The following is a 71,523-nucleotide window of genomic DNA, read 5'->3' as shown; positions in this document are numbered from 1 at the left end:
AATCACATTCCTGACTGTGAAACAGAAATGTTCTGACGAACCTCGAGGCATAGAAACAAACTGAGACAGACAGATTGGAACTGAACATCATCCTCCTATTGAAACAGATGCAGCTTCACCCACACTCTGCCGAGCTTGTCTTTGGGAGATGACCAGCGCATTCTTCCATGGAGCCGAAGATCATTGTGCATTCTGAAATAAATGGGGTCACAATTACAAATTATTCAGTGACTTTGCAGTGTGTGGAAGCTTATGATTGAGGAGGACAAAGTGATACATCCCACTCAAAAAATTATATTTGAGTAAAAAATATATTTCTCCATACTAGGTTTAGATAGGAGGTTTAGCAATGTACCAGCCGTTTGGTTAACATTATCTGGTTTCCGACACCAACGTATCTGAACTAGCCTTTTCTCACCTAAATATCAAACAGATACAGTAGCTTAAACAAGCTAACAACAAGTCACTAACAACAGTAGCAACAACATACTAACAGCAGTAGCAATGTTACAACCGTAGCATAAGGTGGCTAACAACAACGCTGCCCATGTCAGGAAGTGCACCAACCTCACTCCTACAGTGCTCTATTGAATAAACAATAAGAATTCCACCTGTGCAGTTATAGCAATGGATCTGTCTAGCCTTAACGTGATCATTTTACCACAAGCTCAAAGATATTTAAAACCAGAGTGCCCTCAGCAATTGTACTCCTAGGTTTTATGTGGCAGGTGGAGGTTTGATTGTAAACAGGTGGAAGACATTTGCGCTTCACGTTTTAGCCCATGACCCTGAAACAGAGGGCAGATACATTACAGTTAGATGGATAGCTTAACCCAACTACACTCCATATGTCATTGTACTAATAATACAAATGTGATCGTCATTCAATCAGTAATATCTTTGCTGAAGTTTTGTTTAAAAATATATTTTTCCAATGCTGGCCTTCCTACACCCACACGGCGTAGGATTTTCAATTGATCGGAAAATCATTCAGAATAAACAGGCAGATCATACAAATATTCCTCAAAGGAAATGGTTGCACAGTAAACAGTTTTTTCTCAATTCAGTTTGACCCGCATACACTTACATTGTACAACTGATCCACAACGCATTTGACAAAACAGATAAAACAGATATTTTTGTGATACAATCAAGTGTTAGAGTGCACAAACATGTTCACACAAACGTTGTGCGGTGTCCCCAAATTATTTTTGTCCAGAAAAACACCCTGTTGTATCACCAGTTGAGACAAAATGCACGGCACTTCTGTTGTACAACTTGAGTCTTACAGTAAGAACAGTAGGAACCTTTTTTGAAAAAGGAGAGTCAGTGGTACTATCAGGGGTGTTTACTGTTCCTGTTACTATATCTGTCTGCCCCCCCCCCTCCCATCTGTAAAACAATTAATGCAGAGGGAGAGAGAGAGGTCTGGAGGAGTCATTTACTCCCTGGGAAGTTTAGCAGCCCTAAAGCAGCAGGGTAAATCCTCAGGGAGGTGTACACTCACAGACTGCAGCAAGAAACCTGTAATTCTCTACTCTAAGTATACTTATAGGGTAGCTATACCTATAGATAAGTTGTGTTCAAAATAATCCATATGTCCAGTCTTAATTCCTTTATTGTAACGGCATTCTTCCTCCTATTCTGAGGAGGAGTAGCGAGAAGGATCGGAGGACCAATGCGCAGCGTGGTAAGTGTTCATAACGTTTATTTTAAGATATAAACAGAACACTATAAAATACAAAACAATAAACGTGAACATGACCGAAAACCGAAACAGTACCGTGTGGCAACAAACACACACACGGAAAACAAACACCCACAACTCAAAAGTGAAACCCAGGCTACCTAAGTATGATTCTCAATCAGAGACAACTAACGACACCTGCCTCTGATTGAGAACCATACTAGGCTGAACTCAAAACCCCAACATAGAAAAACACACATAGACTGCCCACCCCAACTCACGCCCTGACCATACTAAATAAAGACAAAACAAAGGAAATAAAGGTCAGAACGTGACATTTATTTAGATACTTTGGTGAATGTGTGAAGTTGTTGGATGTTACTCTCAGCACTTTGAGAAAGAGCTGGTGGAAAATAAGTAGAATTCTCTCAACTCTGATCTTTCCAGTCCAGTCTAAGCCACACATTACATTTGAGTTTTCCATAATGTGTCCTTTGGCACAACAGAAGTGTTAAGGGTGAAGTTCCCCAGCCCATTCCAATGAGATCACTTTGCAATAGACAATAGAAGGTCCTTCTCTAAGTCCATCAATGCAATAATGCAGTGCTTGTGTTTCAAGTTTGAGAACAGTTTGAAACTGTGGAACAATAGATTCAATTTAAAAAAGGGGAATTTACTCTGGGTGAGATTGGTTGAACAGAGAAAGAGAGAAAGAGAGAGGAGGGATAGAGGGAGAGAGCGAGAGAGAGGGGCGATAGAGGGAGAGAGAGGGGGGGGGGTAGAGGGAGAGAGAGGGGGGGGGGTAGAGGGAGAGAGAGAGGGAGAGGGGCGATAGAGGGAGAGAGCGAGAGAGAGGGGCGATAGAGGGAGAGAGAGGGGGGGGGGTAGAGGGAGAGAGAGGGGGGGGGGGGGGTAGAGGGAGAGAGAGAGAGGGAGGGAACAAGAAAGTGCAAGATGAGGAAGGTTTCTTTTGGGGTCTATACGGTCTCCATAAACCCCTCAGTTGTGCACAGGAAGTTTAAGTCAGGAATGGGGGCGGGACATGAGCTCACTCATGCAGAGGTTTCTTGCTGTTGTTTTTCTCCTCTCTGACCTCCCCTCCATAACTCTTGATAGTGACCCACCCTCTCCTGCTGTTTACATCTGGGTGCGTAGAAGAGACCCACTGTGGGGGTGGGGAGCAGATGTGTGTGTGTGTGTGTGTGTGTGTGTGTGTGTGTGTGTGTGTGTGTGTGTGTGTGTGTGTGTGTGTGTGTGTGTGTGTGTGTGTGTGTGTGTGTGTGTGTGTGTGTACTTGTGGATGTTGGCGGGGTACGAAAATACAAGGCTTTGACGCGAGTTCTGAAAGGGGACTATCTTTTTCTATCAGGTCCGTTTTTCACAGTATTCCAACATTGTCTGAAGTAGATGGTCAGCAGGACTGCGGTTGAGTCAAAGAAGTTGAAGTCATGGAAAGGATATTATTGTGGCATGTGAAGCTGAGACAGCCAGGCAACATTCATTTTCCATATTGGAAAAAAACGAGGGAAAGAAGACCTCCATGTAGATCTATTCTAGAGAGCAGAGAAACCAGGGCAACCACTAAAAGGGGGAGGATTTAATAAAGAGAAGGGAACAGGAGAAGGCAATGAACAGGGTGTCAGATTCCCATCAACATTAATATTAATGACGATGCCATTTTTCCCTGTCATACTTGTTGTGTGGCTCGTGCTATCCGGGGATCTTGGGACGTCCCTACCCTAAACCCTAGCCCTAACCTTAACTCTTACTCTTACCCAGACCTTAGCCATAACCAGAACCCTTACCTAACCATAACCTTAACCCTTACCGTGACCATTTAAAATGTCTACTTCAATGGGGTAGGGATGTCCCAAGGATACCGGATAGCTTTTGCCTAGACAAGGAAGGCGGAGCCTGATGGTAAACGCCCTCCCACCTTTTATAAAAGACAGCACAGATGCCGTGACACAACCAATGAGCACAGGCCCATATGGCTCATCCTTAACCCCTTAACAACGTCACCAGCTCTCACTACCTCCACATAATATGGGGCTACAAATGAATGTCATTTAGCATGTTTAAGGAGTTCAATACAGTATGAGTCACTAGTTTATAACAGACCATTTTACATTACTCTCCTATTGGGCTTCTCCTTTCAGCTCTCAAGTCTTTTTCTTAAAAGCTGGTTACTCAGTGCATTTCCCAGATGTGTAATGATAAACTGCGCTGCTCTGGACTTGCCCTCGTTGCCAGTGAGAGAGGCCGTGTCCCAAATGGCATCCTATGTAGTGCACTACTTTTGACAAGAGCCCTATGGGAGCCCTATGAGCCCAGGTCAAAAGTAGTGTACTACGTAGGGATTAGTGTGCCATTTGGACTGAACCACAGAGAGAGACGCTCCAGACAACTGGACTCACTTAAATCTGTTCCTCGTGTGTGCAGTAATACGGAATAGATTTCAGCGTTCGACTCCTCTCCCACTGCCTTGGCTTGGCTTAACCCTTTCATGGTATTTCAGACACAAACCTACTCCATACTGACACCTTCTGAATGTAATGTACATTCTACGTTATACAACAGGTGGGTCTAATACAACAGGTGGGTCTAATACAACAGGTGGGTCTAATCCTAAATGCTGATTGGTTAAAACGGCATTCCAGCCGGTGTCTATTCCACAAGTTACCACCGACTAAACCACCGGCTAAAATGAATATGTACTCTGTTCCAACTAACTTCGCAATCCACTGTCTCATCAGCCCAGCCAGGCAATTTATAAACTTGATCTCCACTATAAAAAGCATCTAGACATTATCTCACAAATGAACAATTATCAGTATTCCTTGTAGTTCTTCCATCTCTGCCAGCTGGCTATATCATGTGTTTACTAATAAAAGGGAGACAACAATTGGCGTAATTTTCAACGCTACAAATGTAGGATCTTACTTATATGCATAGTCTCTTTAACTATACATTCATGCACATACTACCTCAATTGGGCCGACCAACCAGTGCTACCGCACATTGACAAACCGGGCTATTTGCATTGTGTCCCGCCACCCACCACCTGACTACCCCTCTTTTACGCTACTGCTACTCTCTGTTCATCATATATGCATAGTCACTTTAACCATATCAACATGTACATACTACCTCAGCCAGACTAACCGGTGTCTGTATGTAGCCTCGCTACTTTTATAGCCTCACTACTGTATAATGGCTGTCTTTTTACTGTTGTTTTATTTCTTTACTTACCTATTGTTCACCTAATACATTTTTTTACACTATTGGTTAGAGCCTGTAAGTAAGCATTTCACTGTAAGGGTTACATCTGTTGTATTCAGCGCACGTGACAAATAAACTTTGATTTGATTTAATCTTAATTTGAGCCAGTTTACTACAGCATTAAAATATTCCTGCATCAACAGGAATAGTGAATTATTATGTAGATTTGAATGAATGGACATTTTTGTAGAATCATTGACACTCTTTGAACTGGAACTGAAACGTCCTTTGTGTATTTCTTCACGAGCGCTAGACTTTTATAAATCATTTTTTGCTGGACAGTCTCTCGCTGGTCTTAAATCCCATCATACAGTACGTTGCAGGTTTTCCCTCTGAAACCACGGACAGAGCTATCCACCAATTTTCCTGTTGCTTCTGACTCCGGGGACATTGTGTTGGGATATTTCTGTCACATTTATTATGCCTTTGCTGACCAGACTGTGAGTCATGTGGACACAGAGGAAGATAAGTATGTCTTAGGCAGAACCTAGGGAGGTTCCCAACTTTGATTCTCTTTCACGACACGTAAACTTCCACTCTCACAGACAGGGAATAGGGATAGTTAGTGTATTGTTATTGTTTGATAACCCTTAGATACCCTGAGCAGTATCTTACCAATTTCTTTGACTCTGTGGGCTTACAGAGAAGCAAGCTATGCAATGAGCATCAATTCAGACAGTTGCAAGGCCCAAATAGCTTGTTTAAACATAGAAGATGCAAAACTTCTGGATGAAAAACAGCAGTGTTTTGAGCTGTCTGAGCCTCAGTTGTTATCTATCTCCAACAGGACATTAAATTCCCAGTTTGACCCCCCAACCCCATGTTTATGTATGACACATTTTTATACTCACAGGCCCCACCCCCACCCCATCCTATGGTAATAATGCCTCAATAACCCCACCCCCTCACTCTCCTGGTAACAGCGCACTGAAACAATTGTGAGAAATATGTTCCATCGGAACATCCCTCATATGTGGTAGCCTCAAGCAGCAGAGAGGTAAAGGGGGGAGAGAGAGAGAGAGAGAGAGAGAGAGAGAGAGAGAGAGAGAGAGAGAGAGAGAGAGAGAGAGAGAGAGAGAGAAAGAGAGAGAGAGAAAGAGAGACAAGCCTATGCCTATCCCCCTGTCATGTAAACCCAGCAATGACTGAGCCACTATCTATGTGGTGATAGATAGAGATTGTTTGGGGTGAGAGAGAGATCGTGGTTGGGGTGAGAGAGAGATAGTGGTTGGGGTGAGAGAAAGAGAGTGGTTGGGGTGAGAGAGATAGATAGTGGTTGGGGTGAGAGAGATAGTGGTTGGGGTGAGAGAGAGATAGTGGTTGGGGTGAGAGAAAGAGAGTAGTTGGGGTGAGAGAGATAGATAGTGGTTGGGGTGAGAGAGAGAGATAGAGGTTGGGGTGAGAGAGAGATAGTGGTTGGGGTGAGAGAAAGGTAGTGGTTGGGGTGAGAGAGATAGATAGTGGTTGGGGTGAGAGAGAGAAATAGTGGTTGGGGTGAGAGAGAGATAGTGGTTGGGGTGAGAGATAGATCGTGGTTGGGGTGAGAGATAGATAGTAGTTGGGGTGAGAGATAGATAGTGGTTGGGGTGAGAGATAGAGAGTGGTTGGGGTGAGAGAGATAGTGGTTGGGGTGAGAGAGATAGATAGTAGTTGGGGTGAGAGATAGATAGTAGTTGGGGTGAGAGATAGATAGTGGTTGGGGTGAGAGATAGAGAGTAGTTGGGGTGTGAGAGTGTGGTTGGGGTGATAGATAGATAGTAGTTGGGGTGAAAGAGAGAGAGTGGTTGGGGTGAGAGTTAGATAGTAGTTGGGGTGAGAGAGTGTGGTTGGGGTGATAGATAGATAGTAGTTGGGGTGAAAGAGAGAGTGTGGTTGGGGTGATAGATAGATAGTAGTTGGGGTGAGAGAGTGTGGTTGGGGTGAGAGATAGATAGTGGTTGTGGTGAGAGATATATTGTGGTTGGGGTGAGAGATAGATCGTGGTTGGGGTGAGAGATAGATAGTAGTTGGGGTGAGAGATAGACAGTGGTTGGGGTGAGAGATAGAGAGTGGTTGGGGTGAGAGAGATAGTAGTTGGGGTGAGAGAGATAGATAGTAGTTGGGGTGAGAGATAGATAGTGGTTGGGATGAGAGCTAGATAGTGGTTGGGGTGAGAGATAGATAGTAGTTGGGGTGAGAGATAGATAGTGGTTGGGGTGAGATATAGATAGTAGTTGGGGTGTGAGAGTGTGGTTGGGGTGATAGATAGATAGTAGTTGGGGTGAAAGAGAGAGAGTGGTTGGGGTGAGAGTTAGATAGTAGTTGGGGTGAGAGAGTGTGGTTGGGGTGATAGATAGATAGTAGTTGGGGTGAAAGAGAGAGTGTGGTTGGGGTGATAGATAGATAGAAGTTGGGGTGAGAGAGTGTGGTTGGGGTGAGAGATAGATAGTGTTTGGGGTGAGAGATAGATTGTGGTTGGGGTGAGAGATAGATAGTGGTTGGGGTGAAAGAGAGATAGTGGTTGGGGTGAGAGAGATAGATAGTGGTTGGGGTGAGAGATAGAGAGTGGTTGGGGTGAGAGAGATAGTGGTTGGGGTGAGAGATAGAGAGGGGTTGGGGTGAGAGATAGAGAGAGAGTGGTTGGGGTGAGAGATAGAGAGTGGTTGGGGTGAGAGAGATAGTGGTTGGGGTGAGAGAGATAGATAGTAGTTGGGGTGAGAGATAGATAGTGGTTGGGATGAGAGATATATAGTGGTTGGGGTGAGAGATAGATAGTAGTTGGTGTGAGAGATAGATAGTGGTTGGGGTGAGAGATAGATAGTAGTTGGGGTGTGAGAGTGTGGTTGGGGTGATAGATAGATAGTAGTTGGGGTGAAAGAGAGAGAGTGGTTGGGGTGATAGATAGATAGTAGTTGGGGTGAGAGAGTGTGGTTGGGGTGATAGATAGATAGTAGTTGGGGTGAAAGAGAGAGTGTGGTTGGGGTGATAGATAGATAGTAGTTGGGGTGAGAGAGTGTGGTTGGGGTGAGATAGATTGTGGTTGGGGTGAGAGATAGAGAGTGGTTGGGGTGAGAGAGATAGATAGTAGTTGGGGTGAGAGAAAATAGTAGTTGGGGTGAGAGAGAGATAGTGGTTGGGGTGAGAGATAGAGAGTGGTTGGGGTGAGATAGATAGTGGTTGGGGTGAGAGAGATAGATAGGAGTTGGGGTGAGAGATAGATAGTGGTTGGGGTGAGAGAGATAGTGGTTGGGGTGAGAGATAGATAGTGGTTGGGGTGAGAGATAGATAGTAGTTGGGGTGAGAGATAGATAGTAGTTGGGGTGAGAGATGGATAGTGGTTGGGGTGAGAGATAGATAGTAGTTGGGGTGAGCGATAGATAGTGGTTGGGGTGAGAGATAGATAGTAGTTGGGGTGAGAGAGATAGTGGTTGGGATGAGAGAGAGATAGTGGTTGGGGTGAGAGATAGAGAGTGGTTGGGGTGAGAGATGGATAGTGGTTGGGGTGAGAGATAGATAGTAGTTGGGGTGAGAGTAGACCACAGTCAAAGTTGTATAATTTGAAGCACAGAAAGTAAATGTTTGTCCCTCTGCTTCCTTCCTTCCTGTAGATAAAGCCAGGAGCAACATGCCAGCAGCATTCTGATATGCGTTTAGGCCTGTTGGTGTAATGCGCTGAATTCTTTGACGCAGCGTGCCTGGTGCTTAAAGACTCATGCATGTGCCAGCAACCTCCTACAGTATAAGTCACCAGAAAACCCTGTTTTACTGCACTGATATCAAATGAATTCAGGGGAATATTGTACAGCTGGTCATCTATTACTGACTGGTGGCCTATCTTGAGCCAAGGCAACTAACAACGTATTGCTCCTGCCAACATTATCTACAGGAGGGTGTACCTGTTAATGTAGTGGGGCTCATTAAAAATATAACCTCAATTCCAGAGTGCATCTCAGTACTGACAAATAGGAGTTTACAGCAAAAATTATAATGAATACTGCTTCAGTACAGCTAAGCTGAGTTTCACAGTTGACGTTTTCTTGCAGATTCTTTCTTTCAATATTTCATATGGAACGTTCGTAACCACAGTGTCCAGAGCAGAGCAAGAGAATATCATAGCCTGGCATTTAAAAACCTCAGCCGTCCTGGTAGTTGTCAATTGCTGCTGTGTGTGTCTTATATTCTCTCTCGCTCTCTCTCGCTCTCTCTCCTTCTCTGTCTCTCTCTCTCCTTCTCTGTCTCTCTTTCTCCTTCTCTGTTTCTCTCTCTGTCTCTCGTTCTCGCTGTCTCTTGCTCTCTCTCTCTCTATGTCTCTCTCTCTCTGTCTCACCCTCTGTGTCTCTCGCTCTCCGTGTTTCTCTCTCTCTCTCTCTCTCTCTCTAGTCAGTGAAATAAGTCCATCATTATGGGAGTGTGTGCTCCTCCTCTTTAATCACTGACTCTCTCTCTGCCCTGTGTCTCTGTCATCCCCCTCCCCCTATAGGGAGCTCCTCTGGACCGGTGTGCCAGTCACGTAACTTTGTCTACGTGCATCGGGACACCTTCCTAATATTGAGTTAATAAAAATGAAAAGCTGAAATGTGTTGAGTCAATAAATATTCAACCACTGTTTTATGGATTCATATTTTTGTTCTGTACAAGCGACCTTGTTTTCACTCTATAATTTAGGTGAGTATTGTGGAGTAACGGCAATGTTGTTGATCCATCCTCAGTTTTCTCAGTTTTCTGTAACTGTTTTAAAGTCATCATTGGCCTCATGGTGAAATCCCTGAGCAGTTTCCTTCCTCTCCAGCAACTGAGTTAGGAAGGATGCCTGTATCTTTGTAGTGACTGGGTGTATTGATACACCATCCAAAGTGTAATTAATAACATACCCATGCTCAAAGGGATATTCAATGTCTGCTTTTTTATCTTTACCCATTCACCAACAGGTGCCCTTCTTTGCGAGGTATTGGAAAAAAATCCTTGTCTTTCTGTTTGAATCTGGGTTTGAAATTCACTGCTTGACAGAGGGACCTTACATATATGTGTGGGGTTTGTATGTGTGAGGTACAGAGATGAGGTAGTTGTTCAAAAATCATGTTAAACACTATTATTGCACACAGAGTGAGTCCTTACAACTTATCATGTGACTTGTTAAGCACATTTTTACTCGTGGACTTATTTAGACTTGCCATAACAAAGGGGTTGAATACTTATTGACTCCAGACATTTCAGTTTTTCATTTTTAATTCATTTGTAAACATTTTTAAAAACATAATTCCACTTTGACTTTATGGGGTATTGTGTGTAGGCCAGTGAAGCAAAATCTCAATTTTATCCATTTTAAATTCAGGCTGTAACATAAAATGTGGAAAAAGTAAAGGGGTGTGAATACTTTCTGAAGGCTCTGTATCTAGAAATCCATTGATGTATCCAAAACCTTTTTATGAGTCAAGTGTTTAATGTACCTCAAGAACAATTTGTTAAATTCACTAAAACTGATGAAAGTGATCTCTAAAGCCGTTTATCTTGTTGATTTCCTGTTTCAACTGGCTGCAGGGCCAGATTAACACATCATAGCCCACAAAATGTGTAAAATTGCAGGAAATCTATTTTTTTTCTGCCGTCAAGTGGGGGGCGACTAAAGTGTTTTGCCCGTGAGGTGGCAGGGCCCCCAAACCAAATCTTGCTTAGGGCCCCCAAAAAGCTAGGGCCGGCCTTGAATCAGTTACCCAACCAAGGCAGGGCACCCCAGTTACCCACATGGGACCCCTACCTCCTCTCCTCCAACAATGTAGCAGAGCGGCAGCAGGCAGCAGGCTGTCTACGCTCATTGAGAGCGGGCCCCTGAGTCCTTCTGTGGTTGGTGGTTACAGTAAACAAAAATTATATATATCATGTATTTCCTTTTTTATTTGGGGGGGGGGGTTCTGTTGGACCCCTGCATTAATCTTGCACTGGCTGGCTGGCAGGTGTACAAACACCACTGACATGGAGGGATTCAGCCGGCCTATAATCCTCAGCGCCTGCCTCTAGATCTGGGGGAAATATGAGATGCCGTGATAGGGGCCAGGGAGACGAAAGACCAACACTAGCCAATCAGAACGCAGAATGCTGGCTAACCTGACACAGAGACAGAGGCTCCAGACAACAGTGGAAAAGAAGGAGAAAAAGGTTTCAGCAAAATGGCCAACGGCTGGAAGAAAAGAATGAGGGAACTCTCCTTGTTGCCCTGAGAAGGACTTTCACTAGGAGAGAATATGAAGTTTAGACTGGAACTCTTTAGCTAATCAATAACATTAAGTTATTTTTTTAAGTGCTACAAGGGGATGGCTCAGGGACCGGCGTTTTCGCACGCATTCAAATGAAAGGGCAAAATCACCCTTTTTTTCTGTGGGCATTTAATTCCCTTCCGTGAGTGACCAACATGTACCACACATCAGGGAGCCCATTGTAAACCATGATGTTCAGTTGTCTTATGACAGACAAATCAACACATAATCCTCAGGCTGGCCTAATAACACAGGCTGGCCAGACTTGATTCTAATGACAAGACTGTTGCATTAGCGTGTGAAGGGAAACGTTGGGAATCCCCATGGGGAGATGTTCAACTGTGAGACAGGTCCTACTGATAAACTCTCTGATTCTTAAAGAAACCTCACGTTCCAGGGGTTTAGGTTGGACAAGACAAGCACTATCCACTACGCTGTTCCAAAAAAGGCTTCCAAAATGGTTCTCTCGCTGTCCCCACAGGAGAACCCTTTTTAGTTCCAGGCAGAACCCTTTTGGGTTCCATGCACAACCATCTGTAGAAATGGCTCTACATGTAACCCAAAAGGGTTCTACCTGGAACCAAAAAAAGGTTGTTCGAACTGTTCTCTTATTGAGTCAGCATAAGAACCCTTTTAGGTTCTAGATATCACCTTCTGTTCTCAGAGTGTAGAGACCTGGATTTAAGTACTATTTGAAAGCTTTCAAATACTTTTGTTTGCTTTGTCTGCTTGGATGTGCCAGATACAGTGCCTTGCAAAAGTATTCGGCCCCCTTGAACTTTGCGACCTTTTGCCACATTTCAGGCTTCAAACATAAAGATATAAAACTGTATTTTTTTGTGAAGAATCAACAACAAGTGGGACACAATCATGAAGTGGAACGACATTTATTGGATATTTCAAACTTTTTTAACAAATCAAAAACTGAAAAATTGGGCGTGCAAAATTATTCAGCCCCCTTAAGTTAATACTTTGTAGCGCCACCTTTTGCTGCGATTACAGCTGTAAGTCGCTTGGGGTATGTCTCTATCAGTTTTGCACATCGAGAGACTGAAATTTTTTCCCATTCCTCCTTGCAAAACAGCTCGAGCTCAGTGAGGTTGGATGGAGAGCATTTGTGAATAGCAGTTTTCAGTTCTTTCCACAGATTCTCGATTGGATTCAGGTCTGGACTTTGACTTGGCCATTCTAACACCTGGATATGTTTATTTTTGAACCATTCCATTGTAGATTTTGCTTTATGTTTTGGATCATTGTCTTGTTGGAAGACAAATCTCCGTCCCAGTCTCAGGTCTTTTGCAGACTCCATCAGGTTTTCTTCCAGAATGGTCCTGTATTTGGCTCCATCCATCTTCCCATCAATTTTAACCATCTTCCCTGTCCCTGCTGAAGAAAAGCAGGCCCAAACCATGATGCTGCCACCACCATGTTTGACAGTGGGGATGGTGTGTTCAGCTGTGTTGCTTTTACGCCAAACATAACGTTTTGCATTGTTGCCAAAAAGTTCAATTTTGGTTTCATCTGACCAGAGCACCTTCTTCCACATGTTTGGTGTGTCTCTCAGGTGGCTTGTGGCAAACTTTAAACAACACTTTTTATGGATATCTTTAAGAAATGGCTTTCTTCTTGCCACTCTTCCATAAAGGCCAGATTTGTGCAATATACGACTGATTGTTGTCCTATGGACAGAGTCTCCCACCTCAGCTGTAGATCTCTGCAGTTTATCCAGAGTGATCATGGGCCTCTTGGCTGCATCTCTGATCAGTCTTCTCCTTGTATGAGCTGAAAGTTTAGAGGGACGGCCAGGTCTTGGTAGATTTGCAGTGGTCTGATACTCCTTCCATTTCAATATTATCGCTTGCACAGTGCTCCTTGGGATGTTTAAAGCTTGGGAAATCTTTTTGTATCCAAATCCGGCTTTAAACTTCTTCACAACAGTATCTCGGACCTGCCTGGTGTGTTCCTTGTTCTTCATGATGCTCTCTGCGCTTTTAACGGACCTCTGAGACTATCACAGTGCAGGTGCATTTATACGGAGACTTGATTACACACAGGTGGATTGTATTTATCATCATTAGTCATTTAGGTCAACATTGGATCATTCAGAGATCCTCACTGAACTTCTGGAGAGAGTTTGCTGCACTGAAAGTAAAGGGGCTGAATAATTTTGCACGCCCAAATTTTCAGTTTTTGTTTGTTAAAAAAGTTTGAAATATCCAATAAATGTCGTTCCACTTCATGATTGTGTCCCACTTGTTGTTGATTATTCACAAAAAAATACAGTTTTATATCTTTATGTTTGAAGCCTGAAATGTGGCAAAAGGTCGCAAAGTTCAAGGGGGCCGAATACTTTCGCAAGGCACTGTAGGTGGGGTTTACAGTTTTGGGACTATTCTAATGGTCTATTAAGCCAGGCAAGCAAAACAAAGCCCAGGTAATGTTTTTGTAATTATTTCTATTAAGTCTGATCCACTAATGCTTTGAGGAAAACTTTGAGGAACAACTATCTAGACACTGACTCACTATTGGTATTATATAGGGTGTAGTGCCAGTGTGAAAGTCAATGTTGAAGGTACATTACTGTACCACATACATATACTGAACCAAAATATAAATGCAACATGTAAAGTGTTGGTCCCATGTTTCATGAGCTGAAATTAAAGATCCCCAAAATGTTCCATACGCACAAAAAGCTTATTTCTCACATTTTGTGCACAAATTTGTTTACATCCCTGTTAGTGGGCATTTCTCCTTTGCAAAGATAATCCATCCACCTGACAGGTGTGGCGTATCAAAAAGCTGATTAAACAGGATGATCATTACACAGGATCACCTTGTGCTGGGGACAATAAAAGGCCACACTAAAATGTGCAGTTTTGTCACACAACACAATGCCATAGATGTCTCAAGTTTTGAGGGAGTGTGCAATTGGCGTTGGCATGCTGACTGCAGGAATATCCACCAGAGCTGTTGCCAGGAATTGAATGTTGAATTGAATTTCTCTACCATAAGCAACGCTTTGGAGAATTTGGCAGTACGTCCAACCGGCCTCACAACTGCAGCCCACGTGTAACCATGCCAGCCCAGGACCTCCACATCCGGCTTCACCTGCGGGATGGTCTGAGACCAGGCAACCGGACAGCTGTTGAAACTGTGGGTTTGAACAACCATAGAATTTCTGCAAAAACTGTCAGAAACCGTCTCAGGGAAGCTCAGGGAACCGTTCTGTACCTTGTCACACCACTCTGGATTACTGACCTCTGCCTGCCCTGACCCCGAGCCTGCCTGCCGTTCTATACCTTATGGATTCTGATCTGGATTACTGACCTATGTCTGACTGGTTTTCTGATCCACACTCCTGATCCACCTTTCAAAAAGGTATCTGGGACCAAAAGATGCATATCTGTATTCGCAGTCATGTGAAATCCTTAGATTAGCACCTAATGAATTTACATATTTAAATTGGCTGATTTCCTTATATGAACTATAACTCAGAAACACATTTGAAATTGTTGCATATTGCGTTTATATTTTTGTTCAGTGTACATGGTAACCCTGACTTGATTTAGGCCTATATGTGCATTTCTTGATTTAACTGTTGGTTTTTGATGCTTGATGTTTAGATAAGTCAAACATAGACACACACACAGATGTAATGTCTTAATCTGATCACTCTGTTGTCATAGAGAATCTTCCTGCACCGCAGGACATGCAAACTTGTAGCAGTTTAAAAAAGCTTCTACAGTTTGTAATTTCCACTTTAAAATGTCAGTTATTTTGCCCCAAAGAAACATGTATCAACCCCTACAAAATGTCCATTAAATATAATCCACATTACAACTCACATGTCCTGTTACTGCAGAATTATTTTCCTGCTGCATAAACTTATCAAATGAAAGACAGCAGATCTGTAGATCTCTAAAGAACTCTTGTTCTAAATATGACTCTAACGAAGAGTAATGTTTTTAAGACTAGACCTGTGTTTGTTGTCAACTGTAGTAGAGTCTGAGCCATCATTGTTTTGTCTGTCATAATGAAAAGATACTGGAGTCTTGCAAGCAGGGAGCAGCATCTTTCATTTCATATTCATGAATGCAGTCGGGTCTCAAAGTAGTTCAAGACTTCCAGCGTCTCAGTCAGAGAACATGAGCCATGTTCAGCTGTAACAGTGAGTTGGGCGTGCAGCCATCTTTAAAACACATTTCATCCCAGTACCACTCACCCCTCACCTCTCTGATCTCCCCCCTCCTTTCACTCAGGGACAGAGAAAGTTGAGTTTGGGTTGTCTGGATATTCTAGCGATGACTAATTTTTTCCGGCACTGCTAAGGTAGGAGAGGGGAGGCCAGTGGAGGAGGACCATGGAAAAAGAAGAGCAGAGAATCTGCCATTTTGAGGCATACTAGGCTAAACATAGTGGCTAAATTACGGACCCAACACTAGTATCATAATGTTTATCCGCATCTTTCCTACAGTATTTTGTTAGCAATGCCTGGGTTTATCATATAAGAAAGTGTGGATATTAAAGGAGACATGCCGAAATGGAAAAAGGAACACAACATCTGGAATCTGACTACAGGCAGTGCTATGTAGCTAGCCTGACCATCATCTGGGCTGGATGCAACAGTTGAATGGAATAAAAAAAGTTTCAGCAAAATGGCCAACTGCAAGAAGAATAAAATGAGGGAATTCTCCTTGTTGTCCAGGGAAGGACTTCCATATAGGAGAGAATGTGGAGTTTAGACTGGAACCCTTTAGCTAATCAATAACATTAAAGGGATCAATGAAGTACTAAAGAGTGATGAACATCAGCAGGGCTGACGAGCCCTCAAGGACTGGAGTTATGCACCCAATCAAATGAAAGGGCAACATCTCCATTCATGCTGTGGGCATTCAATTTCCATCGGTGTGTGGACAACTTTGCTTTGGCTGCCTGGATGTGCCAAATGGGCCAGGTTTGCAGTTTGGGGACTATTCTATTGCTCCATTAAGCCAGAAAAGCACTATAAAGCCCAGATAATTAATTAATAATTTAAAATAGTATTTAAACAAAGGTCTGATCCATTAGAGCATTCCATTTAGTCTAAACAACTATCTAGACACTGACTCACTATTGGTATTATATAGGGTGTAGTGCCAGCTGTCGGAGGTGCATTACTGTACCTCCTACATACATGGTGACTTGATGTCGGCCTGTATCAGCATTTCTTCATTTAACTACTAGTTGTTGATGCTTGATGTTATGATAGGTCAAACATAGACACACTGCATAGATCCCAAAATAACTATTGTTCTAAATATTACTCTAATGAAGAGTAATGTTTTTAAGACTAGATCTGTTTCATATTCATAAATGTTGTCTGGTCTCAAAGTAGTTCAGTAGTCTGGTCTCAGTCAGAGAACATGAGCCATGTTCAGCTGTAACAGTGAGTTACATCTTTAAAACACATTTCATCCCAGTACCACTCACCCCTCACCTCTCTGATCTCCCCCCTCCTTTCACTCAGGCGAGAGAGTTGAGTTTGGGATGTCTGGAAATTTCAGCGATGACACATTTTTGTCCAGCACTGCTCAGGGAGGAGAGGGGAGGCCAGCGGAGGAAGAGCACGAGAAAAGAAGAATCGGCCATTTTGAGGCAGACTAGATGGCTGGTTTAGGGACCCAACACTCATACGGTCTCCCTCCAGTTCATTTTCACTGGTTTAAGACTGTTAGTGTCGGCCTCCCGGGTGGCGCAGTGGTTAAGGGCGCTGTACTGCAGCGCCAGCTGTGCCATCAGAGTCCCTGGGTTCGTGCCCAGGCTCTGGGGCGACGCACAATTGGCCTAGCGTCGTCTGGGTTAGGGAGGGCTTGGTCGGTAGGGATCTCCTTGTCTCATCGCGCACCAGCGACTCCTGTGGCGGGCCGGGCGCAGTGCGCGCTAGCCAAGGTTGCCAGGTGTAGCCTCCGACACATTGGTGCGGCTGGCTTCCGGGTTGGATGTGCGCTGTGTTAAGAAGCAGTACGGCTGGTTGGGTTGTGTATCGGAGGACGCATGACATTCAACCTTCGTCTCTCCCGAGCCCGTACGGGAGTTGTAGCGATGAGACAAGATAGTAGCTACTACAACAATTGGATACCATGAAATTGGGGAGAAAAGGGGGTAAAATTCAAAAAAAAAAGACTGTTAGTGTCATTACAGTGCATGATCCACACATTGTCTTTATTGTTAGCACTGGTTTATCAGGGACAGCACTGAGGGGAGGTGTATACCTGATGGAAATTATTTTGCAATAAGAACTGTCAGAAGACATTTGACTTCTGATTGAATGAATCAATAATGCATGAACACAATGAATAAACCAGCAAATATTGTCAGGGTGGAGAAAGGCCATCCATGAATGTCATCAAGAGACAGCCAGGATATGGGCAGAAACGTAGAATTGTCAATCCTCGGGCGGCAGATAGCCTAGCGCATAGAGCATCAGGCCAGTAACTGAAAGGTTGAATATTAATACACTGTTGTGAAATAGGACAAATATAAACACCCACCAAGTTATTATTATTAGGATTGTAATTAGTTACTTCAAGTTAAAACATATTTCTGATCTGAGAGTCTGCATAGATATTGCAGTAATGATTTTCCTCTCTGTTGAAGTAGGTCCTCATTTCCCTAAGGGGATGTAGAAAGTTGTATTACATACAATGTGTGTCCTTGGGTTGTCTGATGTCAGAATACTATTTCTAGCCTACATTTGCTCTTTTCCAAACAATACTGAACAAAAATATAAACTCATGTAAAGTGTTGGTCCCATGTTAGATGAGTTCAAATAAAATATCCCAGAAATGTCTAAAATGTTGTGCACACATTTGTTTACATCCCTGTTAGTGAGCATTTCTTATTTGCCAAGATAATCCATCCACCTGACAGTTATGGCATATCAAGAAGCTGATTAAACAGCATGGTCATTACACAGGTGCACCTTGTGCTGGGGGACAATAAAAGGTCACTATAAAATGTTGAGGGAGCATGCAATTGGTATGCTTACTGCAGGAATGTCCATCAGAGCTGTTGACATATCATTTAATGTTAATTTGTCTACCATAAGCCGCCTCCAATGTTGTTTTAGAGAATTTGGCAGTACGTCCAACTGGCCTCTCAACTACTGACCAAGTGTAACGACACCAACCCAGGACCTCCACATCCGGCTTCTTCACTTGCGGGATCGTCTGAGACCAGCCACCCAGACATCTGATGAAACTGAGGAGTATTTCTGTCTGTAATAAAGCCCTTTGGTGGGGAAAAACCTGTTCTGATTGGCTGCGCCCACCCATGGCTGCGCCTCTGCCCAGTTATGTGAAATCCATAGATTAGGGCCTAATGAATTTATTTAAATTAACAGATTTCCTTATATGAACTGAAATTGTTGCATGTTGTGTTTATATTTCTGATCAGTATATATTAAACTAAGTCCATTTTACTTTACAACAGCCTCCATCAATTATATTTACACTTTGGTGTGGTAAAGATCTCATTTTCTAATCGGCTGTTGTAGTAAACATTACATTTACTTTTGAATGTGTAATCATATCAAACTCTTTAATGTGCAGTCCAAATAAAAAGGGTCTGTGTGACTGTGAGAGGTAGAGATAGCATTAGGGAAGCATTAGTGTGGTAGTAGTGTGACTGTGAGTGGTAGAGATAGCATTAGGGAAGCATTAGTGTGGTAGTAGTGTGACTGTGAGAGGTAGAGATAGCATTAGGGAAGCATTAGTGTGGTAGTAGTGTGACTGTGAGTGGTAGAGATAGCATTAGGGAAGCATTAGTGTGGTAGTAGTGTGACTGTGAGAGGTAGAGATAGCATTAGGGAAGCATTAGTGTGGTAGTAGTGTGACTGTGAGAGGTAGAGATAGCATTAGGGAAGCATTAGTGCGGTAGTAGTGTGACTGCCAACATGTCTGGTCATGTGGCCAGGTAAGAGCTGATTGGGGAGGGAGGGAGAGAATCTGAAATCAGATATCTCTCACCTGTCTTTTGTATGATCAGTCCAGGCGGTAGAATACCTCCATTCCATGACAATGCACAGGCTTTTCCAGAAAATAGTTCCCTTTGAACACCGGATCCCCCATCACCATCAATTAATGTAGCCTACAGCTGTGCTATAATTTATATCAAAACGCCCATATCTTACACTGTATGTTGCTTGCTGTCATTAAACCTGTGCTTTTATTCACTCAGATAAATATATAAAATGTTTGTCTCGATGAATGAAAAATGCTTTCTTTATATTTATTAGGACTCACTTAGAAATGTTAGAAGCTTTACAATGTCGTTAGGCAGGGAGAGGCCTGTGTGTGAAATCAGTGAAATGATTGTGCAAAACAGTAAATAGTTATAATGCGTAAGCTTGGGGGGGGGGGGGTAAATATAGGCTAAATCCACGCTTAAAAAGTCAAACTTGGAGTACAAATAGTCCATGACAAAAATTGCTGATTTTTACAACCAGAAAAATCTCCTGCGTCCTCTCCCTGTATGGCATTTTCTTATTTAAATCCGACCGACATAGATACAGGGCGCATTCCTGCGCGCACCGCACTGGACAGATTTGGCCTACGCGTCAGACCCGACCCGGGCAAAGCACAAGATGACAGTCGGATGGCCAACGTGCCCTTACCAAGCTCCGGCGTACTGAACTACCCCTTCTTTCTCGGCTACACGTCCAGTGTGATGAACCACCTTACAAAAAGTCTGAGAAAAAAATGCAGGTCTTACTCCTTTTTAAACGTCTACATTGTCCACGTCCTCAAGAATGGATCTAATTAAAACGATGCACTCGTCATCATCGACGAAGCATTGCCAACGTTTCTGGGAGAAGGCTGGAGATGTAGGACCACATGACTTATTGGGGATGGGATGGGATGGGAGTCGTATAGGATTTCACTTCTCCTATTGGTCGGAGGGCTGACTGTTGACACGCAGACAAAGGAACCTCCTGCCATATAAATAGGACTGATTGGTCTGTATTATTCTAGCATCACGGCAGCAGGTTTCCAAGCTTGGAGTTACTCTAGTCACCACAACTGTATGCCTGCTTGAAGTAGTTAAACAGGGCACTGCAGCACAAGGAGTCTGCATGTCTGTTTAGACATGCTCAGCTTTGTGGATAACCGGATTCTGTTGCTGCTTGCAGTAACTTCATTTCTAGCATCATGCCAATGTAAGTTTGATTTGTTTTTGTCTTTTACCGAGGATTTTTGTCCTGTTTTAAGAGTTCAGGAGGACCTTACAGCGCTTATGCTTGGCTTTTATATGGAACTTACTTGGAAATAACCAGAGGACCACTAAAAGTTATTTTGAGGGCTTCCCTCTGGCTGTATAAAACCGAACGGATCCTGGTCATTTCGGTGGATTCTTCATTATTTTTCCGTGGATACAATTGATTAGTCAGAGAAACGCACTGATGAGAACGTTATAACAGGCTTGAAAGAATCGTTTAAAGTTGTTAATGTAGTGTCTTTGAATAGATTTTAGAACAATGTAACTGCGAACATCTAGACTACAATTGGAATGTATATTTAAACTCCTAGGATGAAAAGTTTGGGGCGTTGTACATACTGTTCAGAGTCCAGGGAATGAACTTTTATTATAGGGAATTGAAACGTCGCCCCCTGGTGGTCAATTTAACAGCATCCCATTTGGCATCAACCCTCCTAGATATATTTTCTATAGAAATACATATAGATCTTTACAAAAGTATAGATTTTCGATCCTAAAATTATTTTGACATATTCTTGAGTAACTTAGTGCAAGCTATGACCTATTTGTTAGGCCTTGTGAAAGAGACGGCCTTGTGTAGAGAGGTTTAGAGCTATTTCATTTAAATATAGTTAATATTAGTATTATAAGAATTAAGAGCATTATTTTCAAGTAAAACAAATTACATTTCCGTTGTATATACAAGTAATATAAGTTAAAACATTTTTTCCGTGATGATATTATTTTAAGTGTCCAAATGCGTGATCTAGTGGCCACGTAAGGACATTACAACGCAGTATTTTAGAGGAGGTGCGATGCCAAACTATCAGCAGAGCAGGACCAAATGTAGAGGAACTGGTTGTTATGACGCATCATAATGAGGACACCACTGAGGCCTAAACAGGAAACGCCTAGGTCATAACAAGCAACATAAGATGATAGTTCTTCAGAACCATTGACAATGTAATTTAGACCAAAATGTAGTAATTTAGACTCCTCAAAATCAAGTTGCTATACATCAGGGCTGCCCAACCCTCTTCCTGGAGATCTAATATGTAGGTTTTCAGTCCAATCATCTTCCTTGAGATCTACTGTCCTGTAGGTTTTCAGACCAACCCTCTTCCTGGAGATCTACTGTCCTGTGGGTTTTCAGTCCAACCCTAATTTAGCATCTCTGATTCAGCTAGTTAAGGTCTTGTTGAGCACCTAATTAGTAGAATGTGTTAAATTAGGGTTGGACTGAAAACCCACAGGACGGTAGAGCTCCAGGAAGAGTGTTGGACTGAACCCACAGGACGGTATATCTCCAGGAAGATGGTTGGGCAGCCCTGCTATACAGAGTAGATAATAGGCAATGATGCAATACAAAAGCATAGGATAGCATATGATAGGATATAATTTACTTAGGTATACTATAGTGAATGCTGATCACTTAATTTATAGCAGTACATTCATATACAGTACCTAATTACACAAGGTTTATTTCTGGTCTTCTCTCCATCACAAGTTGATTTCCTTAGGGGATGCGGATACACAGGCCTTTGAAGCTTGTAAACACTTCTCACTGGCTGGCAAGTGTCTAAATGACACTGACATTTCCAGTCAGTGAGAAGTCAACAATGCATTAAATATAATTCAGTCCTATTTGAATATTTTTATTTTCCCTAAAGATGGATGCTGTTGAATTTTACTAACTACTTCAGGCCTATAAATGACCCAATGTTGTTGTTGACAAAACTCGATTGAATATTGTAGAAGCTTGGCCGCATTTATGTGGACAGCTTTGATACCTTTCACCTTTTATATGGTTTTGGTTGTTTTCGTCAGATTGCTGTTTAGAAGCTTATCTTTCTAATCTTTGTGTATATTCTGGAAACAAATAACAACAGTTATTTTGCTATCTACAAAGGAAAATAAGGCATTTTGCATTAGACAAATGCGTCAAAAGAAGAGAGAATTTAGATTGCTCCAGAAACAATTTTACTATGTTTGTTATCATGTTCTAACTGAGTATGTCCTTTCCCCTCCTCCTCCTCCTCCTCGTTGATACATCACAGCGGTTAGTACATGTGCATGATATTATCTATCAAAACAGCTTTTAGAAGAGATTTTACCTTTTTGCATCTTCTCTGTTGGTTCCAAATTCCAGCTAATATTCGGTGAAAGTGGCCTCTGTCGACAATATGAGCGATCTCAACTATAGCGGAGTATTTCACTTTGATTCTAGGCTGCCTCTGAAGAGGGTTATTTTTTCTTCATTTGCTGCCAATGAATAGGTGAGGCTCCTATTGGTCAGGGGTGGTGTCAGTGACAGTTAAAACTGCCAGTGCTGGTGCTGGTTTACCCATGGGGCCGCTGGGCACAACGGGCCCTTTAATAGGATCAGGAAGAAGTTTGAAAGCTAAAAATGGCAGATACATTCCAGGCCCATATTCAGTAAGTCTCTGAGAAGTGCTGATCTAGAATCAGTTTAGCACTTTAGATAATAATTAATACAATTACGTGGAAGGTAAGACCTGATCCTAGATCCTAGCACTCCTACTATGAGAAGCTTTTTTTAACACGGGCCCTGGATTTGGTCTGTATTATATCAGATTTGTTTTTACAGTATAAAGGAAGTATTGCTTGTTTAAAATGGTCTGTTATAGTTGAGATTGCTACAAATTGCTCACCTGGATATTGTTTCGCAGCTCTATATTGGCATTCTGAGGCTTAAACGGGGCAGTGTTTCTATGTGAATTGATTATGATTGATTGATTGGCCTATACACCTGCATAGCCTACTGCCATGCAACATCAATCTGGATTTGGCATTCGATCACTGACCCAGCTCCATAGTGCACCTTTAAACATCTCTCTGCAATAGTGCTTAATATGATATTATATCTTTATGTGCTGTTATCTGTTTGATATAGTTATCTGCACAAGCATGTGACTTATAATATACACTAATGCATGCAATACTGTGTTATGACACTGGCAACTAATATGCTTTGTTGGAAAAAAAGAGAGACGAGAAAAGTGAGGTACGGTTGATATAGCTTACACTTTGAATGACATAAGAAATGTAGGAAAGACTGAATAAATAAATCTTACATTTATTTATCATCTTTTCTATTTAGGGGGGACTCAAGGTGAGAACATGTTCTTATGTGTCATTTACTAGTATAGAAAAGTGTGGCATATCTAAACTTTGAGGCTCAGGATTACTCAAAGGTCAAAGGTCAAGTGAGAGGACAAGCATGTGTTGACATGCTTGTCATCAAACTGTAAGGTCAAGTTTGTTTATGTACACATTATAACACATAGACTGCTATCTTCTAACGCTTGAAATCAATTAAAGGAAAAATCCACTCCAAAAATATATAAATATATATTTGTTTCATTAATCCACTGTTGATACAGTCCCAAAATGTTTTACATGTCAGCAGTCAAGTTTTCAAGATATTGGGCTTTCAAAAAGCAAAGTGTCACTGGCCACATCATCATAATGATCAACATTGGATTCATGAAAAAAATACCAATAGATAGTTTGAGTGGATTTTTCCTTTAACATTGATGCAATCTATTTGAGATTAGGGTCTGACCAGCTTTGCTAGAAGTACTGATATGCTTTTAAAATGTTTATTTGAGTGGTTTGTCTTGTATGTTTGTCTGATTAAGATATTTTCCCACCACAGGGCCCAACGGGAGAGAAAGGACCTCGAGGTGACAGGGTAAGCAAAGAGAACCCAGCTGTCCCCTTTGGTGTTTAGATGTTGTATGTTAGGTGTCTGCAAGTTACTATGCTTGTTTAAATGTACATTTCTGAGAGGGCGACATGACATATACTTTGACCCCGTTGTGGCCACACCCCTTGATCACATGGCACAGAGGCCTACATCCTCGATGTTGACAACGATATTATTGGCTGTATTTTTACCCAGATATATTATAAACATATAAGCAATAACATATGATTTTAAAATGGCTATAAATCAATTATACATCATTTTGTAAATTGTAGTCATTTTGTAATAATTTTGCTTATCTAATAATGGAGAATGTTTTCCCATTTTTCTATAGTGTACAATACAGCACTTCCAGCATGTTGCAGGACTGGGCAACATCACAACAGAAAACAAAAATAGAAAGTCATCATAAAAAACAGCAGAGGATGAGGGACATTTCCAGCGGAATTACAGCATGAATATGTATAGAATGTAAAGTATTTTAGCTGAAACATTTCTTTAAATAATAAGTTGTTTCTATCTCTCTCTCTCAGGGTCCCCAAGGCCGTAATGGAAGAGATGGTAAAGATGGACTCCCCGGCGTTGCCGGGCCCCCTGGTCCCCCTGGACTTGGAGGAGTAAGTTCAGCTATATCATTATGTCCCTCATTTTCTCACTCTAAAAACAATCATGTTTTAGTCACACATAAAACGTTTTAGTCACACATAAAACGTTTTAGTCACACATGAAACGTTTTAGTCACACATGAAACGTTTTAGTCACACATGAAACGTTTTAGTCACACATGAAACGTTTTAGTCACACATGAAACGTTTTAGTCACACATGAAACGTTTTAGTCACATGAAACGTTTTAGTCACACATAAAACGTTTTAGTCACACATAAAACGTTTTAGTCACACATAAAACGTTTTAGTCACACATAAAACGTTTTAGTCACACATAAAACGTTTTAGTCACACATGAAATGTCTGACAGTTCTGTAGCAAATGTTTTCACTGGCTGGCAATTTTTTCCCCCGAAAATGGAGGACATTTGTAACTCTAAACGTGACCAACAGAACTCCTCTGTTTTGGTTTGTTACCGGGGCATGGCACTTGGTTCCTCTTTCAAATCAGCCATGGTAAAAGTGTTCAGAGTGTCCCTTGAATACTTACCTAGTACTCTCTAGGGATGAGTTCAATTGGGTGGTCTTGACCCCATGACCTCATATACCCTTATGACTTTATACCCTGTTGACCTATGAACCTTTGACTCCATGATGACCCCCTGACACTGTAAATCATAAACATGGCTTACACACACAAAGTTATTGGAGGTTCCAATGACCTTTTATTCTGAGAATTTCGTTTTAGACTAAAAGGTAGTTTTAGACTAATTTTCAATACTGGGAAAGTTTGTCAATATTGTTCAGTATGGTTCATCATGGTTGACTCTAAGAACTACTTCTCTGATGTCTCAGGACCCTCTGGGATTAACCAATGGAATTATGACTACTATACCATTTATTTTTTGTCAAACATGGCTTTTATTAATTGTTCATTTCTGTGATAATAATGTGTGTCCCTGTTTTGTTTTGCCAGAACTTTGCTGCTCAGTTTGATGGAGGAAAAGGCAGCGACCCCGGACCTGGACCCATGGTGAGGCCCCCGAACACAAGAGAGCGAGAGACCCTGAATTAACCCCAAATTAAACCCTCACCCCTAACCAGTTGGCACACCCTGTAGGCCCTACCTACTTGGCACTAGCACTGGCACTGGCACTGTCCCTGCTTAGCCCTTGGGCCATTATTCCCTTGTCACTAGTCCTTGCCTAGCCCCTGACCCCTAGGCATTTGTATGGATCTGATAAGATGGATGTAAGCAAGCAATGTTGTGAAAATTCCACCTGGCCTTTTGGAGGACAAGGTAGAGTTGTAACCGTGAAGCTGATAGCCTTTCATAATCTTATCAGTGCCTATGAAGTAGGCTTTCTTCCGGGATTCAGCCAGAAACTGCATTGTAGATCCTGAGCTGTTACAAAACTGATCATAACCTCTTCATCGTCCAGTATGACACCAAACCCTGGACATAATAGGTGCACTGCAGTTATTTCTTCATCTATTTCTTCATCTGTTGCTGTTACCAATTCGGTAACCATGAATAATGTATTACCATTTTATTCTCTTTAAATCTTATCCCTCTTCTTCCCAAATCATTTAAGATTTAAATTTGGAAAAGATGTCACACATTTCACACCGCCTTTCTCTGCTATTTTAAGAAAAAGTTTTTGTTTGACATTTTTCCAATTTCATTCCCCCTGCAGTGATTCATATCCGAATTGGACATCCATTTTGATTGAACAGTATTAAGATCATGTACAGTAACTTTACTTTGATCTGATTTCAATGTGCTTTGTCTCTCTCCTCAGGGTTTGATGGGATCTAGAGGGCCCAACGGACCTCCCGGATCCCCTGTAAGTAGTTCTCAAATGACACAAGGTGGTTTATTTTTCTCATATAAACTCAACATGAAGGCCAGGAGGTTTTCCTGACTCAGTGACCTGGCCAGGAAAGATTTACAGGCCCTAGTACAGCCCCTAACTAGGACCCCTACTATAGCCCCTAACTAGGACCCTACTATAGCCCCTAACTAGGACCCTACTATAGCCCCTAACTAGGACCCTACTATAGCCCCTAACTAGGACCCTACTGTAGCCCCTAACTAGGACCCTACTATAGCCCCTAACTAGGACCCCTACTATAGCCCCTAACTAGGACCCCCTACTATAGCCACTAACTAGGACCCTACTATAGCCACTAATTAGGACCCCTACTATAGCCACTAACTAGGACCCTTACTATAGCCACTAACTAGGACCCTTACTATAGCCACTAACTAGGAGCCTTACTATAGCCACTAACTAGGACCCTTACTATAGCCCCTAACTAGGACCCTACTATAGCCCCTAACTAGGACCCCTAACTAGGACCCTACTATAGCCACTAATTAGTACCCTACTATAGACCCTAGCTAGGACCCCTACTATAGCCCCTAAGTAGGACCCCTAACTAAGACCCCTACTATAGCCCCTAACTAGGACCCCTAACTAGGACCCCTACTATAGCTCCTAACTAGGACCCCTAACTAGGACCCCTACTATAGCCCCTAACTAGGACCCCTACTATAGCCCCCAACTAGGACCCCTACTATAGCCCTCAACTAGGACCCCTACTATAGCTCCTTACTAGGACCCCTACTATAGCTCCTAACTAGGACCCCTAACTAGGACCCCTACTATAGCCCCTAACTAGGACCCCTACTATAGCCCCCAACTAGGACCCCCTACTATAGCCCCTAACTAGGACCCCTAACTAGGACCCTACTATAGCCACTAACTAGGGATCAGATCACATGTTCAGGATGGAATAAGTCCTGGTTCTACTCATCACACCTAACTGATCACATAGTAATAAAACAATGTCTAATTTGGATAAATCGACTCACTGTTGTGTCATTTTCCCATCAACAGGGACCCCAAGGATTCACAGGACACGCTGGAGAGCCTGGAGAGCCCGGACAGACTGTAAGATAACTCTCTCATGGAAACTGTAACCCACTGTAACATTCTCTCTATAACAGGTTGATCAGAGCTCAGCATGTAACTCTATACATATCCCCTTACTCTCTCTCCTCTACCCCTTATCCCACATCTTCAACACTGTCTCATGTAGTATAGTTATAGTCCAACACAACCCCACCCAGTGATACCCCATAGTCAATTTGGACTAAACAGATATTAATTTATCATACCTGTGCGTTAACCATTTAAACTCTACAGACACAGATGAAGCCATCTACACTACTACACAGAAAGGCAACCTAGAGCACTGAACACAGAATTTGACTATGACCTTAACCCTGACCTCTGACATCTCTCTCATCCAAGGGCTCCATTGGTGCTCGTGGACCTTCTGGATCCGCTGGCAAGCCCGGTGAGGATGTAAGTAAAACGTTAAAATTCTTGGTGTTATTTTGGTCTAACTGTTGGTTTAATAACTATCTACCTGTGGCACTACTTGCCTACTGGGGCAATTAGCGAATGTGGAAAATGCTACAGACACATGCTATCATGATAGTGGACCTACAGTATACACATCTAATGCAGCTTGTCTGTTCAATTCTAGGGTAACAACGGCAGACCTGGAAAGCCTGGTGACAGAGGTGGCCCTGGAACTCAGGTAAGGGCAATGTCCAGAGCTGACAGACTTTAACAAAATATACATTGACACTAAATATACATGAATCTATAAAGTGTTATCACATAAAACCTCTTCTTTCCCTCCTCTGTAGGGTGCTCGTGGATTCCCCGGAACTCCTGGACTTCCTGGAATGAAGGGACACAGAGTGAGTATTTACATAAACACCTGCCTGGCCCTGCCTCTCCTAACGACCTCCCAACAACCCTGTTATACAGTATCCCCGGTTACAGATAGAGATTACTTGTATAGAGCAGACATGATTCTCCATTCCACATGTCTGTTCTACGTAATACATTTGTATCTGGATGTTCTGTAATGTTGCACCCCACTGAACCCGGTCGGTCACACACTTCCCTTGTAGTGCTCATCACAAATGACACCCTATTCCCTATTCCCCCCCCACTGTGGCTCTGGTGAGATGCAGATATAGTCTATAGAAAAGACTAGTAATGATGGGAAATTAGGAGTTTTGTCCCATGAGAAGCTGAGCGAAAATGCATCCTACATCAAACAGAATACAATTAGCAGAGATCTCTAGATTAAACTCAAATTAATATTCCCTCACCAGATAATCAATATGAGAATCAATATGATCTGAACGATAAGTGGGTGGGGGAGATTATTTGTTTCCTGTTCTTAATTGATTTTAGACTATAATAATTGTGTATTGTCTCAGGATGCTAACCTGTTCTCTTTGTGCTCCAGGGTTACAATGGTCTGGATGGACGCAAGGGAGAGTCTGGTTCAGGAGGTGCTAAGGTAATGTTGCAGCCACAGTACATCCTCCTCAATCACAACCTAATTCCTTTATCCCTGTCAAATCCCACAGATGGCACGGGAGGTGTAACAGACATTTAGCTTTCATCTTTGTAGGCCACAGATTAGGCCTATTCCTGGACAAAAAAAACACTTTCAATGGAGAGATCCATTGTGCAAGCTTTTGACTTGACGTATAGGATTAACCTGGGTCCGGAAACCTACCCTGTAACACCTAAAAGTAAAGTGAATTTCACATACAGTAGCACATTTTAGTGCACGTTTAGTCACAATCCCGCTACATTGATAGCAGTTACTCAAATATCAGTGTTTGTTTTACCACTTGTTCACCATAGTACCTACATAAATCTCTGAGAATTACATTTCTATTACAACCGTGTTTACCAATCTAGATATATCCAGTGTTCACACCGTTCGTAACCTATGACCTCCTGTCATCTGAATACGTGTTCTCCTGCTTCTCCCATAGGGTGAGACAGGTGCCCATGGAGCTAACGGAAACCCCGGACCAGCTGTAAGTTCACACATTGTCACCCTTCTCTTTTTCATCATATTGTTCCCAAGAGGAAAATGTCAAAATGAGCATGTTGTCAGGTGCTAGCCCGAGCCATATGTATCACTAATAGAACATGTCACCTGCATAGCCGAGCCTGAATGTACCTCACATTGATTCTTTACCATTTGTCACGTGCAAAATACATTGCGTTCACATGGCTGATTGCAAAGGAAACAATGGAGATGAGTACTTGCTGTATCCTCTTCACTGTCTACTGATCACCAATCACTATGTATTATCCTCATTGGGAAATCAAATGTACAACCAGTAATATATCATATACTATACTCACTATATACACGCACTTAAAAATAAATACACACTTGTACTCAACCATACTCTCTCTCTGCCTCTCTTCCCCACCTCAGGGTTCTCGTGGTCTGAATGGTGAGAGAGGCCGTGCCGGCCCTGCTGGCCCCGCTGGTGCCCGTGGTGCTGATGGAAGCACCGGACCCGCCGGCCCTGCTGTGAGTGCTACTTCTCCTTTGACCCCATAACCTCTGACCCCTTAACCTTATGGATAACCTAGGAGTGACCCCTCTGTAGAAGTTACTGTATCTGCCTAGTTAAATAAAAAAGATTACAAAAATCTTTAGGCCCAGATCTGATCTAGGATCAGCTTATCCCTCTCGTAATCCTAACCTAAATCATTACAGGTGGAAATGCTAAAACTGAAGTTAGATCATCCGCTTCTAGGGGTAGCTTCATCTTACAACACTTTCTGTAACCCTTGACCTCTATTTCACTGTCATCTCTCTATTTCCTGTTTCCCAGGGTCCTCTTGGAGCAGCTGGCCCCCCTGGTTTCCCTGGAGCCCCTGGCCCCAAGGTGAGGGATGTCATCATGGTCATCTCCAAAGCATTTCTTCATGATCACAATCCTTAGTATATCATGGACATTATTAGTGTGGACACCAGAGACGATTCCCAGTTCTGGGAACCGTAGAACCACATCTAAAGATTCTCTAATTGGTTATCACTATCCGATAATCTGATTGATTTACTGTCTAAACTAAAGAGACCAATCATGTTGACCAAACTAATGATTCCATACATAGTATTCCTATGGGGATTTCTATACCATAAAACATCTATATAACATCATAAAACATTTTATTACCCATTTGAATGGATTGTGTGACTGTCAAAATGTTACTGTAACAGGGAGAGATCGGAGGTGCTGGAGCCAATGGCCCATCCGGACCTCAGGGAGGCAGAGGAGAGCCCGGTACTAATGGAGCCGTTGGCCCCGTCGGTCCCGTTGTAAGTATACACTACCAACAAACTACAACATTATCACAGTGTGAAATATGTCATATTGAAGGCTCTCTTGATGTTCTTGTTACCTGGTCCTGAAATACATACTGTAACTCTCTCCAATGGTCATATATATTTTCTATCATGTTGGTTGGTTTCTTGGCATCTCTACACACTTGTCTGTAACACTCTCTCTTTCCTTTTCCTCTCCTTGTAGGGTAACCCTGGTAACAATGGTATCAACGGCGCCAAGGGAGCTGCTGTAAGTATTCTGGCCATAGTTGCATTGTGGTTAGACTAGATTGACAGTCCAAAGGTCATTTAGGGTGAGACAAAGGTCAAGATGTAGAATCTTGTTCACTTGAGCCATGGCATGATATGAGTTATGATTGAAGCACAGCAGTTAGAATTCATGAAGGACAGAAATGAATTCAGTTGTTCCCACATTACATGGAAGTGATATTAGCCATAAGTAACTGTTCTAGTGACACCATTGGGTGATTAGGTAATGTGATTAGATCATGTACTTATGTAATGTGATTGGGTACAATTATGGTAATGTGATTAGGTAATGTGATTAGGTGATGTTATGGTACTGTGATTAGGTAATGTTATGATAATGTTTATGCAGTAGATACCACAGCTGTCTTCTTACTCACCACTCTTCCATCCTGTGTGTGTGTGTTCTAGGGTCTCCCCGGTGTTGCTGGAGCCCCTGGTTTCCCCGGCCCAAGAGGAGGTCCCGGCCCCCAGGGCCCTCAGGGATCCACTGGAGCTAGAGGCCTTGGTGTGAGTACCGCTGGACCTAAAAAGCAGTTCAACAACACTTTACTAACACAATCTGTATGAATATTGAGGTATTGATCATGTATCTGTATCTCTTTGACTGCAGGGTGACCCTGGACCCTCTGGACAAAAAGGAGATTCTGGTGCTAAGGGAGAGCCTGTGAGTATCCATACGACTGCTGTTATGCAGTATAGGTATGCTCTAGCATTATGTCAGTACATGGTGTGTGTTTGTGGCAGTCTCTAATGTCTCTGCTTTCTCCTTCAGGGTCACTCTGGTGTCCAGGGTGCCGCTGGTCCCGCTGGTGAGGAGGGCAAGAGAGGCTCAACTGGCGAGGTTGGTGCCACCGGGCCCGCTGGTCTGCGTGGAGCTAGAGTGAGTATATCATACCAGACCCAGTGTGGGGGTACAGTCTTGGTGTATTGCTATACGGTGCAGGTGAGTGGTTATGGTTGACTCATGTCTGTTTGTGTCTCATAGGGAGGTGCTGGAACTCGTGGTCTGCCTGGTCTGGAGGGAAGAGGTGGTCCCATTGTAAGTCTCCCAAAATATTCAGTTTAATAAATATTATTAACCATGATGAAAGTTGTTCAAATGCAGGACGAAAATAGTGAATTTTACCTTGTAATATAGTGACTGTTCTGTACTCATGGGTTCCTCTTCCTCCTCCCCTCTCTGCCAGGGTATGCCCGGAGCTCGTGGAGCCACCGGCCCTGGTGGTATCCGTGGAGCCCCTGGTGATGCCGGTCGTGCTGGCGAGTCTGGTCTGACTGGAGCCAGAGTAAGTGTCACACACACCTGTCAATCATGTTTCAATAAGATGTGTAATGGATTCTCTGTCTAATCTCTGAACCAAATATAGCATGTGATCTCTATCTGTGATGCTAAATGACTAACAAGTAATGTCTGTTAATAGGGCCTGCCCGGAAACTCTGGACAGGGTGGACCCCCAGGCAAGGAAGGCCCATCTGTAAGTAATTAAACATCTCCAATATTCATCCTTTCAAATACTGTATATCCTAAAATATTAGAATACAATGAATTTGCTGGTCATGATAATGGATTGGTTCTAAGCACTTACGTGGTATTGGTGGTATGGTTACAGTAACCCACCCCATCCACCAACGATGTTAAAACCCACCTAGTGGTGGTGTGCCATATCTGATCCCCGTTGGTTGGTGTCCTATTCTAGGGTGCTGCTGGTCTGGACGGACGCACTGGTCCCCCCGGCCCAACTGGACCCAGAGGCCAGCCCGGTAACATCGGATTCCCCGGCCCCAAGGGACCTGGAGTAAGTAGAACCAGGAAGTAAAACCAGGAAGTTGATCTACTAGCGTGAGATTGGACTGTGAGAGAGACAACTGGGTTGTTGATGCACTTCGATATGGGCAAAATAGGATCAAATTAATAAACAGGAAGTGATATGGATCGCAGAATAGGATCAAAAGAATAAACAGGAAGTGAAATTGAAGGACAGAATATGGACAGAATATGCTCGTATATTCTGTCAACCAACATGAAACGATGATCATCTGACGTTTCCATGGTCTCTTCTTCATTCTCGCCCTCCAGGGTGAGGCTGGCAAAGGTGGTGATAAGGGACCAACTGGTGCAACTGGTCTGAGAGTAAGTAACCCCGCATCAGACAACATTCATTACATTATCAACTCTCTACTGGTCTGAGAGTAAATACCCCCGCATCAGACAACATTCATTACATTATCAACTCTCTACTGGTCTGAGAGTAAGTACCCCAGCATCAGACAACATTCATTACATTATCAACTCTCCACTGTTAAAGGCATTCATTTACTACTATGGTAGCCATCTCTCAAATTAGTGGTTGGTAAAGCTAAGTATCCTAAGTATTACTTACTCTACATCTATAGTCATTTATTACAAAAGAGTTGTGTTTCCTCAATGAACTTTGACTGAACTACCATGTATCATAGATCATTCACCTGCTGCCAGTGTCAGTGTTTCACCTAGCTCTCCCTGTCTCTACTTAGGGCGGCCCAGGTGCTGATGGTAACAATGGAGCCCCCGGCCCAGCTGGAGTCGTTGTAAGTAGTCTACACTATTTCCTCTAAATACACAGTAAGAACGAGAATCTAATCTTACAGTGAATTGCATTTGATTTGATTGAACTTGATTCTCTCCTCTTCTACAGGGTAACGCTGGTGAGAAGGGAGAGCAGGGACCCTCTGGTGCACCAGGTTTCCAGGGTCTGCCCGGCCCCGCTGGACCTGCTGGAGAGGCTGGCAAACCTGGCAACCAAGTGAGCAACTAAACCTAGAACCTGTGATCTGTAACACAAACCCACTGTACATCCACAAACACATAAACACTTCCACAAACCTACATCCACAAAGCCATAACAAAGTTCAAACAAATACATTTACCCTGTAACACAAACTTAACAGCAAATTTTAGTTTATAGAAATGTTACCTCCTTTTTCCTCCGTTTCAGTATATTCTCTTTATTCGAATAGTATTCTCACTATGTAATATCTTGCACTAACAAAGCATTCATCTCTCAACAGGGTATGCACGGAGACCAGGGACTCCCTGGACCCGCTGGCGTCAAGGTATGTCCACTCATGAATACCTCTCACAGACCATTAACTATGATCTTCTGACAGCTGGTCAACCTGTTGTTGCCATGCACATGATCCTATTCACTCATTTACATCTTTATATACATCTCACACCCACACACCTGTAGTGTATACATACTGTGATGTGCCCATGACAGATGCTGACAGCCACCCTCTCTCTCTGTCTGTTCCTAGGGAGAGCGTGGAAACTCTGGTCCTGCTGGCTCTGCTGGATCTCAGGGTGCCATCGGTGCTCGTGGACCTGCTGGAACTCCAGGCCCCGATGGTGGCAAGGTGATCCCAGCTCTATGAAGGGCTTAGAACCATATTACTGTTGTAAATAGGGCAAGGTGATCCCAGCTCTATGAAGGGCTTAGAACCATATTACTGTTGTAAACAATGCCCAGAGTTTTTCCTGGTCATGTTGTGTGGTCTGCAATATCTTCTGGCCCTACAATAGATCTGGTAGTACCAATGTATGGTTTTGATGAAGACGCAACCCGATTCTGTATGAGAAATACACCACTGTTCTTTTAAGCACTGTAGTCAGATGAAGCTCCTAACCACTCATGGTCTTGCTCCATGAGATGGATAGCTGATAGGTGGAACCATTCTTCACCAATGTCTGTGTTTCAGGGAGAGCCTGGTTCTGTCGGCATTGCTGGCGGCCCTGGACACCAAGGACCCGGTGGCATGCCCGGTGAGCGCGGTGCCGGTGGTACTCCTGGACCCAAGGGTGAGAAGGTAAGTCCCCCAGAATATGCCGCAAGTAAACATATTAAAAAAAGTAACATTTCACAAGATAAAAGTTGAATAAGAGCTGTAATTGATGTCAATGATCATTTCTGATTGGAAATGCAGCGCTTCATAATTATTTTACAATACAAACATTGGGAGAATTTGACATTCTTAGCCTTAATGCAGCATCTTCTCTGATACACCTTGACTAAAAACAATAAAATAGAATGGTTATTTTAAACGAGTGACTAACGTGTTTTCCCATCTTTCGAATCTAGGGTGAGGGTGGACACAGAGGACTTGAGGGTAACATGGGAAGAGATGGAGCCCGTGTAAGTTCCTCTCTCATCTCATTAGGTCAATTTCACAGTGAAAACAACATCCAATACATTGTTATTCTGTCTCTATTGTGTTTTAGTCTGACTTTGTGCCTTGTGTCTCTTTCTAGGGTCCCGCCGGACCAAGTGGACCCCCTGGACCTTCCGGTGCTAATGGTGAAAAGGTAAACAGCCTGAATATCGTCTCCCTTAGTCCTCAACACATTAAAGGATAGCAAAGGATGAATGAAACACATTGGTTCAGATGATGAGAAATATTGTGGGGCTCACGTAGGGAAGATTTGTCAACGATTATGCACATCCAAGATGGAGTACCGTTCACTCACCTACAGAGCAGGAATAGCAAGGCTTCTTCAAGACTCTTTGGCTCTTCACAATTGATCAATATATGGAATGGACTATATTGCTGAGTATGGTCATTCTGAATATTTGGACAACAACAAAGGCCTCTAGTCCAGACCAGAGAGAAGAACTAGTTGCGCCCCATCTGCCACGGTCCGTGCAACCCGGGATCCTTGGAGTGTCCCTACCCCATTGAAGTGGAAATTATATACAGCTGAAATTTGAAATGGTTAAGGTAAGGGCTCGGTAATGGTTAAGTTAGGAGTTTGGGTTAGAGTTTAGGGTATGGATGACCCAAGGATTCCAGATAGCACTGACCCACCTGCCACAGCTTCTGAATCTAGAACCTCAACGTTGCCATTTGCAGGACAGTTTTCAGTAGCACACTGCCAAGGTCCAAACAGCTGATGTCATCTTCAAATGATGGAAACCTATGTCACGGTCAGGAGGGTGCACCATAGCGCCAATATATTGTTTTACGATTTGCATCAGAAAACAAAACATAACATTTCTGATTGGACAAGTACCTCCCTGTTTCAATTTCTGATTGAAAAAGTACCCCCCTGTTTCAAAAACGTTTTCCTCTGTGCTGTGCCTACTGGACATGCCCCTGGAAGACACAGCACTGCCTGGACACCGGCTCTATTATACACCATCACACTTCAAATTCATCTGCCAGGATATGGCAACTCATTGTTTTGCCTGTTTTGGAAACAAATGGTAGTTTATACGCTTCAACTTGAATACTGGACATCCTGTGGAACTCGAAAGGCTAGGGTTCATTGACCAAAGTTATGCAGACCATGAAGAAATGTTCTACATCCAAGCTTCCAAGCTGATTCTTTTCAGAATTTGGGGTTGATTCAGCCTTTACATTCTCCATCTTTGCTCTCTTTCAGGGTGAGTCTGGCTCCTTCGGCCCTGCCGGACCTGCTGGTCTTCGTGGACCCAGTGTAAGTACCTACAACTACTTATATAACACATTATCACACTTCAAAGGAATTAAGGACTAACATGATCTACTATTCAGAATGTCTTCCCAAAAACACCAGTCAACCCTATCATGTTCCTGCTCTGTTTTAGGGAGAGCGTGGAGAGGGTGGACCTGTCGGACCTCCTGGTTTTGCCGGACCCCCTGTAAGTACTGCTTCAGTTGATACCCTGAAACCACACATAAACATGTCCCATGTATGCATCAGAAAATAGTGATTTTCTTTAACATGGAGACGTATACCCTCAAACATGTGTTCAATTTTATGTATGCGCGCCAACACACACACACACACACACACTACCTTGTGTTGCTGCGGCCCTTGTTCTGTTCTGACCCGTGTCTTTGTGTTCCATGCAGGGTTCTGATGGTCAGTCTGGACCTAGAGGAGAGAAAGGACCCGCTGGTGGAAAGGGAGATGTCGGCCCCGCCGGCCCTGCTGGACCTGCTGGCCAATCTGGACCTTCTGTAAGTCTCACTCAGAAATGCTATCTTCAACGGGAATCAACTATATCCATTCACACAGACATGTACTGTAAATCCTCACTGGGAATTATATCATTTACTGACTTTTCTTGTCTTCTTGTCTAGGGTGCTAGTGGACCCGCTGGCCCCCCTGGTGGTCGTGGTGATGCTGGACCTTCTGTAAGTACTGTCACTGATATCACACACACACAACACCACAGGTGGCTGCTGAGGGAAGGACGGCTCATAATAATGTCTGGAATGGAGTCAATGGAATGAACCACATGGAAACCATTTGTTTTATGTGTTTCATACCATTCCAATGACTTCGTTCCTGCCATTACTATGAGCTCATCCTCCCCAATTAAGGTGCCGCTAGCCACCTGTGAATGACACCCCATCTCTCTGTGACCCAGTGACCTTGGCTGCTTTCTACCTTTGACCTCTGTTCTTTCTCTTCAGGGTCTGACTGGTTTCCCTGGTGCTGCCGGTAGAGTTGGAGGCCCCGGTCCCGCTGTAAGTACACACACACACACACACACACACACCTCTCACTTTTTTCCCCTCAATAACCACTTATCCGGTCCTCTTCCCTACACACAGGGTATTTCTGGGCCCCCTGGCTCCGCCGGTCCCGCTGGTAAGGATGGCCCTCGTGGTCTCCGTGGTGATTCTGGTCCCGGGGGACCTCAGGGAGAGCATGGACAAATTGGACCCTCTGGTATCGCTGGAGACAAGGGACCCACTGGAGAGAGCGGTCCTCCCGTAAGTCTTCATAGCTCCCATTGAGGCTTCTTCTCAAGAATGGATGAGATTGATGTCATGCCTTTCACTAGCCTGGTCCCAGATCTGTTTGTTCTGTTTTGCAATAGGACCATAGGAGTTGGCAAAACCGCACAGAACAGATCTGGGACCAGGCTAGCTTTTCATTTGGTCTCAAGGCATTTTACATTGTTTGGGCAGCGTAACAAAACACCCCCATTCACCACTAATGGTGATAGGGGGAAGTGATAGTGTTTCTTTCTCTGCTTTTCTCCACTCTCACCTCCTGATCTCCTGTCCCTGTTCAGGGTGCTCCTGGTACCGCTGGACCCCAAGGTGTGCTCGGACCCTCTGGCTTCGTTGGTCTGCCTGGTTCCCGTGGTGACAAGGGTCTTCCTGGTGGTCCTGGTGCTGTGGTGAGAACATCAAACCTTCTGTTATTTCAAAACATTATTCAAACTGCCTTAGCAGACACATCTGACCGCAGAACATAAAAAAGCTCTGGAAAATGTGCTATTTGGCATATAATATTGGAATGATCCAAAATGGGCTAAATCACACTTCTTGAAAATGACAGGCTATTCCAGACTAGTGCAGCCCATGCAACCATATCAGTCTGTGTTGCAATCCATTGATGAGTTATGGATACAGTACATTGACTGTTACTATGGTATGTGTTTGTACTGTGTTGATCCTGTGATACTGTGTGCCATTCAGGGTGAGCCTGGTAGACTTGGACCCGCTGGTGCCTCTGGACCCCGTGGTCCCGCTGGTAACATTGGCATGCCCGGTATGACTGGTACTCAGGGAGAGGCTGGACGTGAGGTAAGGATTGATTGATTCATTCATTCATTGATTTGTTAAACAAGTACTTAGAGCCTGTAAGTAAACATATGGCTCAAAATCGAAATTATAGTTCACGTGCAGTTCCCATGGCAGCGCAATTAACATGCTATTTTGTCACCCCACAGGGTAGCACTGGCAACGATGGACCTCCCGGCCGTCCCGGAACTGCTGGCTTCAAGGTACACTCCTCTCTCATGTGTGGTATAGGGTGAAGTTGCCCCTAGACGCTGATTTGGGGGTCAGTTTAGCATTTTCCCCACTAATGGTTAAGGTTAGGATTGGGAGAGGGGAAGCTGATTCCATTTTACATCACAGGAACATGAAACATTCATATTCATATCAGTTGAAACAATGTCTTGAACTTTCAACTTTTAACCTTGAACTTTGCCCCCTTGCAGGGTGACCGTGGTGAGCCTGGTTCTCCTGGAGCCCTTGGAAGCTCTGGTCAACCCGGACCTAACGGACCCTCCGGCGCCGTCGGCAGACCTGGAAACCGTGGAGAGTCTGTAAGTTCATATTCACATAAAACAGACATAACTTCTCCACTACACAAAGGAACTGTTAATGTGGTTCCATCTCTTAATCTTCTTCTATTCCTCTCTAGGGCCCAACTGGAAATGGTGGTCCCGTCGGTGCTGCTGGTGCCCGTGGTGCCCCCGTGAGTACCTTATCCAACCTCATCTTGACTCGGACAGCTGAGTTAAGACTTGTCTAATCATTTTAACTATCATAATACATCGCTGTAGCCTAATTGTGCCTATACTGTAGGTCGATATGAAATAACGCATGTCTGTTATGGTTCTGTCTCCTTGTGTTGTAGGGCCCCGCTGGTCCCCGTGGAGAGAAGGGTGGGGCTGGAGAGAAAGGAGACAGAGGCATGAAGGGTCTGCGTGGACATGGTGGTCTCCAGGGAATGCCCGGACCAAACGTAAGTCATGATGACTGCTCTGACCCTCCTGTCTATCCATCCATCCATCCAACATAATCTAATCTCATATCCTGAAATAGCCCATATCCCCAAGTTTGTATCACCTCCATTTCATTTTATTTACACGTCACGTAAAAATCGAAATAATTTACTGTATGACAATGTTCTTATGCTGTAGCTACACCCCTAAGGTCTCTAATCTAACCATATCTCTCCCCTCCAGGGACCATCTGGTGAGACTGGCTCTGCTGGTATCACTGGACCTGCTGGACCCAGAGTAAGTAACCTGTGCTATCCACATCAAACTCCCTCCATTGTATCTTCCTCCAACTAGACAGATAAAAGGCATGTATTGACAACTGTCCTTGTCATCTCCCTCTGCTTGTTTCTAGGGCCCTGCCGGACCCCATGGTCCCCCTGGTAAGGATGGTAGAGCTGGAGGTCATGGTGCTATCGGACCTGTTGGACACCGTGGTTCCCCTGGACATCTCGGACCTGCTGTGAGTATATCTAGTACTCACACCTGCCTCAGTCAGCCAGTCAGTCAGATAAAAGCCACAGTATGGCTGACAAAGAGGGATGATCTAATAAGCTCTGTGTGAAGGCAGATACTAGCTGTTCACATCCAAACACATAATGTATCTAGGCTAACATGTAATTAGCTTAAACATAACTTTGACCAAGGTTGAGGTTGTTAACTCTCTTCTCTCGCCCACAGGGTCCCCCCGGCTCTCCTGGTCTTCCCGGACCCGCAGGTCCCGCTGGTGGTGGATACGATCAGTCTGGTGGATACGATGAGTACAGAGCCGACCAGCCCTCTCTCAGGGCCAAGGACTACGAGGTGGACGCCACCATCAAGTCCCTAAACTCCCAGATCGAGAACTTGCTCACCCCCGAGGGTTCCAAGAAGAACCCCGCCCGTACCTGCAGAGACATCAAACTCAGCCACCCTGAATGGAGCAGTGGTGAGTTGGTACCACAGACACAGCTCTGTCTATCTCTTTATTGATTGGTTGACTCACTGAGGTGCCTTAGAACCATCATACTCTTTTAACCAATAAAATATCTGCATCCTTTGAGTCTCAACAAATTTCCACCTCTTTATCTATCACTCTACAGTTCACTACCAATACTGTCCTTGAGCGATCAAACTCATAAAATATACAGTATCATGTCGAACCTGAAACTTAAACAACATCTAAACAAAGTAAAACCCCAGTGAAGCATTAGTAATAGTGTTATTAGTATTATCAGTGCTAATCAATGTGTCTCGTTCTTGTCCTCCCCTGCAGGTTTCTACTGGATCGACCCCAACCAGGGCTGCATCGCTGACGCCATCAAGGCCCACTGCGACTTCTCCACCGGACACACCTGCATCCACCCTCACCCAGAGAGCATCGCCCGCAAGAACTGGTACAGGAGCTCTGAGAACAAGAAGCACGTCTGGTTCGGAGAGACCATTAACGGTGGTACTGAGGTGAGCAGACTGAACCTGTACTGATTCTAATGACGAGCGGACAGTTTGAACATCAGGAAGACACATTGATTTGATTGGCACACCAGTCTGATTTGAGGCATGTTTTACTAGTATAGTATTGAACAATATGTTTGGCTTACATTAATATCCACTACCCTTAACATGATTGTATTGGTTCCATTTTAGGGAGATCATCAGACATTTATCTATACGCTTCTTCACCCAGGTTTTTTTTCTAAATGCTTGAGACTATATCTTGACACTGATCCTGTCTTAATTCCTCCTATGTTGTTTCACAGTTTGCGTACAATGACGAGACCCTGAGCCCCCAGAGCATGGCCACTCAGCTGGCCTTCATGCGTCTCCTGGCCAACCAGGCCACCCAGAACATCACGTACCACTGCAAGAACAGCGTGGCGTACATGGACGGCGAGAACGGCAACCTGAAGAAGGCCGTGCTCCTGCAGGGCTCCAACGACGTGGAGCTGAGTGCCGAGGGCAACAGTCGCTTCACTTTCAACGTTCTGGAGGATGGCTGCACTGTAAGTCCCCTTTCTATTTGCACCGCAATGTCTAGATAATAGCTTTGTTCGTTCTCTCTGTGCTCACTCACACAAATAGATGCAGTGCATGGTGGAAGGGTTAACTCAGGCTCAGGGTAGTTTTCTGTAACTTATTGGTTAGTGAAAGAATTTGGGAACCTGACTATTTAAAGTATCATGGGCTACTGTAGGATATTATTGTAAGGGAAGCATTTGTATGTTTTCATGATTTGATATACTGAGTGGGTGCACTATTCTGATACATGGTTTCTCCTTTTGTCCTACCTCTGCAGAGACACACTGGCCAGTGGAGCAAGACAGTCATTGAATACAGAACAAATAAACCATCTCGCCTGCCCATCCTCGACATTGCACCTTTGGACATTGGTGGAGCTGATCAAGAGTTTGGTTTGGACATTGGCCCAGTCTGTTTCAAATAAATGGACTTATGATAAATTAAAAAAAGAGAGAAAGAAAAAAAGAATCTCTGCCCTTCTTTCTGTGTTGTTTTTATACTGAATGCTGATTTTCCACTGCGCATCCACTTGCTTAAACTGGGCTCTATCGGAGAGGACCAATGGACTGAACGGAGCGTTGTGCAATGCAAATTAATACAGCAGCCCAAAGAGACGCGGGAAAACACCATGTTGTGGGACATGTCATCATTTTGTAAAAAATAAAAGAAGTGTAATAAAAACGCTGAACGTATGCATCACTTTGTGGTCTTTGTATATCTTCCAATGAGGAGGTTTAAAACCACAAAAATATTACAAAAAAAGGTTGAAGCTACCTCATGCCTGTTTTTTTTTTTGAAACAAATATTGAGAACCTGTCTGATCCACAACCTAGAAGTTAAGAGTTCTACGGCTTCAAGCTCCGTCCTGTATCAAAGGTGCTGAATTACTTGAAGCAGAGACCTATGGTGCTAAACATCCAGCTGTGTAGGAGCAGAAAACCACTCTCATTTTTACTGTGTTTCTTTGTATTGACTGAGTCTTGCACAGGTCCCCCCCTGATTAACCCCATTTTAAGCAGGTGGAATTTCCTAAGTCTGGTCTGATGTTTGTCTGGTTTTGACCGTTTAAAAAAAACGTTTTTTTGTTCATTTTTGTCTCGAAGTTTTGATTTGTTTTTGTTCAGCCATTTTTCTCCTTCAATTCCCCCTTCAATGCAGTGTTCATGCTGACAGCACATTATTTCATCCATTTTTAATGGATTTTAGGCGGCCTCTCTCTCTCAAAAGAAAAAAACCACAAAGTTTATTGTACCTATTTTGTATATGTGAGATGTTTAAATCGATTGTGAAAAGTTCTGAAATAAAGCATGTCCAATGTTCCCAAACACCATTCAATGACTAAAGTGCTTTCATGTTTTATAATGATAATATCATTAAATGATGTTGGCGTTGAATGATTGATTTGTTTTGTGTTTTTGGTTAGAGTACTTAACTTTTAATTTCACATGTCATTTTCAACCAAGAGGAGAATACAAAGACCCTGCCAGCATTCAAGTAACTTATTTAATCATCATAACTATGTTTTATAAGTCATTGTCAACCAAAGACCTATACTTTTTACAATAGTCTAGGAATCAAATAGGCCTAAAAGTACATGAATACAGATGCCTGTTTACAATTGTTTGTTAAATTATTATTATTTTGTGCTTGTAAACACATTTTTCAATGCATCCACTGCCTCTGACAATAGTAATTTCTAATATTTCATCTTGCATAATCAAAGTAACATTTTGTATTCAAATAGAATTGTGATATTTGGGTCACAAAGGCTTCTAGAAAAAGTATGCAGCAGTGTTGCATGTACACTACACAAGATAATCTACCTGTTTACATTCCTCCCACTGTGGACTTCTAGATAACCTCATCCCGCAGGCTCGAATTGCTGGAGCACAGACGGAGAGCGAGCCGGCTGGTGCACGAGTTTAATTTACGCAATGTTGATTTAGCGCCGCTCAGTGGTTAATGAGTTAAGAACAGATCCGGTAGACGTTGCCTAAAATCAGTTCACCATATACCCAAGAAGACGAGGGACAGAACAGGGTAAATATTTGGCTGTTCGAATACTCAAAAAATGTATACATTTGAAGTAATCTGCACTGATCTGATGAAATTGGATTGATGAAAGCATCGGTGCTCCTCTCATAGTCATTTACAGATTACAGATCGACAGTGCTTTTCAGCCTAGCCCTGAACACAACCGGTGAAAACTGATATAATAAAATTGAAACCATTGTGCCCGAGGATGTCATTAAATAGGCCTAGGTTAGGTTAGTTGCCGGGTCGGAGGCAGGCCTTCTTGTACGGCTGTTGTGTCCAGCAAATCATGGTTTAGAGCAATGTTATTGTAGTAAACAAAAACTGATACGAAAACAAAATGAAAAAAAACATTTAGTAAACTGAAATAAAATCATTTTCAATCAGTTAACAAAAACGAAAACTATACTGCAACTATAATCTTTGACTCCTAAACGAACTAAAATAAAATACAGTAAAAAATAGCTGCATCCAGAAGATGGCGACAGGATGAACACTATAGGCTATCAAAGACTCTTCTTCTTCTATAGGCTATCAAAGATTCTTCTTCTTCTATAGGCTATCAAAGATTCTTCTTCTTCTATAGGCTATCAAAGATTCTTCTTCTTCTATAGTCTATCAAAGATTCTTCTTCTTCTATAGGCTATCAAAGATTCTTCTTCTTCTTCTATAGTCTATCAAAGATTCTTCTTCTTCTATAGTCTATCAAAGATTCTTCTTCTTCTATAGGCTATCAAAGATTCTTCTTCTTCTATAGTCTATCAAAGATTCTTCTTCTTCTATAGGCTATCAAAGATTCTTCTTCTTCTTCTATAGTCTATCAAAGATTCTTCTTCTTCTATAGTCTATCAAAGATTCTTCTTCTTCTATAGTCTATCAAATATTCTTCTTCTTCTTCTATAGTTTATCAAAGATTCTTCTTCTTCTTCTATAGTCTATCAAAGATTCTTCTTCTTCTTCTATAGTCTATCAAAGATTCTTCTTCTTCTATAGGCTATCAAAGATTATTTTTCATACACTCTAAAAAGGTTCCTGGAGTATCCTTTAGGTTAGGGGTTCTTCAAATTGAAACTGTGGGGGGACCCCTTTAAGTTCTTCAAATAACCCTTGGAAAGGGTTCTTCTTTTAATGGCTCCTCAAACAATCTTAGAATAACCTTTTGGGGTTAATTTTTAACTGCCCCCCCATCCCCTATTATTATTAATAATAATAAATAATACTAATACTAATAACAACACACATGACAATAACACAATATTTTAGTTGTCAGTGTGTATTATGATTTTAGTGGCAAAGCAGAATAAAATAAATCTAAATATGAGGTAAACTCCCAGCAGAGCCCCAAGTCCAATGGGTTTATCCTCTGGCGTGGTGATGTTAATGTGTTGATGTTCTCCGTATCCATAGCCACAATGATTTTGCAGTGCAGTGCACAGGTTTCCTGTGTTATTCATCAGAGGTGTAGGGAGGGTGAAGTCTATGAATCCAAAAAATTGTCATTATACAGATGATAAACAAAACATGCACACAACAGGATTAATAACTTGTTTTTTGTGGTGAATATGAATGAAAAAAACTGTTTTGATAATGGTTTTCATACACATACCTTGTCGATAATATAGAGGCCTATGTGGTTTTCATTAATGAGGCAAGGGAGGAGAATGGTACACGTGATCTCCATAACATACCAATAGACATACCTTTGTATGCCTCATCATCTGTATACCTGCAGACACAGACACAAAAGTGAGCAATTCAGTCATCTGCACACAATTCTGCTAGCCTTCAACATGTTCTTATAGCCTACATATTCTTACCTCTTTGTTGATTGATATCCATTGAATTGTGTCCATTATCTGTTCTAGAATGATTTGCACCAATATTAAGAGATAGATGGTATCATCACAAAACAATATCAATGTAGATCATATAAGGGACAAACCTTACCTTAAATTGAGATCTTGACATTTTTCAGTTAAGTGCCTGCACCTGCTGTCCTTTCAAATTCAAATCCCAATGTTTCAGTTGGGCAGTTAGGTTCCTTTAGGAACCCCCACCAACTAAGAAGGTTCCTCAATGAACCCCACCTCCTATGGGGATCTTGGAAGAATCTTTTAAGGGCAATTTTCAGTGCCAAGAACCCTAAGGTTCTTTGAAGAACTTTGAGGATTTTAGAATAACTCTTGTTGAACCCCTAATTTTTTGTGTATGCATGCGTGTTACCTACAGCCGCCACTTCTACAGATGCGCAATATTTTCTGTGGAAGAGTTCAGGAAAGCAAACTAAATCAAACTAAGAGCATATGTAACAGGGTTGGTTATGTTTCCACTTGCCTCTAAAGAAATGTGTATTTAATGTTCAAGCATTCTTATTGGTTGGTTCAACTCTGATGACAATAAGGTGTGTTGTGATTGGCCCCGCTTGCAGATAGGGGGAGATCGCGAATGAAAATGTGATGCAAGGGATTTTGCCATCGACAGCCATCAACATCTTTAAGCCCTGCACAACTAACGTGCTGTTTCCCATTTAACAACAGCAACGGAAATAAATGATGCTCAACTGGGACCACTGGCTGATGTGATTTATTTGGAGAAAACACAACGCAAGGAGAGTACATATACATCTGTTACACTGGTGCCGTGACTCGTCTTCTTGTCTTCTCCAGACGTCACGTGGAGGGATCGGAGACCCGGCTTCAAGAAGTCCTGTGGTTGCTGATGCACGCCAGAGGCCTAGGTTTCGCATTCTGCACAAGTGGAATTCTCAGGGAGCTCCTGGTAGCATGACTGAGTGGGGAATATAATATACTGTTTGTTACTTGTATGTGGTGATGGTATGATCATTTACTGATGTAATTGTGCTGTTACGCTAGTAACCTTCCGAAGTCAATTAACGTGAGGGCGACGCCATTTTCTACCACACGGTGGCGACAACTATTTATGAAGGCGTTTCTTGTTACTTTTCTGTGTTGATTCTTGGTCTTGTTAGACAACTACAACTGAACTTTTATTTTGAATGCATTATGTTCAAGCTGTTTTTATAGAAGTGTTCATATTGATTGTGATATCTTTTTAAATGTAATATTTACATTAAAAAAATATTAATCTTTTTTTTAAATATTGTTTTTTAAATGGAAAGTTTTGGGAGAGGTAGGGGAGTTCTCATGTTTAACCCTTCACTGCCAGTGGGTAGGGGGGCAGCTATTTCTCCAGTTCCACACCTCTGGCCAGGCCAACTACACAGGCAAGTGTGGGCTTTCCACATGATTTAGAGCTACCTCAACTCAGTGCATTCGAGCCAGTTTCACCTTATCCTAGGAAAGAGGATGTGTCTATGGATTTCCTGGTGGGCATTGTTAAGCAGATAGGTTACTCCATAGGTGAAAATATTTCCTCTTGTTTGGAATCAAAAGCTATGGGAGATGGGGTGGGACAGAAGGTTGATTATGTTGGTGGTACCAAGGTTGGGGCCAGCTCTAGTCTAAATGTAGTGGTGAAAATGATGTCAGGGAACCAGTGTGTTTCGGGGGGATGGTTCAGAGGAATGCACAGTGCATGAGTGGGAGGAGACCATGTTAGTGTACATGCAGAAGAAGGGCTATGGTGGGCAGGAGAGGTCAGATGAAGTTTTGGGGAAGCTGACAGGGAGGGCACGTGACGTGGTAAGAGTAAGCCAACGCAGTAACCCAGTTGACTTAAGCCAGGGCCCTAGACTGGTTTTTGACATTCTGAAGCATCACTTTAGCGACACAATTAACTCTGACATGCCCCTAGCTGATGTATATTCTACGTTGCCAATGGAAGGGGAGACTCCATTTGATTACTGGATCAGACTGAACAGGGCCATAGAGGTGGCAGAGGACTGTTTGAAGAGGCAGAACAAGGAGCTAGACAACGTGTTCTGACTGTCATGTTCATCAAGCACTGTTCAAACCTAGAGCTGTCATTGATATTCATGTGCAAACCATTGCATGAGTGGACGGCCGCGGAGGTCCACAGCAGGCTGGAGGAGTAGCAGAGGAAGTGTAAGGCTCCACGTCCCTTGCGGCTGTACCCACTGGTCACCACACTGACGCAGGAAGTAGGTAGGCCAGTGTCGGCTGTTGCAAACTGCCCGGACCCCTTGCAGCAGCCCACAAATGGCTCATCCAAGGCATTGGATCATGTGATGGGCATGCTTGAACAGCAATTGGAGCAGAGGCCACAGCATCCTGTAGGCGGCTATGATAACCGTTTTCAGAGGAGGCCCAGGAGAAGGGAGAACCCGTCTTTGCAATGCAAAGTGTGTGGGGATGCGAATCACAGTACAATGGATCATTGTTATTCACACCACCTCTGCTTCCTCTGTTATGCAGCTGGGCACACGCGTCAGGAATGTCCTCGCACTTCATCTGTAACTCCCGTCGCTCCATCAAACAGCAGCACGACACAGCGGCAGGAAAACTAGCTGGCCCGCATGGGATGGGGGGAAGTGCTGGGCCTTGTGAGGTGCCCCAATCAGGTAGTGGTGTAGATTTAGAGTCAATATATTTAAGTGTTCGTGATGAAGTCAAGTCGAATGAAAAAGTCATTATGCAAAATACACAGAGAGTGCTCCACAACTATGAACTCTTCTATACTAGTGTGTTTCTGGGGGATGTTATAGAGGTGAGCGGTATGATTGACAACGGTTCTATGGCATGCACATTGAGCTCAACAGTGGTGCCACGCCTTGAGAAATCAGGGGTGCTCAAGAGTGGCTCCCTCAGTCCGACTGAAGTGGTATTGGTTGGCTGCAGGGGAGTTGAAGACCAAGCCTGTAGGTGTGTGTGAATTTAATATGTCGGTGTATGGCAGCAGTGTCTCTGTCCCTGTTCTAGTAGTGGATGGCCAACGTGATGAGCTCATCCTAGGCAGCAACGTGATAAAACACCTCATCAGGGAGCTGAAGATGACCGGTGACTTCTGGGAGAAGATGTCATCGTCTGAACACAATGGAGATGACAAACTGTTCCGTCTGCTGGCTAATGTAGAGAGATGGAAAGGAACCGAAGTGCCAGAAAGAGTGGGCACGGTAAAGGCTGAAGCGGGCGGTCACACTGGAGCTCATGCAGGAACATTTAGTCTGGGGCCGGCTGCATACGCCTCAAAATGTATCCGGAGGCAGTGCTGTCGTTATTGAGCCTACGAGGGCACGCTCAAGACCGAAAAACATTCTAGTGGGGAGAACAATAGCGACATTGTGAAGCGATGGCTGGGTCCCTGTCAAAGTTATCAATCCCTCACCAAAGCCAGTAACAGTGAGACGCAATGCTAAGATAGCGGATGTTTTTCCTTTGACACTTGACACTGACGATATAGATGGGCCCACTGTCGAACCGGTTCCCCTGGTGCAGCAGGTACACAAAATGGATAACAATCCAGACTTTGACAATGGTAGTGGAGATAGCTTGACCGTTGACAGTGCCGTCAAACCGCACAGAGTGACAAGTGAGGTGTTGCACGAGTTAGGACTAGGTGACATTGACATTGTCACAACTCAGTTGTCGCAACAGTGTAAGGCCAGGCTAGTTCAGCTAATAGCCCGCTACGAGTTTATCTTCTCACGGCACAAATTAGATTGCGGGAGGGCTTCTGGATACGTCCATCGTATCAGCCTTTTAGGCTACCTTACCATAGGCTCTCCCCTAAACATTATGACAAACTCAGGCAGGCCTTGGATGAGATGGAAGAGCGAGAGATAATCAAAAAATCCAGCAGTGAGTATGCCTCCCTGCTCGTGCTGGTCTGGAAGAAGTCTGGCGATCTGAGACTGTGTACAGACTTCCGATGGCTCAATGCTCGCATCGTAAAGGATGCTCACCCTCTACCTCACCAAGATGATGCTCTGGCGGCCCTGGGTGGCAATGCCTTCTTCTCTACAATGGATTTGACCTCAGGCTACTACAATGTGGAGGTGCATGAAGATGACAAGAAGTTTACAGCCTTCACTTCTCCTTTTGGGTTATATGAATATAACCGTCTTCCACAAGGACTATGCAATAGCCCAGCTACATTCATGAGGATGATGTTGAGCATTTTTGGGGATACATTTTTTTTTTTGCCTTCTATGCTACCTGGACGATATGCTGGTTTTTGCCCTGACTGAAGAACTTGGATTGCAACGCTTGGAGTCAGTTTTTGAGCGTCTCAAAGGCCATAATCTGAAATTGAAATGCCATTTCATGAAGATGTCAGTGCGGTTCTTGGGGCATGTCATCAGTGAAGGAGGTGTGGTCACAGACCCAGAAAAAGTGAAGGCTATTGCAGGGATGACAGAGAAGGATCTCATGGAGGATAACACGGACGTGCCCTCTCAGGGGAAGATTCAGTCCTTTCTCGGAATGATAGTCTATTACCAGCAGTTCATTAAGGGGTGCTCCACCATCACTAAGCCGCTGCATGGGCTGACAACTGGGACAAAGGCACCACGCCATGGGAAAGGCAAAAGGAAGAGAGGAATACATAGGAAACTCACAGCAGCAGACTGGACTGGTGAGTGCCGCGACCGGGAGGTCCGTGGGGCGACGCACAATTGGCCTAGCGTCGCCCGGGTTAGGGAGGGCTTGGTCGGCTGGGCGCAGTGTGCGCTAACCAGGGTGGCCAGGTGCACGGTGTTTCCTCCGGCGCATTGGTGCAGCTGGCTTCCGGGTTGGATGCGCGCTGTGTTAAGAAGCAGTGCGGCTTGGTTGTGTATCGGAGGACGCATGACTTTCAACCTTCGTCTCTCCCGAGCCCGTACGGGAGTTGTAGTGATGAGACAAGATAGTAGCTACTACAACAATTGGATACCACGAAATGGGGGAGAAAAAGGGGTAAAATAAAAAATAAAATTAAAATTAAAAAAAAGAACTCATCACATTCTGAGGATGCCACTGGTGGCACAAGCATGTCAGAGCTAACCTTTGGAGAAGAAATGTCTGAACCCTCTGAGGAAGAAAGGTATTCTGAAGATGCCGCTGGTGGCACAAGTTCCAGCAACAGCCACAGAACCCTTGACCTTGACTATCCACCGACTGTGGACAGTAACCCATCAATGGTGGTTGTAGTTGAACAGGTTAAGCGTAATGATAACTCTATTAGGACTGTCAGGTCCGGGGCTGGTCGGGTTAGGAAACGCCCAGTGAGACTCATAGAGACTATGCAGACACAGAGGGTTTTTCATACAGAATTCATTAGAATACCTGTGTGGGTGTAGGATTAGAATCCAAGTCTGAAGCTCTTTTTTTATATATATTTTTTTACTTTCAAGAGACCCCATGGAGGTAATGGGTCAGAGGTCATGTAGGCCAAGGTTTTTCTGTTTGGGGTTCTTATTGTCACTGAGTGTACTGAACATGTAACAGGCATGTTTTCCTACGGGGTCTTTGAATTCTTTGAAAATGTGATGCAAAGGATATTGCCATCGACAGCCATCAATATCGTTAAGCCCTGCACAACTAACGTGCTATTTCCCATTTAACAACAGCAACAGAAATAAATGATGCTCAACTGGGACCACTGGCTGATGTGATTTATTTGGAGAAAACACAACGCAAGGAGAGTACGATATACATCTGTTACACATATTCTATTTTCATAGCTGATGTGAAATTTCCTACATGTCAGTAGCCCATTCGAATCTGCCGCAAATAAGAGTAAATGCCCATTCAGAGAGCAACACACACACACACACAAGCTATAGCAAGAGAGCAGGGACGAGACAAAAAGTAGTCTATTTGTCGTTTTCATGGTATTGATGTCCCTTTTACCATTGTCTATCCCTTTGTGTAATGCAAATGAATCAGAATCAACTTCATTCGCCACGTACATTTGCACATACTCATGTGATACGGTTCTGCTAGTGATAGACAACATTTAGAGACATGATACAGACAGCGGGGTTTAGTATACATACATTACATACAATGAACAGAGTGAACGTTTGCCTACTTCTTTTAGTTGGGCTACACACGCTATTAATCCTATACTACTCCAACATGTACACAAATGTAGGCTTAGCTGAAAGGCAGCCATATACACAACTGTCATTTTGCACACTGTGCGGTAAAGCACGGCTCTGACACTGCTTTCAATAAGCCTGTGGCCTCAAGTCTCATATCTGTGCCATATGCACAAGTAGATGCGATTTCACCGAGCATCTTTGTGATGTTGTCACTTGATTTCCAAAATGATTGAGACCGTGGCGAGGAGGCCAGTCCATCTCTGATCAATAAGTATTTTCAGTTTTTCCCCAGTGTACTGTGCATCCACCGTTGGTTTCCTACATAAATTGTGTAGAGAGCTAAACACATTTTTTTTAAGTCTTCTATTGTATGGAGTCAAATCGTCCAAAAGTCAAATGCGCACAAGATGGAGAATGCGAAAAGATAAAACATTATTGCGCAAGCAAACACTTGCGTCACTGCTCTCTAACCTGATTTTTGATGATAGATGGCTGACATATTCCATATGTGTTGTTTCATAGTTTTGATGTCTTCCCTATTATTCTACAATGTAGAAAATAGTTTTAAAAATTAAGAAAACCCCTGGAATGAGTAGGTGTGTCCAAACTTTCGACTGGTACTGTGTATCTAATAATATCCGACTGGTGTTAGACCCTATTGAATATTCTGATCTAATCTTCGAAGATAGTTTCATTGTCTTCTTAGACTTTTATAAAGCCTTCAATACAGTGGAACATGCGTTTATATTTCTCTCCCTCGAGAAATGTGTTTTTGGGGAATTATTTTGTAGTACTATTAAAACAGTTCCATTAAATTATAACATGGCACTTCTCCTAGATTTGAAAAGAGGAATTGGGCAAGGATGCCCAGTTTTGCCTTCTCTTCCTGCTTGCAACCCAGCTTCTTACAAGTTTTGTTAAATCCAGCGATATACAAGGGATTTCAATTGCTGACAGAGATATTATCACAATTCAGCTTGCAGATGACACCAACCTATTTTTGAAAGATGCTGACCAGATTACTAGAGCAGTCGATGTGATAAATATTTTTTCCAAAGCATCTGGTCTTTGCCTAAACCTTAATAGATGTGAATTGTTTGCTGTTAAAGACTGTGTGATACCCTGTGTCTGCAATCTTCCAGTCAAGGAAAAAGTAACATACATTTCTCTCCCACCATTAGCTCCGACAAATTGAACACCCTAATCATTGGCGACTCCATTATCGGTAGTATTAGACTAAAAAGAATAATCCAACGATCATACACTGTTTACCAGAGGGCAGGGCTACCGACATTAAGGCTAATCTAAAGATGGTGCTGGCTAAGGCTAAAACTGGCAAGTGTAGAGAGTATAGGGATATTGTTATCCATGTCGGCACCAACGATTTTAGGATGAAACAATCAGAGGTCACCAAGTGCAACATAGCTTCAGCGTGTAAATCAGCTAGAAAGATGTCGTCATCGAGTAGTTGTCTCTGGACCCCTACCAGTTAGGTGGAGTCTCACAACTCAATCTTTGGTTGAAAACTGTTTTCTGCCCCTGCCAAAAGATAGAATTTGGAGATAATTGGCCCTCTTTCTGGGACTCACCCACAAACAAGACCAAGCCTGGCTTGCTGAGGAGTGACAGACTACATCCTAGCTGGAGGGGTGTTCTCATCTTATCTATGAACATAGACAGGGCTCTAACTCCTCTAGCTCCACAATGAGATAACCAGACAAATGTTAAGAAAATAAGTTACCTTGCACGTTATATTGGCTGACAATTTGTTAGCTACGCTATCCTTACGAACCACATAGCATATCATTACATCAGTATGTACCGGTATTTTAGCTAGCTAACTAACGTTTGATGCATTAGTAGCCAACTAACTTGCCAGTATATTAACTATGTGCTACCTATCTACAGTACCAGTCAAACGTTTGGACACACCTACTCATTCAAGGGTTTTTCTTGATTTTTACTATTTTCTACATTGTAGGATAATAGTGAAGACGTCAAAACTATGAAATAACACATATGGAATCATGTAGTAACCAAAACAAAATGTTAAACAAATCAAAATATATCTTATATTTGAGATTCTTCAAAGTCGCCTTGATGACAGCTTTGCACACTCTTGGCATTCTCTCAACCAGCTGATTTAGAATGCATTTCAATTAACAAGTGTGCCTTGTTAAAAGTTAATTTGTGGAATTAATGTGTTTGAGCCAATCAGTTGTGTTGTGACAAGGTAGGGGTGGTATACAAAAGATAGCCCTATATGGTAAAATACCAAGTTCATATTATGGCAAGAACAGCTCAAATAAGCAAAGAGAAACAAGAGTCCACTTTAAGACATGAAAGTCAATCAATGCGGAACATTTCAAGAACTTTGAAAGTTTATTCAAGTGCAGTCGCAAAAAACATCAAGCACAATGTTGAAACTGGCTCTCATGAGGACAGCCACAGGACAGGAAGATCCACGGTTACCTCTGCTGCAGAGGATAAGTTCATTAGAGGTAACTGTACCTCAGATTGCAGAGACCTCTTGTGGCATGTCTTGTGGGGTATGCATTGGTGTCCGAGCTGTGTGCCATGTCTTGTGGGGTATGCATGGGTGTCCGAGCTGTGTGCCATGTCTTGTGGGGTATGCATGGGTGTCCGAGCTGTGTGCCATGTCTTGTGGGGTATGCATGGGTGTCCGAGCTGTGTGCCAGTAGTTTAGACAGACAGCTTGGTGCCTTCAACATGTCGATACCTCTCTTTTTTTTAATAACCTTTATTTAACTAGGCAAGTCAGTTAAGAACACATTCTTATTTACAACGACGGCCTAGAAACAGTGGGTTAACTGCCTTGTTCAGGGGCAGAACAACAGATTTGTACCTTGTCAGCTTGGGGATTCGATCGAGCAACCTTTTGGTTACTGGCCCAACAGTCTAACCACTAGACTACCTGCCATCATAAATCCGTAGTGATGAAGTCAATCTCTCCTCCACTTTGAACCAGGAGAGATTGACATGCATATTATTAATGTTAGCTCTCTGTGTACATCCAAGGTCCAGCTGTGCTGACCTGTTCTGAGTAAATTACAATTTTCTTAAGTCCTTTTTTGTGGCACCTGACCAAACGACTGAACAGTAGTCAAGGTACGACAAAACTAGGACCTGTAGGACCTGCCTTGTTGATAGTGTTGTTACGAAGGCAGAGCATCGCTTTATTATGGACAGACTTCTCCCAATCTTAGCTACTACTGTATCAATATGTTTTGACCATGACAGTTTACAATCTAGGGTTACTCCAAGCAGTTTAGTCATCTTAACTTGCTCAATTTCCACATTATTTACTACAAGATTTAGTTGAGGTGTAGGGTTTAGTGAATGTTTTGTCCCAAATACAATGCTTTTAGTTTTAGAAATATTTAGGGCTAACTTATTCCTTGCCACCCACTCTGAAACTAACTGCAGCTCTTTGTTAACTTCTTGAGTGTAGGGGGCAGGATTTTCATTTTTGGCAAAAAATTTACCCATTTGAAACTGCCTATTTCTCAGGCCCAGAAACTAGAATATGCATAAAGTTTCCAAAACTGTCAAAATATTGTCTGTGAGTATAACAGAACTGATATTGCAGGCGAAAACCTGAAGAAAATCAAACCAGGAAGTGCTGTTTTTCCTGAAAGCTCTCTGTTCCATTGGATGCCTTGCCTCCATTTAAAGAGATATCAACCAGATTTTCCTATGGCTTCCTCAAGGTGTCAACAGTCTTTAGACATAGTTTCAGGCTTTTATTTTGAAAAATGAGCGAGAAAGATAACATCGCGTCAGTGGATAGCTGGGTGTTCGCAGAGTTTTGCTTGCGCAACAGAGTGGGGCAGCCATTGCCTCTCCCTCTCCTATTGAAAAAGTGACAGTCCCGGTTGATATATTATCGATTATATATTTTAAAAACAACCTGAGGATTGATTATAAAAAACGTTTGACATGTTTCAGTGGACATTACGGATACTATTTGGAATTTTCGTCTGTGATCTCGTGACCGCTCGAGCCTGTGGATTTCTGAACATAACGCGCCAAACAAATGGAGTTATTTTGGATATAAAAATAATCTTTATGGAACAAAAGGAACATTTATTGTGTAACTGGGAGTCTCGTGAGTGCAAACATCCGAAGATCATCAAAGGTAAGCGATTTAATCAATTGCTTTTCTGACTTTCGTGACCAATCTACTTGGCTGCTAGTGTTTGTAATATTTTGTCTACTGAGAGAGATGTTCTTACATAAATGCTTGTTATGCTTTTGCCGAAAAGCTGAATTGAAATCTGAGATGCCAGGTGGATTAACAACAAGCTAAGCTGTGTTTTGCTATATTGCACTTGTGATTTCATGAAAATTAAATATTTTTTGTAATTTAATTTGAATTTGGCGTGCTGCAATTCAGCGGGTGTTGATGAAAATAATCCCGCTAAAGGGATGGGTGCGTCAAGTTAAGTGTTACAGACATTTCAGTCACTGTAGTAGCTGACGTGTATAGTGTTGAGTCATCCGCATAAATTGATACTCTGGCTTTACTCAAAGTCAGTGGCATGTCGTTTTAAAAAGCAAGGGGCCTAAACAGCTACCCTGGGGAATTCCTGATTCTACCTGGATTGTGTTTGAGAGGCTTGTATTAAAGAACACCCTCTGTGTTCTGTTAGACAAGTAACTCTTTATCCACATTATAGCAGAGGGTGTAAAGCCATTTCCAGCAGCAGACTATGATGAATAATGTCAAAAGCTGCACTATCAAGACAGCCCCACAATAATTTTATCATCAATTTCTCTCAGCTAATCATCAGTAATTTGTGTAAGTGCTGTACTTATTGAGTGTCCTTCCCTATAAGAGTGCTGAAAGTCTGTTGTTAATTTGTTTATTGTGAAATTGCATTGTATCTGCTCAAACACTATTTTTTCCAGAAGTTTACTAAGGGTTGGTAACAGGCTGATTGGTCAGCTATTTGAGCCAGTAAACGGAGCTTTACTATTCTTGGGTAGCAGAATGTCTTTAGCTTCCCTCCAGGCCTAAAGGCACACACTTTCTAATAGGATTAAATTGAAGATGTGGCAAATAGGAGTGGCAATATCATCTGCTATTATCCTCAGTAATTTTCCATCCAGATTGTCAGACCCTGGTGGCTTGTCATTGTTGATAGACAACAATAATATTTTCTCCTCTTCCACACTGACTTTACATAATTCAAAAGTACAATTCCTGTCTTTCATAATTTGGTCCGATATAGTTGGATGTGTAGCGTCAGCGTTTGTTGCTGGCATGTCATCCCTAAGTTTGCTTATCTTGCCAATGAAAAAGTAATTAAAGTAGTTGGCAAGATCAGCGGGCTTTGTGGTGAATGAGCCATCTGATTCAATGAATGATGTAGCCGAGTTGGCTTTTTTCTCCAAAATGTAATTTAAGGTGCCCCAAAGCTTTTTACTATCATTCTTTATATAATTGATCTTGGTTTCATAGTATAGTTTATTTTTTATTTTGTTTAGTCACATGATTTAATTTGCAGTACGTTTTCCAATCAGTTGGACTGCCAAACTTATTTGTCATGCCTTTTGCCTCATCCCTCTCAACCATATAATGGGGATTTAACAGTTTTAGAGTCATTTTCTTAATTAGTGCTTTCTTATTAGGCCTTCATGGTCAAATTGCTGCAAAGAAACCACTATTAAAGGACAGCAATAATAAGAAGAGACTTGCTTGGGCCAAGAAACACAAGCAATGGACATTAGACCAGTGGAAATCTATCCTTTGGTCTGATGAGTCCAAATTTGAGATTTTTGGTTCCAACCGCTGTGTCTTTGTGAGATGCAGAGTAGATGAACGGATGATCTCTACATGTGTGGTTCCCACCGTGAAGTATGGAGGAAGTGTGATGGTGCTTTGCTGGTGACACTGTCTGTGATTTATTTAGAATTCAAGGCACACTTAACTAGCATGGCTATCACAGCATTCTGCAGCGATACGCCATCCCATCCGGTTTGCGCTTAATCGGACTATCATTTGTTTTTCAACAAGACAATAACCCAACACACCTCCAGGCTGTGTAAGGGCTATTTTACCAAGAAGGAGAGTGATGGAGTGCTGCATCAGATGACCTGGCCTCCACAATCACCCGACCTCAAACCAATTGAGAGGTTTGGATGAGTTGGACAGCAGAATGAATGAAAAGCAGCCAACAAGTGCTCAGCATATGTGGGAACTCCTTCAAGACTGTTGGAAAAGCATTCCAGGTGAAGCTGGTTGAGAGAATGCCAAGAGTGTGCAAAGCTGTCATCAAGGTAAAGGCTGGCTACTTTGAAGAATCTCAAATATAAAACATATTTTGATTTGTTTAACACTTTTTTGGTTACTACATGATTTCATGTGTTATTTCATAGTTGTGATGTCTTCACTATCATTCTACAATGTAGAAAATAGTGAAAATAAAGAAAACCCTTGACTGATTAGGTGTCTCCAAACTTTTGACTGGTACTGTAACTACCCAACTTTATTGACTTGATTATTCCTGTCATTCTTATCTTAGCTAAATGGTATAGTTGTTGTGCGTTCTCAATGGACATTTCGGGTGCTTTCTATATTCGCTAGAACATAAATGAATTTACGAATGCTCAACACCCGTTGAATATGGCCGGTGTCAGTAAACTTAGCAAAAAAGTGTAACATTTTGAACTCTTTTTTGGGGGACAAAATTACATCATGGTCTTGAATTGGACTCGCATTTTTCTGGTCTCGGTCTAGAGACTACTCTCTGTCTAGACTGTCTTGGATCCCTTGTCCCTCTCCCGGTATTCACTTTATCTGCAATAAATACATTTGATGGAAACCCATCGGGTTATCAAACTTGAAGTGTTTTCGTCGCACACTTTTGTTGCAGCTGGAGGTGGAGGGCTGGAGCGAGCAGGGAATGGCTTCCCTTGAGAAGGCAAGAACGAGATGTATGTCAGGAGAAGTGCAAAATTATCATAAGGAGATTATGGAGTATGAATGGAGGGTAAAAGAGATGTAGAGGAGGTTGAAGAGAGAGACGGAGGAAGAGGGTGAGCTTGAATTTGTTAAAAATGTTGGAAAAATATCAGAAAGTATAAGCAAAGTAAGCTGTACACCGGATTGAAGACAGGAGGAATTGAATGAGGGCGAAGTATCGGTGGTGGAAGGTGTGGAGAAATTATCAGAGCCCAAGGATTGCACCAAGGGTCAGGATAAATACGAGTCTGATGGTAGGAGTGACATTTTTGGAAAGTGGACTCTTGCCTTTTGGCTGAAAATGGAGTTAGGTGTTTTGGAATCACCCCAAGTGGTCTTGTGATAATTGTTTGTGTTTTTGTTGGTCAGATGGAGCAGGTGCTCCGCGTCAAACGATTGGGGACAAGAGATGTGAATTGTTTTGCTCTCAAGAAAGGGTGCTATTGAAAGGAGGGATTACTGTGGTAGCAGTAAATGTGGCAGTGGGGAAAATTACAGTTTTGTGGGGAGGGGGGGGGGGGGGGGTAGATCAGCTTTAATATTGATTGCAGATAGATTGTGGCTTACATTGTATGTATGTAATTGTATGCATAATTTCCAATACCCCATATATTTTTTGTAAATATAAAATATGTTGTTTGTGATGCTCGTTTGGTGCGACGCAGAGAGGATGGCATGATTGGAGAAACAGATGTTGAGAATAGATGTTGAGTCTTTGCCCGACTAAGTGATGTTAGGATATATCAGTTATCCCGCATACACTTTTGTACCAAATAATGAAATTTTTGCAGGTGTCAAGCTTATGGGCATGTGGCAGCAGTGTGTAGGAGGGAGGTTCCTAGGTGTGAGAAGTGTGCAAAGGGCATGGGACAAAGGAATGTGTAACATTGAGGAAAGTAGTGGTATGTGTTAATTCTAGGGGTGTCTATGGGGCTGGGAATCAGAAGTGTCCGATGCGAGAGAGGCAGGTTGAGGTTACCAGAGTTAGTTGTGCAGAAGTTGTCATATGCTGAAGCAGTGAATAAAGTAGAGGAAGATTGGTCAAGGGGGAGGGATCCTAAGAGGAGTGTTGTGAGTAGTAGAACTGTACCAGTACACAGAGATAGGCCCTCAAGTGACATGTTTCAGTAAAATTAGATTTTTAGCGTTTATAGCAATGGTTATCAACTGTACTGCGGGGATGGAACATAAGTTGCAGAAAAATTGAGGTTGTGGTGGCAGCTGCATAGAAGTATTTGGGTGTACGAGATTTGACATCAGAAGAGTTACAGGGTGTGTCGTGTGGTGGTGTCCCATCCTTTCAGGCTGTTGGCCTGAGGTACGACTAGATAGATTTAGTGGAGTAGGGTGGTGGATTTGTAATGAGTGTAGGGTTATTGTGGCCAGAGTCAGGGAGAAACTAAATCCTACCTGCCAGCCCAGTTGCTCTTAAAAAGGTTTAACAAAATATGAGACTATATCTAATGACGTTCCACTCAATATACTCTTTAAAACTAATTTCATGAATCCCCTTCTCCCTCATACTAGATCATCCTCTATCTTTCCCTCCAATAATGTCCACACTGTATCAATACATGCTCCACTGTCTGTTTCCTGGCAATACTCACATTTTCCTGTTGGATGCTTTCCTATCACATGTAAGGTCTTATTCAACTGGCTGTGTCCCACACTTAATCTTGTAAATATAGCCTCCTCTCTTCTGTTCCTTCCTGCCGTTCTCCCCTCCCCAACTTTCCTCTGTACTTGAAATAAATACCTGCCCTTAGTATCTCGATTCCACTGTTCCTGCCTTTTCTCCACCAACACTGTCCATATCATGCTTTTTGCCTCTGCCTTGCTCATTGAAACTACCACATCAACATCCCCACTACTTAGTGCTTGTTTAGTGAGGAAAATTAACTGCCTCGTTCTGCTCCACTCCCACATGAGCTGGGACCCATGTAAATATGATCTGTATATATAACGGATGTGAAATGGCTAGCTAGTTAGTGGTGGTGCGCGCTAATAGCATTTCAATCGGTGACGTCACTTGCTCTGAGAACTTGAAGTAGTGGTTCTCCTTGCTCTGCAAGGGCCGTGGCTTTTGTGGAGCGATGGGTAACGATGCTTCGTGGTTGACTGTTGATGTGTGCAGAGGGTCCCTGGTTTGCGCCCGGGTATGGGCGAGGGGACGGATTAAAGTTATACTGTTACATTTACCCATTTGTTTACTCCTGTCAAGGGTTTGTAGCAGGTATTGTCTGCTATGTGATATAAAGGACTGGAGACTACACTGCACATGAATCAGAGCAAATAACTACTCTTTCTGGCCTAACTTCCTCCACCCACTGCAAGGCCAACAGTAGGGCCATCATCTCTGCCATGTATATACAGCCACATGATCTTTCGGCTGCATATTTTCCACCATTTTCTTCAAATCTGAAAACGTTGTGAAGCCACGCCCATTTACTGAAGAATTGCATTATGGGCCATAAAAGTAAGGAAATAGTTTCCACTGCATGTATACTTTGTATTATGCACGAATTTAGTACATCAGGGAACATTTGGCATTATAACAATACTGCGGTTACTATGAGTTTTCGAACACAGATTCTGCGGTTAGTATGACGCCCGTTGCTCATACCTGATCCAGATCACAGTTTTTGGATTTACTGTAACATATTTTCCTATCATAGGTTCTAGGTCCATTTATAGGGAAAAAGTTGGAAGCCGTTCCTAGACTAACATCGGAAGCAAGTGAGTGCTTTGTTTTTTTATGAGTGCTTTTTGTAGTCTATCCAAGTCCTGCCTTGTTATCTCTGATCTTTATTATAGCAGATGCAGCCAATCCCCTTACTGTCTTTAAGCTGATATCAAAACCCCATGGCAATCAAGAAAGTAAAGTCACCACAATATATAGTTCCAGGAGCGGAATGATGACATACAATGAATACAATTCAAACAGCTGTCAAGAGTTTGCAGAATAAGTTTTCAGGATCCTCTAATTGTACTACTGATTGTTTTAAACCAGGTTTGCACTAATGATGGAAGATGAAAAGCATATGCAGGTGGTTGCAGTAGCAGCATCCGAGAAGCCCGCACCAGCCATGCCCCACGCAACAACAGTAGCGGAATTCGGAGTCGTGGACGCGCCGGTGTGCTCAGCCCCCTACCGCTCCGCTGCATCCCATCTGTCTGCTTGTTGTCATGGAGGAGCCAAGATGGCGTTCCTGGCCTATAGCCTAGGCAAACGGGAAATAAATCAGTATTTTAGCATTAAAAATGCTAAATTATTATCCGTCGCTGCCGTCATTCTACTCACCCTGTTTCACACCGTTTCTCGATATTATGGAGGTAAGCGACTGGCTCCCAGATATATTGTTAGCTAGCTAGCTTGACACAGACTCAACTCGGTGTTAGCGGAACTTGTAGCTAGCTAGTAAACTAAAGTTACCTTCCCCCTGGTCATTTTTGCTCACGGTATTTGCAATTGCAAGGAAACATGAATAAACGTGCAGTAGCCTGAATTAACCGAATAAAGTAGCTAACTAACATTAGCTAGCTACATTGTTTCAGTGTAGGTGTATACTGGATACAGTCATTAGCATTCGAAAGGAATCGCATCGTCGCGAACTAACCCATGTTTACATATTGTAGCCGCACACGATAACTGGCTAACTAAGTAGGTAACTTTCATGTGCATTGAAGTCTACATATATATATATATATATGACATTGGTTTAATTATACTGAACAAAAATATAAACGCAACATGTAAAGTGTTTGTTTCATGAGCTGAAATAAAACATCCCAGAAATGTTCCATATGCACAAAAAGCTAACTTCTCTCAAATTAATATGTCTAACGTTATCTGTCAGTTAACTAGCTGGCCAGTTAACTTTCACATTTCTAGCTAGCTACTATATAATTCATACTAGCTAGCTAATCAACCAACTGCACACGCGTGGCTATTAGCTACCATGCTAGTTATCATGGTTATTTACAGGAAGTTAAAATCTGTCTTATTACTGTTGGTGGATAGTTGGGATCATAAAGCAATCTATTGTAGATGGGTAGCCTATGTCTTATTAATGGTAATGATCCTGCCACAGGGGAGGCATGATCCTAACTGGACATTTTATAAGTTATTGTTTGTATCTGACTGGCAAGAATCTGCCTCCCGAAGATGCCTTGCAAACAATGGTCTTTGTTTATGGAAGGTGTGGGACACTGGGCTGTCTGTTTGTACAATGATAACAGCTGCTGTTGTCTGGCTGGCTTTGACTCCAGATGCTCTTGACTCCTCCTCTTGCCACCTGTCATCTTCTGAGTGTTTGCGTTGGTGAATTGGCAGATGGGTCTATTCAACTAGAACACAAGTTGACACCAGGAGGTGTCCTTTAATGGAAAATGTTAATAGATTAATTTGTACCGCAGGCTGCAATGCTGTCTTGGCTGAACCATGCATTGTGCACACTGCTGCATTTGAAAATGACTTGTGTAGAGGCAGCAGGTTTCATATATCCCTTTGTGTGTTTTGTTATGGCTTACTGGGATGTTCTCTGTCTTTCCCTCAGGCGGAGACACGTGTGAGTGGCTGCTGTCCAGTGGGCGGTACCTAGGAGAGACCGTATGGCAGCCCTATGGCTGTATGATGCACAAATACAAAAATACGTGAGTCACACCCATGAGGGGAATGTATAATGTGCATGTGTAAAATGTAGATGGCATCGTTAACCAAGCCCACAACCACACAATTGCAAAAAACAAATTTCAGTTGTTACTATGTGCAAGTGATTAATTAGGTTATTTTTACTCTCACAGGGAAGCAAAGAGTTGCCTTGCTGAGAAAAGGGTGGCCTTCGTTGGTGATTCTAGAATACAGCAGCTATTCTATTCATACATCCAAATAATCGATCCTGCACAAAGAGCAGATGGAAGGAAGGTAGGCTTAGTACCCCTGGCATAAAGCACACACACAAAATATTTTTTGTTTATATTCATCCCACCATGAATCTGTGAGCTTTGGGCTGAATCCTAATTTCAGATCTCTGCCCGTGACTCATTTTCCCACAAGGCTCCCATTGACATCAATACATGATTGCTCAAAGGTCAGAGTTAAGTTGGGGTTCAGCCCTAAGTGCATATAAACAATTTATATCCATTGTATTCCTGAAATGAGATGGGTAATTGCTGTACTATGTCATGATAGCAATGGTCTACTCTTAGATAGAGGGACATTGACTGTTTTATCCCCTGTTGTAATGTCTGTCCACCAGCACGAGAACATTCTCTTTGAAGACAGGAGCGCTTCAGTCAATGTGGTGAGCTATTTATCTCTCTCTGTCAACAATAGTGACGTAAAAGCCAACTATTTATTTTTTAATTTTACTCTGTAGATTCTCTATTTACATAAAAAAATATATATATATTTTTTTTAAGGCAAATGGCATGTATTTTTATTTTGGAGATTTTCCCAATAAGACTAACTGTTTGCTGTTTTGCTGATAAGGACTTCCTGTGGTATGCAGAAGTGAATAACTCTCTGAAGGAGCGCTTGATATCATGGACAAAGGTAAAGAGAAGCACATTTAATCAGCAGACCTGGGGTGTTTTCATTAGAGCACACATAGCAAAGCGTTATGCACTGAAAAACGTTTAGCAACAAAAATGAGCATTTCTTATTGGAGAGGTTTAGCTTTGTCCCTCATTTTTTCAGCCCGTTTCCTTCTGTTTGTTTTCTAGTGAATACATCCCTGGGTTTGTCAGGAGCAGATCAGAGTTCAGTCAAAAGATAAAACATTTCTAATCTGAATCACATCTTTGTTTACTCAACTTCTGTCCTCAAGTGAAAGTGTATACTGTACACGTGTGATGGTACTGAACCTGTGATTTTTAACAATGCATTTTTTTGCTTGACTGTATGCAATATGTAAGATTATAGGTATATTTAAGTGCTACTGTATAAATACTGATGTTTGATTGAATTGAGCCCTTAGAAGAGCATTCGGCTATTTCGGTTTCCCATAAACAGAAGATACAGAGCAATAGTTTTCTGCCATTTAAGGTCATTCAAAGATAACAGTTCGCTGCAAGATTTAATAGGATTTCTTGACTGTGTTGTAGGATCCTTCTATAAAACCAGATGTCGTCATCATCGGAGCTGCCACTGTGAGTGAAGGATGCTTGTCTTCCACTCTATACCACTGATTATCACATATCAGCCTGCATAGTTTAGATTCATTTCATCATTGAAATCTATCTTTCCCAAAGTGGTCCATCAAGTTGCATGGGGGCAGCAGCGAGGCGCTGCAGCAGTACAGGGCTAACCTCACAGCCATCTCCTTGCCTCTGGAACAGCTGGCTGAGGATGGGGAGGTCTACTGGGTCTTACAGGGTTAGTGCTTTACTGTTCATTCACTTGTCAGTCAGAGAGAAATGATGATAAGTGCTTTGAAAGTGAGGAATTTATATTGATTAAGCATCTCTTTCTCTCTCCTCCAGACCCTGTCCATGAGGAGGGTCTGAGTGACAACAGGAAGATGATCACTAACGAGCAGCTGGAGCTATACAACAAGGTGGTGCTCAGCACTCTGAACAGCAACAAGAAGAACTCCAAGGCCAGAGTCAGGTTCCTAGGCGCCTCACGCCAGGCTGCCATGGAAACCATCACCCAATCAGCTGACGGCCTACACCTTCCCGAGAGCACCCGGAACGTGGTAGGTGCTTAGGTGCTGACTGGCCTAGCACCTCTTCCTGCATCTGTGGGATTCAAATAACAGCTGGCTTCAGGCTAAAATGAAAACAGAAATAAAAGATGTATGGTTTGAACTAGCTTTATGCTGAAAAATAAATCAGGCTCTATGACTCTTCAAACCAACACCGTGTCAAATAACACTGTCCATCCCTTATAACTTTCATCCCTAATTTGACAGCCTCCATGTGCACCTGTATTTTCCCTAGTTAGTATACTTAACAAAAATATAAATGCAACAATTAAAAAAAAATATTTTACTGAGTTTCAGTTCATATAAGGAAATCTGTCAATTGAAATAAATTCATTAGGCCCTAATCTTTGGATTTCACATGACTGGGCAGGGGTGCAGACATGGATGGGCCTTAGAGGGCATAGGTCCACCCACTGGGAGCCAGGCCCTGCCAATCAGAGTGAGTTTTTCCCCACAAAATGGCTTTATTACAGACAAAAATACTCCTCAGCACCCCTCCCACCCCTTCTCAGATGATCCCGCAGGTGAAGCCAGATGTGAAGGTCCTGGGCTAGCGTGGTCTGTGGTGGTGAGGCCGGTTGGACGTATTGTCAAATTGTCTAAAACAACAGAGGCAGCTTATAGTAGAGAGTCTGGTCTATAATGCCCCTCTACCCTCCACCAGGCTGCCATGGTGCTGATGAACGCTGTGTGTAACAAGGTCCTGCGGCCCATCGACGGCTCCTGCTGCCAGGCCCTGCCGGCCCCCAGCCTCCTCCAGAAACTGACGGCCTGCGTCTTCCTGGGCTCAGCCCTGGTCTTCCTGGTGCTCCATGCTCTGGGCCACAACAGGTACACTGGTGGGAGGAGCTATAAGAGGATGGGCTCATTGTAATGGCTTAAATGGAACAGAGTCAAATGTGGTTTCCATATGTTTGACATGCTTGATGTGTTCCATTCATTCCATTCCAACCTTTACAATGAGCCCGTCCTCCTATAGTTCCTCCCACCACCTTCCTCTGAGGTACACACTCCCCTGTGTCTCAGTCAGTTAGAGCGTAGCGCTAGCAACACCAAGGTGGTTGGTTCAATTCCCACTGGGGCCACATACTGATGCATGGACCTGGACTATTTTGTGACCTGGATCTCAATGTGACCTCATTATATACATAAAGTTTCACTGTACTGTAAGTCGCTTCGGATAAAAGCATTTTGCTAAGTGTCGTGTAAACAAATTTAACAGGAGCTGGAAGTCCCGGCCCACGCCCCCCAACGTGGAGAGCGGCGAAGAGAAAAAGCCAGCCACGGCAGCATCTCCGCTCAACCACAAGGCTCCGTTCCAGGCCCTGTGTAAGATGGGCCTCATCATGGTCTACTTTTACCTATGTGACCGGGCCAACGTCTTCATGAAGGAGCAGAAGTTCTACACCCACTCCACCTTCTTCATCCCCCTCATCTATATGTTTGTCCTGGGGATCTTCTACAGTGAGAACAGCAAGGAGGTGAGAGGGTTTGGGATAGAATGTTTAAGGGAGTTGGGTGGAAAGTGGTGTTTTTGGGAGAGGTTTTTTTTTTGTGGGTGTAAGCATAGGCCTACATAAATTGAGAGATCTTTCTGTTTTAAAGGATTTAAAGTTGTTGTCGTTGACAGCTAAGCTCAATCGTCCGTGTCTGATCTGAGAGAAGGCTCTATCTATCTCAGGGATTTTTTCTATTTCCCATGCAGACCAAGCTGCTGAACAGAGAGCAGACTGACGAGTGGAAGGGCTGGATGCAGCTGGTCATCCTCATCTACCACATATCTGGAGCCAGCGTTGTGAGTTTCACCATTCATTGTCTTTGATTTATTGCTTTGAATATAAACTCAATTAATGATATTATAATTGCATGTTTTACTGCTATGTGTGACAAGTGAAGGGATGTGTGTTTTAAGTCAACCTTCCTTCCCAGTTCATCCCCGTGTACATGCATGTCCGTGTCCTGGTGGCAGCCTACCTCTTCCAGACAGGATACGGACACTTCTCCTTCTTCTGGCTCAAAGGGGACTTTGGATTATACAGAGTGTGCCAGGTAACCATAGGAAATGATTGGGTTTTATTAGAGTTAATAAGTAGTGGTTCCAGCAACTATACCTATTCTAAGGGACAAAACTGAATATCAAATGAACAAGTGTTGACATGTAGTGCCATAGAACAATTCACTTTGAATCAAATATCAAAACATGAAAGAAACATGGATATTTAGCCTCAACTGTATTGATCACATCTTTATAAGGAAACCCTTGATAAGAAAGATTCCGTCTGGCCAAAGCTTATCTCACACAGGTTTTTACTTTGGTTGGGCTCTGCAATATAGAGTTCCTTACCTCAAGTCACCCTCTGTGTTATCTTCAATTATAAACTTGGTGGTTTGAGCCCTAAATGCTGATTTGGCTGAAAGGCGTGGTATATCAGACCGTATACCACGGAGATGACACAACAGTTATTTTTACTCTACGTTTTACTTTATGTTGGTAACCAGTTTATACAGTGCCTTGCGAAAGTATTCGGCCCCCTTGAACTTTGCGACCTTTTGCCACATTTCAGGCTTCAAACATAAAGATATAAAACTGTATTTTTTTGTGAAGAATCAACAACAAGTGGGACACAATCATGAAGTGGAACGACATTTATTGGATATTTCAAACTTTTTTAACAAATCAAAAACTGAAAAATTGGGCGTGCAAAATTATTCAGCCCCTTTACTTTCAGTGCAGCAAACTCTCTCCAGAAGTTCAGTGAGGATCTCTGAATGATCCAATGTTGACCTAAATGACTAATGATGATAAATACAATCCGCCTGTGTGTAATCAAGTCTCCGTATAAATGCACCTGCACTGTGATAGTCTCAGAGGTCCGTCAAAAGCGCAGAGAGCATCATGAAGAACAAGGAACACACCAGGCAGGTCCGAGATACTGTTGTGAAGAAGTTTAAAGCCGGATTTGGATACAAAAAGATTTCCCAAGCTTTAAACATCCCAAGGAGCACTGTGCAAGCGATAATATTGAAATGGAAGGAGTATCAGACCACTGCAAATCTACCAAGACCTGGCCGTCCCTCTAAACTTTCAGCTCATACAAGGGGAAGACTGATCAGAGATGCAGCCAAGAGGCCCATGATCACTCTGGATGAACTGCAGAGATCTACAGCTGAGGTGGGAGACTCTGTCCATAGGACAACAATCAGTCGTATATTGCACAAATCTGGCCTTTATGGAAGAGTGGCAAGAAGAAAGCCATTTCTTAAAGATATCCATAAAAAGTGTTGTTTAAAGTTTGCCACAAGCCACCTGGGAGACACACCAAACATGTGGAAGAAGGTGCTCTGGTCAGATGAAACCAAAATTGAACTTTTTGGCAACAATGCAAAACGTTATGTTTGGCGTAAAAGCAACACAGCTCATCACCCTAAACACACCATCCCCACTGTCAAACATGGTGGTGGCAGCATCATGCTTTGGGCCTGCTTTTCTTCAGCAGGGACAGGGAAGATGGTTAAAATTGATGGGAAGATGGATGGAGCCAAATACAGGACCATTCTGGAAGAAAACCTGATGGAGTCTGCAAAAGACCTGAGACTGGGACGGAGATTTGTCTTCCAACAAGACAATGATCCAAAACATAAAGCAAAATCTACAATGGAATGGTTCAAAAATAAACATATCCAGGTGTTAGAATGGCCAAGTCAAAGTCCAGACCTGAATCCAATCGAGAATCTGTGGAAAGAACTGAAAACTGCTGTTCACAAATGCTCTCCATCCAAGCTCACTGAGCTCGAGCTGTTTTTCAAGGAGGAATGGGAAAGAATTTCAGTCTCTCGATGTGCAAAACTGATAGAGACATACCCCAAGCGACTTACAGCTGTAATCGCAGCAAAAGGTGGCGCTACAAAGTATTAACTTAAGGGGGCTGAATAATTTTGCACGCCCAATTTTTCAGTTTTTGATTTATTAAAAAAGTTTGAAATATCCAATAAATGTCGTTCCACTTCATGATTGTGTCCCACTTGTTGTTGATTCTTCACAAAAAAATACAGTTTTATATCTTTATGTTTGAAGCCTGAAATGTGGCAAAAGGTCGCAAAGTTCAAGGGGGCCGAATACTTTCGCAAGGCACTGTACATCCCAATCATTGCAAATAGAATGAACTACCAACCCATTTGGTTAGCAACTTCAGACTCTTAGAACTAACGACTGGCTTTTTCTCAGACTATTGTTTAAGGAAGGATTAAATAAAACTAATTTACTCAGTATAATGTTTTTAATAAGAACTGTTGCAATCATTTTATTAAAGCAATTAGGCCCTCGGACCCGTGACTTATCGAGAATAACTCCCTCCTAGGGGCTGTTTCCCATCCCTTGGCTTCAAACAAGAAATGCACTTAGGAGTTATTTACACGATAATTCCCAGGTTCTCATGCCTTATTGCTTAAATGTGACCACTTCCTGTGTCTGTCTACTCTGGGGTGGACAGACACAGGAAGTCTGTCCACTCCCCTAAGTGCATTTCCTCCCTTCCCCAATCCTAACTTCAACAATTAGTGGGGAGAATGCTAAACTGACCCAAGGTCAGCGTTTAGGAGCAACTTCACCCTACTCCTGTCTCTCCACAAGGTCCTGTTCCGTCTCAACTTCCTGGTGGTGGTGCTGTGTCTAGTGATGGACCGGCCGTACCAGTTCTACTACTTTGTGCCCCTGGTCACCTTCTGGTTCGTCGTCATCTACGCCACCATGGCCATGTGGCCCCAGATACTGCAGAAGAAAGCCAACGGTCAGTATGGGTCAGCCATTGTACTGGACAAGTAGCAGTGATGATGGTAGTATTGATAATTATATAAAATAGGGTTTCAAAGGTAAATATCATGAGCAGTTGTAGTGTAAGTCGTCAGTTGAAGAAGTAGATCAGATGGCCTGTCCCCCACAATCACCCGACCTCAACCCAATTGAGATGGTTTGGGATGAGTTGGACCGCAGAGTGAAGGAAAAGCAGCCAACAAGTGCTCTGTGTATGTGGGAACTCCTTCAAGACTGTTGGAAAAGCATTCCAGGTGAAGCTGGTTGAGAGAATGCCAAGAGTGCAAAGCTGTCATCAAGGCAAAGGGTGGCTACTTTTAAGAATCTCAAATATAAAATATATTTTTGGGGGTTACTAAATGATTCCTTCCATATGTGTTATTTCCTAGTTTTGATGTCTTCACTATTCTACAATGTAGAAAATAGTAAAAGTAAAGACAAACCTTTAAAGGAGTAGGTGTCCAAGCTTTTGACTGCTACTGTATATACACACAGCACATTTGTCTCTGTTAAAATTACTAGTGTTGATTTGTGAAGTAACACTCTCCAGCACTTTTTTTTTGTCATTTGTCTTTTTACAGGTAGTGGGATGTGGCACGTTGGGATTCTAGTGAAGCTGCTTGGGCTACTCTTGTTCATCTGCTTCTTTGCTTATTCACAGGTGAGTTCATCATCTGGTTTATTCACTCATTTAGAGATATTCTCATATTTAAAATGATATTAAAAAAAAATGAACTGCTATAGGTCATTTCATAAAGCGTCTCAGAGTAGGAGTGGTGTACTTGATCAGGTCTCCCCCTGCCCATGTAATCAAATTCAGATTTAATCTAAAAATCAAAACTGATCCTAAATCATCGGATGTTTAACTAACTTACTCTCTCTCTCTTTTCCAGGGGTTATTTGAGAACATTTTCTCAGTATGGCCCATCTCCAAGCTCTTTGAGCTGAATGGAAGCATTCATGAGTGGTGGTTTAGGTGGAAGCTGGATCGATTTGTAAGTAAACATTTGAACGGGTTGCTACACTCTTTGGCTCTGTTTAGACAGGCGGCCCAATTCTGATCTTTTTTTCTTCACTAATTGGTGTTTTGACCAATCAGATCAGCTCTGAAAAAGGTGTGAAAAGATTTGACATGATTGGTCAACTGACCAATTAGTGAAAAAAATATCAGAATTGGGCTGCCTGTCTAAACACAGCCTT

At 42.8% G+C, this 71,523-nt stretch overlaps 2 protein-coding genes across 6 annotated transcripts in view; both read left to right on the top strand.

Annotated features, from left to right (window-relative positions):
• The first annotated feature begins 20,199 nt into the window (after positions 1 to 20,199).
• LOC139373782 (collagen alpha-2(I) chain-like) lies at positions 20,200 to 43,151 on the top strand. Its single transcript, XM_071114774.1, has 49 exons — positions 20,200 to 20,395; positions 21,877 to 21,878; positions 24,113 to 24,148; positions 24,697 to 24,780; positions 25,747 to 25,803; positions 26,573 to 26,617; positions 27,674 to 27,727; positions 28,091 to 28,144; positions 28,329 to 28,382; positions 28,495 to 28,548; positions 29,109 to 29,162; positions 29,650 to 29,694; positions 30,105 to 30,203; positions 30,511 to 30,564; positions 30,900 to 30,998; positions 31,210 to 31,254; positions 31,683 to 31,781; positions 31,885 to 31,938; positions 32,047 to 32,154; positions 32,260 to 32,313; positions 32,462 to 32,560; positions 32,696 to 32,749; positions 32,972 to 33,070; positions 33,352 to 33,405; positions 33,789 to 33,842; positions 33,950 to 34,057; positions 34,323 to 34,367; positions 34,572 to 34,670; positions 35,013 to 35,120; positions 35,393 to 35,446; positions 35,563 to 35,616; positions 36,694 to 36,747; positions 36,878 to 36,931; positions 37,146 to 37,253; positions 37,377 to 37,430; positions 37,713 to 37,766; positions 37,854 to 38,015; positions 38,321 to 38,428; positions 38,730 to 38,837; positions 38,984 to 39,037; positions 39,257 to 39,364; positions 39,463 to 39,516; positions 39,679 to 39,786; positions 40,010 to 40,063; positions 40,179 to 40,286; positions 40,505 to 40,751; positions 41,079 to 41,263; positions 41,563 to 41,805; positions 42,099 to 43,151. The coding sequence occupies exons 1-49, from the start codon at positions 20,326 to 20,328 to the stop codon at positions 42,243 to 42,245; spliced, it is 4,059 nt and encodes a 1,352-aa protein (XP_070970875.1). The 5' UTR covers positions 20,200 to 20,325; the 3' UTR covers positions 42,246 to 43,151.
• An 18,142-nt stretch (positions 43,152 to 61,293) lies between these two features.
• Positions 61,294 to 71,523, top strand: part of LOC139373780 (N-acetylneuraminate (7)9-O-acetyltransferase-like) — a 15,835-nt gene continuing 5,605 nt past the window's right edge. For 2 of the 5 annotated variants that reach the window (XM_071114764.1, XM_071114763.1), the window contains exons 1-16: positions 61,316 to 61,542; positions 61,817 to 62,139; positions 63,363 to 63,459; positions 63,610 to 63,730; positions 64,065 to 64,109; positions 64,298 to 64,360; positions 64,912 to 64,956; positions 65,059 to 65,182; positions 65,290 to 65,504; positions 66,178 to 66,344; positions 66,736 to 66,994; positions 67,219 to 67,308; positions 67,443 to 67,562; positions 70,144 to 70,300; positions 70,905 to 70,984; positions 71,217 to 71,318. In XM_071114764.1, the coding sequence (XP_070970865.1) occupies positions 61,827 to 62,139; positions 63,363 to 63,459; positions 63,610 to 63,730; positions 64,065 to 64,109; positions 64,298 to 64,360; positions 64,912 to 64,956; positions 65,059 to 65,182; positions 65,290 to 65,504; positions 66,178 to 66,344; positions 66,736 to 66,994; positions 67,219 to 67,308; positions 67,443 to 67,562; positions 70,144 to 70,300; positions 70,905 to 70,984; positions 71,217 to 71,318 (1,998 nt within the window). In that variant the 5' untranslated portion in view covers positions 61,316 to 61,542; positions 61,817 to 61,826. Of the gene's footprint in view, positions 61,543 to 61,787; positions 62,140 to 63,362; positions 63,460 to 63,609; positions 63,731 to 64,064; positions 64,110 to 64,297; positions 64,361 to 64,911; positions 64,957 to 65,058; positions 65,183 to 65,289; positions 65,505 to 66,177; positions 66,345 to 66,735; positions 66,995 to 67,218; positions 67,309 to 67,442; positions 67,563 to 70,143; positions 70,301 to 70,904; positions 70,985 to 71,216; positions 71,319 to 71,523 lie in introns of those variants that run through there. The other 3 variants (XM_071114761.1, XM_071114765.1, XM_071114762.1) reach the window with 3 other exon arrangements.

The sequence above is a fragment of the Oncorhynchus clarkii genome, chromosome 18, assembly GCF_045791955.1.
Source record: "Oncorhynchus clarkii lewisi isolate Uvic-CL-2024 chromosome 18, UVic_Ocla_1.0, whole genome shotgun sequence".
In the NCBI taxonomy this organism is placed as follows: domain Eukaryota; kingdom Metazoa; phylum Chordata; class Actinopteri; order Salmoniformes; family Salmonidae; genus Oncorhynchus; species Oncorhynchus clarkii.
Note: the sequence above shows the minus strand (reverse complement) of the source record. Positions and strands in the feature narration are given on the sequence as shown.

Excerpts from the sequence above, each read along its gene's own strand:
- LOC139373782 (XM_071114774.1), top strand. The coding sequence starts at position 20,326 with ATGCTCAGCTTTGTGGATAACCGGATTCTGTTGCTGCTTGCAGTAACT. Across the intron at positions 36,932-37,145 it reads CTGGTTTTGCCGGACCCCCT|GGTTCTGATGGTCAGTCTGG; the intron begins GTAAGTACTGCT and ends TGTTCCATGCAG. Across the intron at positions 39,517-39,678 it reads CTGGTGCCCGTGGTGCCCCC|GGCCCCGCTGGTCCCCGTGG; the intron begins GTGAGTACCTTA and ends CTTGTGTTGTAG.